The following is a 72089-nucleotide window of genomic DNA, read 5'->3' as shown; positions in this document are numbered from 1 at the left end:
TGAGCCCGCCTGTCTGTTTCAGAGCGTAAATTATTCCTCTGCTCTTCCGCCTGCTGGCTGCTGCCTCTGCGTTACTGAGCCGAACTAAATGCATTTCAATGAGAGAACGGCTCCAACTTTTCCACACCTCAGGGGGAATGGGAAAGCGAAGGGTGCAGGCATATAAAGTTTTAAAGGAATAGTCATTATTTACTCACCCTCTTCACTTCAGACCTGTATGGCTTTCGTTTTTTCTGTTGCAAACAAAAGGAGAAACTTTAAGAATGTACTTGGTAGCTCTTTTACATAAAATTAAAACGAATGGAGCTTTCAAGCTTAAAAATGACCTGAAAGCACTATAAAATATCATAAAAGTGGTGAAAATGTTAACTGGCTACAATATCAAATCTGTCACTAGAGGCTCTCTTTAGCTCTGATGTTAAAGACTACAGACAGAAACAAATATTTCATTTTCAAAGAGAAACTAAGTCCATTATTATATATATATTCAGGTGGTTGCTTATAAAGCCTTTATTTTTATCTGTTTAACTAAAATAGCTAATAGACAAAAAGTATGTATTTTAAAAGCAATTATTTGTTAAAATGTTATGTTACTTTAGTCGTTTTTGTCACATTTTTACATTGTTAGTATTTATGAACAGTAACAATGTATTATAATTATCTACTTTTATTTGGATTATCGAAAAAGTAGTGAAAAGTGGAAAATGCCATTTTTTTTTACATTTCAGACGCAGTAATCGTTAATACAATAAATTGAAATATTTTCATTTTGTTAACCAAATGGTCATCAGTATAGATACAGTAGAAATGACATAAATAGTAACAATTCATCATTTTATAGACAGAAATTTAAAATAAGTAATTTGTTAACAGTATCAAATTTATGTCACATCAGTCATTTTTGTGGTGTCACTTTTTGTCATATTCTTACTTAGTTTTAATGAAAAGTAGAAATGTATTATAATCAGCTACCTCTATTTGGATTACTGAAAAAGTAGTAAAAAAAAGTGAATCAAACTTAAAATTTTATCGACTGAAAGAAAGTAAAGGAGGATTAAGAATCTCCAATGACAACTGGCAGTGCTACATTGCTACAAGTGCCTGCACTTCAGCGTCCATATATTTATTGCTGTTTATCATACTTGCGAAATAAGTTGACACGATGTTTACAGTATGTACACAGCGTTTTAAATCATGGTGGGTGAGGGCGTTTTCAAACCCGTCTGGCCAATCGATGTCTACTGGTTAAACCCTGCTCTAGAGTAGGACCTAATTTGGTTCTCGAAAAAGGCAGTCTGGTAATAAAATCGCACCTAGTTCCTGCGGCTAATTAGTTCTGGTACTAAGAAAAGGCTCCTGTAGTGTGAAAGGCCCTTATGTTACATTTTTTACTTGTTATTTCACTCCCCGTGTAATGTACAGAATGGCTTCTTTGTGCACAAATAATTTTTCAGGCTCACGGCATTAGTAAGACTGTTAATGCCTCTCTTTGCTCTTAGAGTTGGTGCCAAATCAGGATGGAGGTTTCAGGCATGTGAGTCTGAGCCAAGAGCGCATGGCTACATTTTCAATGAACGTGTATGCAGTCACAAAATCAACTCTCTTCGATGCACTGAATCTTATCAAGAGCACTTGGAAATTCTCCTGTTTGAGCAGCCGTGCTTTTAAACCTCTAGAGCAATTAGCTTGAGTGTTTGTTGAAAATAATAGGAAGAAGATCACCACATATTGTTTCTCTTTAATTGCGAACCATCATGTTTGGTTTCAAGGTTGGTTTTTCAATGCACGCAGGAGAAAATTTAGGAAAACAAGCCCCTAGCTGTAGAATATAAAGCAGGAGGGTGTATGTGAAACACAGACAGCCTTTGTGCAGTTTATGTACAGAAAAAGAAGAAGTGTCTGCCTTCTCTTTGTGCTCAAGTGCGTCTCCAGTGTGCCGCTCTGTATTAGATTAAAACCTCCATTTGATTCTCTAAGGCTAATAAAAGTAGATCCTTAAAAAGCTCTCTATTTTCTCTCGTTTACAACCTAAGTTAAGAGTTCATTAGTGTCACCTCAGTGGTTCATTCATTAATTTAGGACCTTGTCCTTTTCATGCCAGACCGGTTGGCAAAGGAACAAATAGCTTGTTACTCTATTACTTTATTGGGACGAAGTGTTCTGTGCGTTTTTTGGTCTTCTTTGATCTCTTTCTGCTCTATCAAAAAAAATCTCTTCCACTACATGTCCTGGGAATTCAGTGAGCCATTCATATCTCACAATAAGATACATCTCACAATCAGTATCAAACAGTCTGATGCAGCCTCCGAAAATCGATGGAACACAATCAGCCCAAACTAAGAGCAGATGATTGCGCTCTACCAGCTCTTCCACTGATTGTAATGACATCAAATAAAAGAGTATCAAAATGTAGGTTTTTGTCATTTACAAGACTTTTTTTCCACCAAGAACAAAAACTTTGATAGAGTGATATCACAACATTCTGATAGTCAATGAAATGTAATAACTGACAGTAATATAAAATATAAATAAGTATAGCATAACAGAATCTGATCTCTAGATGCAGCATTGTATTATCTTTCAATTAACACCGTATAAATTGCTCCAGTTTAAAAAAAGATTATATTTTCTATATTCAATATTATGTCGAATACCTATTTGCCTGTAGACTGAAAACAGTTTGGTGTTGAAACAATTTTCACTTTCACTTTTCAACAGTTACTGACTATAAAAATGTCTGTGGAAGTTTGTTAATTGAAACATTTTACCTGATTTTTTATTTATTTATTTATTTTTCACATTTCTGAGGTTTTATCTTCCAGTTCTGACTTTTTTTCTCAGAATTGGTGAAAACACCAAGAAAATCTGAATTCTAAGTTTATATCTCACAATTCTGACTTAATTCTGAGTTTATTGTTAGTTCTGAGAAAAAAGTCAGAACAAAATCAAATTGCCATAAAGGGCAAATAACACTGAATAAAACATAACATTTTGAAGTAGAAAAAAAATGAAATATTTTCTTGTAATACTGTAATCTTACAACTTCAAAAAAATAATTCTCTAGAGTGAACTGATAATCCTGTTGTTTGTTTATGGTGGGACAGAATAGCAACTAAAATTGCTTTCAAATATTGAGATTTACAAACCCCAACCAAAGGGATTTGTGAACCGGGCCATGTTATTTTCCACTCAGATTTCTCCACCGTACATAAACCATGGTGTATGACACAATTTATAATGACCGAAAAATAAATGATAAATTATAATCCCCTTCACGCACATACACATATGAAACATTCTCCCACATGCAATCATAATCTGGTGCACTCAGCGAGTGCAACTGTGCATGACCAATTTGGTGTGGTTTAGATCATCAAATGAACCATCACAGGTACTGATGTGAGAATTGAATGGTTTCTGGCTTTGTCACTTCCCCTGGTACAGGAAGCAGCTCCCTGTGGCCTTAATTATAGAGAAAGCTCACAACTCGAGTCTTTCACTGCCACACTGGCCCCTCTCTGTCTCTCTCTTCCACCCTCTCATCAGTTCAAACACCATCTCACCTTCTGCTCCAATTACCCTGGCAACTTTCTGCAGTGACACTGAGCTCAGAAATGGTGCTGTGGTCACTGTACGGCTCTGGAGCTCAATCTTGACTAAGTCTGTATGTAAACAGGGTCCAATTCATCTCTTTTGTGATAATTTGATTGGTTAATATTAGTTACTGAACAGCAAGTTGCAGCATATATTAATGTTTGTTATTGTATTTGTGGATATAGGCTATTGTTCACTGTTAGTTCATGTTAACTAATGTAGACAAAGTGTTGCCATTATACAATAAAGTCTATTAACCTGGTGGAGAGCATAATTTATCTGACAATAACTCAGTTCGGGGTCCCCTCCATCAAAATCAAATTACATGGGGAGATCGTTTTATCCTGCAGATAAACGCACAGCAAGAGTACAAAAGTAGCCCAGTTCCCCACTAAAACATGTACTTGGCAACACAGCACCAAAATGAAATGAAAACAAAAACAGTAAGTCAAACAGGTTATCTGAACACACACCCATTGGACAAACAAACAGATAGTCCCGCCTTCAAACTCACGCTATTGGTCGAGTCACTGTTGCTGGTCGAGATAAAACAATCAATGTTTAAATAGCAAAGCCTTACTTATTGCTGTCTCTGCAAGGGATTTTAGCTTTACAATATATTAAAAAGGCATATTCTTAATGAAAATGTTTAATCATGAAATTAATAATTACAGTAAAAAATATCCTACAGTTAAAGCCTCAGGAAATAATGGGGAAATGGCCAGAGGCAACATGAGTCATCTATCTCTCACGAAGCTTTTTATGTCTCTGTGTCAGAGATACTTAAATATATATTTCAATTTTATATATGATTTTAAATATCAATTTGACAGTGGCTCTGGGCTCTAACCATGATGTGATATTCAGTCTTCTATCACTTCTATCACATACAGAAGAGTCATATAGCTCTCTGCATGATATCAACTATTCATTAACAACGCAGCTTTCATACTGCATGAACGGTTCATTTATATTCTTCTCCTCCAATTCATATTAGTCGAAAATAAACTCTGTACTTAACTGCGGTATGTCTCTGTGGTCTTTTTCTTGTCATGTAATTTCAACTCAAATCAATATTTCACGTCCATTTCTTTCTTTATTTAAGTAATCGTGCAAGTGGGCTAATGTACATTCAGCTGGTCATTATCACAGAATAAACCCTTTCAAAGTGGTACAGGACCTGATCATAATGACCGGCTGAAAATTATACCTCCTTTTTTTTTCTAGAGTCTGAATATGGCACAGTTTCTTGATTCATATAATTTTGAGGAGGCCAAGCTACTGGTTGTAATTCTCATGCAGAGTGAATTTCAATGAAAGAGATTTTTAGGGACGCAGCGGGAGATTGTTAAAGAAGTAACAAAGAACAACCGTTTTTTTTTTTTTCTTATTCAAAACACTGGGGAGGAAAGAGAAGACGAAAATGGAAACAATATCAATAAAATGCTGGATTAAAATTACCAATAGCGCTTTCATTAAAGACTGAAAGATTTGGTTGTTCTGCTAATGTTTTTGATCCTCACAGCAGGGGAGATAAAACAAATGAATCGCATTAGCAGATGTAGCAACCCAAGCAGAACCGTGATATTTCATAGCAATAATACTCAGACTGACTCTCGCTAATAGATGGAAAGAATTTTTGACATTTGTGACACCACGTGTTCTTTCAAAGACTCAATGACTTGCTGTAGAAAATGTTAAAGCATGAAAATAATGAAAATTATGTGTGAGACCGGATCAGATAAATGTTGTTTCTTAAGTTTCACTCTCAAACTGTTGAATAGAAGAATCCCTAGATAGATGAATAGATGGATGGATGGATGTACGGACAGACAAATAGACAGACAGACAGATAGACAGAGATAGATAGATAGATAGATAGATAGATAGATGGATAGATGGATAGATATATAGATAAATAAGACAGTAATTACACATACCAGTATCGTATCGTATTGTATCATATCATATCATATCATATCATATCATATCAGTATACGGAAAATGTTTCCCTAATATCTCATATTGTTGTACTTTTATGATAAATGGCTTTAAATGTATTCATTCTGTCTGTATTTCATTCATAAATAGATTTGTCAATAAAAAGGTGGAACAAAGTTTCTCCATCCTTTACTGATAAAGGAATGCCTTACTAAATGAGTACTGAACCTGAGAATTCATTTGTAGTTTCTAAAAATATAAACTTGTACACGTTCTAAAGTTTAGGCATTGTATGCTGCCAATATGTTCAAATTGTAATTTTAAGTCAAACATACAAAAAATATATATGTGTATGCTTCACATACAAATACCTACAAATCCAAACGAGACAGCACTGGATGACAGGCCCGATAATCGTCACCAGCTCTGTATGTTGTAGGAGACTTTGGGGATCTACTTGTATTGCCTTGAGCTTGTTCTGCAGCTGGTGAGGTTGAAAGGTGTTGAAGGCTCTACAGAAGTCAAAGATCAGTCCTGACAGTAGTGCCAGACATAGCCAGGTGGAAGGAAGCAGCACCTGTTGAGAAAGCAAATGAGGGCACCATCCACACCTGTGTGCCTGCAGTGGGACCGGGTCAGAGCTGTTTAAGGACCAACCTCTCAAAGGTCCTTCTGATGCGTGAAGTGAGACGAACTGATCTGAAATCCTGGCAGGTGCCGGGGAGCCCTGGAAATGCTCACAGTGCTCTCCAGAGTTGGGGTACCTACATCAAACTCGAGAAGGACAGCTGCACAAGAGAGTCACATCTGTTGAAGATAAGATTCAGCTCATTTTCTTCTCCACACAAGTCTGGATTGATGTCATGGGAGCAGACGTGGGTACATTTCTCATCAGACGAGAGTGAAAGACAGGCGCTAATTGCTTGGTCACATTTGATTCTGTCTCAGCTAAGTGAGCGCTTAGAGGTATTCTGGGATCTTCTGAAGCTTTGCAGTAATTTCACTTTGTGTCTGCTTTCAAAATAAGGCTGTGCAATTTATATTTTCTACCTTTTTATGATTTCTTTTTTATTTATAATTTTTTACGGTCAAGAGAATAATAGGGCATAAAAACTCTCAAATAAATATTTTTTTGTTTAATTCAGTTATTTGTACAATATACAAAACATTCATCCTAGCAACACAGCAATAAACAAATTACTGTAATATTAAAACTCAAGTCCTCTGAGACTATTTAAAGGAATAGTTCACCCCAAAATGAAAAGTTCTTAAAAAGTTGCTCAACAAACTCATTAACTCATCAGCATGAGGGTGAATAAATGTTCAACAAATTTCTATTTTTGGGTTACTTATTCCTGGGTGAACTATTGCTTTAACTACAACTGAATAAACACAGTGCAGTTAGAAATCCAAATAACAGAACCAAATTTCCTGCAGTTACTATTGCAATAGTGCATGCATGCTTAATACAAATATTTTACCATGTCATGCATGATGTTTATGTAAAACAAGAAAGAGAAAACCAATCACTCCACCGGAATCCGCTAAATTGCTGTTTTCTTTAGTAAAGCAACATAGACTGCTACTCTTTAATATAATATTTAATATAGAGCATTTTTTTTAACCTAAGTACAAGCTTCACTTTCCACTGTAATAATAACCACAAAAACTCATAAAAACTTTTCTAAACCCCGACATAGCAGAACATTAATCTAAACAAAAAAAGTCCCCTGCTCAAAAACACATAAAATAACATTTAATTACAATTTTTAGGCCTACGTTCCCCAGTCCTATCCAAGGCATGCTGTGAACTTTATGATTAGCACACTTTAAGTAAATTGAAAAAGGTGGGCAAAAACAGTTTTGGGTGTTTTTGAAAATCCAAAATAAGCTCTAAAGGGGAATAAAATTCACTAATTAAATGCACCTCCTCCACACTTCAGTGTTTGATAAACCAAATCTGCTACAACAAAAATGTTTGTGTGTGTGTGTGTGTATAGTCATGGGTGCCACAGATGATAATTTTGAGTAATATATGGTCAGTGGATAAATGTATCGGAGTATCAGCTTGTTGATGATGTATTTGGTTTATGCATGAAATGTTCAGGTTTACAGTACGCTGTAACAAACCACAGTTGAGCTGGACATGCTTGAATGTATTTCAGGAGTTTGTTTGCATTTGGTTTTGTCACTTCACTAGAATGGGTAGTGAACTGTGGGGAAGCAAAAGGGAGGAGGAGAGCACATCTAATAGCTGTGTGGGAGAGAATACTGCAACCGCAATGACAACTTAACAAAACATGAAATATAACAAACTGTAGCGCCGGATCGCCTCTCGTTAACACATTTTAACAAAATGAAAACTCCTGCTCAAGAGTTAGAAATGCTTCCTCTATTAGACACATGCCTTTTGTGAGTTATTTCAAATGTAGACATGTCCATAAGAGATCAAGGTTTGGTTGTTTAGCATGGTCCAGTTTGCCCCTGATAGTAGAAGTCATGACTACACCATCTGCACAGTTAACAAAAATATCATTTTTCTACTTGAGGTATGAAAATAACATCTTTGAAAAAACTTGTTTTTTTCCCCCCTTGTGAACCTTACAGAAAGCATAGGGAAAGTTCAGTTTAATTTTCATTTATCGTTTGCAAGTTTAATTAAAAAATCAATTTTGCAAATGTTATTTGAACATTGTTTTTGAATGGTGACTGAATGTTCTGAAACAAGTAGTAACATTTAAAAACAGAAGAATTTCCATCTAAAATGTTTCAGAAAAACAGGTTTTAGAAACAATGTGTAAGTAAGTTTTTTTTGTGCTAACATTTTCATAATGTTATTAAAGATTAACTTCGAATTAACATTCTATTAACATGATTGAAAGAACAATTACAATTACTTTTTACCAGTTTATAATTTGTTTTTGGAGGGCTCTTTAAACCATGTAATGGAATAATTATTAATTTTTTTTTTACCTATTGGCTGTTTTTAATTTCACATCACAGGCAGGGTTTGCTAATGAAGTGATGTCTATATGTGATTAAAGTCACAATGACATTTACAGCTCAAGTGACTGGTTTCAAAAAGTGGTCAAATGTGCATAGATATCATGCACAATTTGAGCAAGTGCCACTGAGATGAAAGCAAATGCCAACGGGTTGGTTTCTTCATATAGTACAGACCTCTTTGGTCTTTATAAATAAGTATTATTATGAGTATTATGATTAACATCAATTCTCATACATCTTAATTCCATAAAATGGCTGCAACACACTTGTCCTGTATTTCTATTTGTCACGTTGCCCTCTTTAAGAACAATACCAAGCTGCTCTCCAGTTCACAAAGTCTTTTGCATCTACGGGTGACAAACACATACAGTGAATTGCTTGCAGATTATATTATATTTCTGCTTATTAACTTTCTGAAGAGGTGTAATGAGGGCAGTAAGGGTATATTTGGTTAGTGAACACACGCTCTACTGCCTGGCTCATCTTAGGGAGCGAGATAGAGAGAGATGGGAGAAAAGGAGAGAAAGAGAGAGTGAGCGAGCCATCTGGACATCGCCTGCCTCTGGGGACAGGGGGCACCATATTGGGTCTGGCTCTCTCTTCAAGGCACATTTCACAACATTTGCCAAGAGACCCGGATAACAGCAGCACTGCGACAGAGACCGCTGCTTATAATTCATCCAAGCTGTTGGTTTGCATCTCACAACATCTCTCAATGTTAAAGCTGTCGGTTTCAGCACTCCTCCAGCCCTCTGGGTATTGATTAGGTTCTGGCACACATAATGGTTACAGGGATTAAGTAGAAGATGCCCAGATATGATCTATTGCTCGCATGCATGCATGATCACATGATCTCAGAAGTGCCGTCACTGCATGTTGTTTATCTAAGCATAGAGATTTTTCCCTCGCAGGGACTATATCAGTGTGTAGATAATATACTCTAAAAGAGCTCAGCTGTTTAGCCAAGATCTTCAAACCATTTGCTCTCAGGGGACATTGTATACCATGAAAATAGCCTTTTTAATTATCCAAGGGATTTAGCATATACTGTAAATTATAGAGCACTGTAATGTTTAATTTGGATTTCGTAATCTGAAGCCAACTTTTAGGCTAACCTGTGTCTTTTTTTGGTTGTTAAAATACTTTGTTATATCCCAGGTCAATGTGCACTGAGTATTATATACTGTAAGTAAGCCCTTCATAGATTGATTTCTTAAAGTAGTTTCCTACAAAATCACCTAGAATACCCTAGTAACCCCCTTGTAACCACAAAACGACATGACAGCCGTATCTCATTACCAGACAGTAATAAACACCAGCAACCATGTTTAACACCATAGCAACACATCATAGGTGTTTCAGGAACAATGTATAAATAACATTCTTAGAATATTATTAAAGACCACACAACTTCGAATTAATATTCTAGGTTACAGAGAACATGCCGAATGTCTTTGCAGAAACAAGATTGTGTTGTTGCAAAGTCAAGCGGAAAAAGACAATATACTGCTGGTTTACGTACCTGAGATTTTAGACCGGCAGAGCACGGAACAAAGCCATGGATTCCAGCTTTCTACATTCATGTCTGACGTGTTTATGTTTTATATGGCTTGAGAATTTAAAAAAGCCATACAAAATCCAATCTGAATGAAACAGATTTCCAGAAATGCGATTTGCATAGGATTTCAAACCACACATGAATGTAGCTTGAAATGGATTTGTAAAAATATGGACTTCATGTGATTTATTTACTGTTCACACTTTATAAATTTGATTGGATTTCAACAGACCCTTTGCAAAGACCCGCCCCCCTTCATTACTTTTGCTATGTCCGACAAGCCATGCCACTCTCGTGCCACACATGATGTTCTCACGCAATGAAAAATACATTGTGAAGCCAAGAGGGAACTAACAATGCACTGACAGAAAAGACAGAACAGGTTACTTTCGGTATAAAACAATGTATCAGCTTTTCAAATTTTGTACAGTAATTCAAACAATGACTACCATTTAGAGGCTCTTTAATGAGTCATGACAGATCCCCTCATTTCAAGCGTCACATGAACTGATCATCTCTCCCTCTTTCCTGGTTAGAAATAAATAAACATGAACGAACTTCAGAGGGTATCTTGTTTCAACCGCGGAAAGATGTCAGATTCACCATGGTTAACCTATTTTCCGGTCTCGTTTGTTTGTTTGGATTTAGACCGACAGGCTGAACAAGGCCAAAATGATCAAATTGCATGTGATTTGTACTGTTCACTGAAGAAAATTCGGGGATTTGAGCCACATTTTCTTGCAGTGTGAACATAGCCTATGAGTACCACTACATTTTACTCAGAGTGCTTAATTCTGCTAGCTTGAATATACTTGAACAGGATATAGGAAATATAGAAAATCACTGAAAATATACTGTAAGTCGGAAACAGTTTTGATTACGCATCAGCTGTTTTGTTTGCCTTTGTCCTATGAGGTCAGTTTTGCTGCATACACAATGACCTGTTTCCAAATGCTCTGTGACATTTTGTTGCTCTCGCAGTGTGCATGAGTCGTGAACAAAAGCACAGCACACAGCAGATGAAGGGTAAAGGAAAGCACAAACACAGGCCATTTCCGCAGGAAACACTCCGCCAGTAGCGAGCATCTCAGAAATTCTCTTTTTCTCCAGTGATAAAGGCACGTCTATTTGAAGCTAATTAAATGCAGGCTAGTGGCTCGATCTCCCACTTCTGAAGGGCTGCATGCAGAGGGTTTGTTTCAAAGCGCTGAGATGGAAATTGCGTCTTTATCTTGTTGTTGCAGTGAGCTGCAAAGGGCTCTGTTCATCCAACCACACATTACACTTTGTGGATACAGGACTCAAGGAATCCCGAGCCCTTGAGGGGAGGTACCTGTTAGCGTGTGAAAACAAGGAGGATGTATGTTTGCGTATAGTGCGAGTGAACGGGTGGGTGGCTCGCGGGGTTAAATACAAGAAACATTTGTTGTGAAAAGGCCTTGTGAACTCTCCTTTGATGAATCGAGATATTCCTTGCGGCGACTGCGTACTTATAATAATGACTTTCAAAAAAAAAATCCCATACAGTACTTTGATCTAAGCTACATAAATGAAAGAAATGTGCCGGAAAAAAAGATAATTCATAGATAAACAACAGTGGTGTATGATGATGAGGATGGAGCAGGCAGAGCACAGCTGCTCAGTGGTGGATCTCTGAAGTGCTGTTGCCATGGAGGAGCCGTTTCTAATGCAGCGCTAGATTCATGAGTCATGCTCGACTCCGTTATATGTTGAAGGAGTCGAAAGGGGTCAAATCATGAGAAACCGAAATGTCTTTTTGCAAGTCTGATGTACTGTGAAAACATATTGGTAATTTCAGAAGTCAAAACCTGCTGCACAAAGACTGTTCTGCAAGAACACTTCGTTCTGGGCATCGTGCAGCATAGTTTTTCAGATTTTTAGCTTTACAGAAATGGATATAAAACCTAAATCAATCTCTATGCAAGTACACAGTAACCTTTAACAAGTTTTTTTGTTGTTGTTGCATTTTTTACTTAAAGCTGCAGTAGGTAACTTTTGTAAAAATATATTTTTTACATATTTGTTAAACCTGTCATTATGTCCTGACAGTAGAATATGAGACGGATAATCTGTGAAAAAATCAAGCTCCTCTGGCTCCTCCCAGTGGTCCTATTGCCATTTGCAGAAAGTCATCCACTCCCGGTAAGAAACAACCAATCAGAGCTGCGGTCCGTAACTTTGTTTGTGTTCAAAATGTAGAAAAAATTATATAATAAGCGAGTACACCATGAATCCATTTTCCAAACCGTGTTTTTAGCTTGTCCTGAATCACTAGGGTGCACCTATAATAAGTGTTTATATTCGGACTATTTTAGATTGCTTCGGGGATACCGCGGCGGAGTAACCCAGTGCCTTTGTGATTCTTCATAGACATAAACAGAGAGAAGTAGTTCCGGCTACGATGTTCTTCCGCAAGACGCAAGCAGTTCTGTTTATTAACCGCTAGAGCGTCAAAAGTTACCTACCGCAGCTTTAAATTAGATCACAATGCAAGTAAACCGTATTAAACAGTTTTAGAATTACCTAGCAATTAAGCAAGTTAGTTAATGTCAGTATGAATACCAACTTGTCTAAATTACATTCAGGTTATTGGCACAGGCATCTGAAGGGAACTTTATCGCCCCCTTGAGTACTGAAGTTTGCTGCGTCTGCCTTCGCATACCAGCATAAAAAAAAAAAAAACTCTGTTACGCCAAGTGCGCCATCAACTGCCAAATCACACAGAACCTTTCCATCTTTATGACTGTCCTCAAACATAAGGCCCTTTTGCTCTGCTCACATAATTAAGATGAGATTTATCTCTGTAGCAACACCACTTTCTAAATGAGTTTCTGACATTTTCCTGACATTTTGCTTCCTCAAGTGGCCCAAACACAAAATCCCCACCCTGCAAAACACAGCTGTGCCAATTCCCCTCGCTGCGGCAGTGCAACGGAGAGATGTCAACTTGATAGACATTCACAGACTCAATTATACTATATTGATCTCCAAGGCTAAGAGGTTTAAACAACATAGACTAGCCTCAAACGGCTAATAGTCAATGTCACTGTCAGCAAACATGACAATCTATCCACACACACACACACACACTTGGTTTTACAGTAACAGCTTGCTGCAAAAGCGAACTTGGCTGCAGTTATAGACAATTGGCGGTGGAAAGTAATGCAAATCCATCTCGTTTTGGCCAATTGCAGGTTCCTATGGCTATTATAACTGCTAATGCGTGCCCACCTGTGCCTATCTTGAGTAAATAAGTGCAGAGCTGGAAGTGGCATTATGGTTGACGGAGGAATTTGCCGTGCACCACTGAACCACAGCTGCTGCCCTCTTCCACATGTGTTTACACTGCCTCAGTTTGATTAACAACTAGTGATCCAGAACGCCTTATGTCTGACTCTGAGAAGTTACTTTCGTTCTTAGTTTACTCAGCGGTGAAGACTAAAAAAACCAAGGAGGTTACATTTGTGCAAGAAAACAACACTTGCAGTTGTAGTCTGCATTCTGGAGCTGTCAAGTGTCAAGTGTTCTAAGAACGTTTCACTAATGCTCCAATTGAAGGCTGGTACTACATGACTTTTCAAAACATGTCTTTGACCAATATACATTGCAATTTTTTATGAAACCTGTCAGCTCAAATCTGAAGACTTGCAATGACTTTTGATAACGAGCATCAACTTCTGTAAATCAGGGCATAATTTGATTAGTGTATTATAGCCTTAAGTTATGAAAATATTTCTTACTGCTCTTGGAATGTTCAAAAAGTCTAGTGTTTTTTCAATTTTTTAAGCATTTTTCTTTTTTGTGTTGAATGAGCATATGGCGGTTAGGTATGTTTTAAAGCATGGCAGCTGATTTGACCTGGTCCCTAGTTGGTCATGAGCTGGTTATAAGCTGGTTCTGAGCTAGTACTGAGCAGGAGCTAGTTGCTTAGGATCAGCTCATAACCAGCTTATTACCAGCATAAACCAACTCAAACCAGATGTCATGCTTCAAAACACACCTAACCAACATGGTTGCATTGTCCAAATTCTGTCTTATGTATATTACGTAAAGCAATGCATTACATAAATTTTGCATGAATTTTCTCATTTGGACTGGGCATGCTTTTTTGTTTATATATATATATATATATATATATATATATATATATATATATATATATATATATATACTTTTCTTTCAGTGTCGTTCATAACTTTGAAAGAACCTACTGTAACTACAATGTTAGCCAATGTTCTGCTCGGATGTTGCGGCTGTATGTTGTATAACACAAATTTTATACATTTTCTTGGTGAAGGGTATTTTTAGGACCTCTTCTTTGTTTCCATGGCAAAATCATGTCCACTCAGGCCCTGGGGCTGAAATATATTTCAGAATACATATAGAATCTTATCAGGTGGCCGTGACCTTCTGAATAAGAAAGCACAAATACATAAACTATGACTTATTTGGTCCATAATTTAGCTGATGCCCGTCTCTTTGGCTCTCTGCCTTATTGGGAGGTGACGTGTTAGATTCGCATTTTATGATGTATGTAAACTGTATGTGTGTGTGTGTGCCCTGCAGCCAGCTGCCCAATCCGCTGTGTACAAATGCATAGATATTTTCAACAAAGAACCCTGTAATGAATCTATGCAACTCTGTGATTTTTTTTTCGTAGCAAAGCCTGCTTTTTTCGCTGTCTTGTTTATGCCAGCCTGATTTTAATCACACGTCTTGTTTCATATTCACTCTCATTGGAGGCTGTTTTGCAAAGCGTTTTTACACTTTGATCCTACCCGAGCCGATGTTCCCTCTGGAATAACAATGAAGACGTATTAACAAATTAAAGATTTCTTGTCACAGATATTTGTACCTTTTTTAAACTATATAAAAATCTCTTTACATACAGTGTCTGCTTACTGTCTTTTATTCAATTTACCCAGTCACACATGGCAAAAACGCTCTTTTCTGTTATTGTGACAAATTATTATCATAACAGAAGTCTCATTTTATCTCGACCTCTGTGGCCGCTGCAGGATTGACATCAAAACGAAAAACAGGAGAAAAAGAGAAAAATAATCGAGCCGCGAAGTGCAATCAAATTTGGCATACCAGCACAAAGATGGCCGAGTGCCCTGGAGAAGACAAATAATATTAAACACAGCGTCAGTATTTCCAGGAAAATGCATTTTGAGAGATGTCCTGAGGCAATGCAGCCCTGTTATTGCACTAAAGTGAAGTTAGGATGCCAAAAAGTATGCTAGCTGTTTTGCAAGAGTAAACTATAAGGCAGGAAAAGAACATTTACTCCTCACTGACTAATTCTAATATCACTGAGGACTTCAAATGTTGCTGCTCTTATTGTGTATAATGAATCAGTGCACATTACACCAAAGATAAATCTGTTTACACAATCAGAATGTAATAATTTACACATTAAGATATTTAATCTTTGTTTCAGATAAAAGCATCTGCCCAATATATATGTAAAGGTTTTAAATAGTTTACAGTTGATTAATCTAATAATAATGATTGCATTTACATAAACTGACATTACATTCAAGTTGTACATTTTAGCAATTTTTGCATTTTGGGAAATATGACCTATGACTTTAGTGGTGTTAATTGTATTTTGACAAAAAAAAAAAAAAAAAACTTGGAAGTTGAGAAGCCATAGTTTCAGGAATATTTGCAAATTTTCAACTAATGGTTGTTTCAAGTGAAGTTTCTTAGTTTGTATAACTTGAAAAAGTTGTATAGAGTTATATAAAGTTGTATAGAGCTATACAAGTATGTACTTACCGAACCGAAAGTGAAGAAACTTACAGAACACTAATCACTATAAGGGTGACTAAAATATAACAACTTTTGCTGGTAAATATAATCAAGAACACTATATGGAGCTAGAAAAAACCTATTCATTCTAATTAACAAATACTTGTCATTATACATCCATGCATTAATAAATAAAATAACTGTTCAAAGGCATCATTCGCAAACTTTGTATGTGTTTGCTGTTTAATAATGTGTTTAAATTTTCATGTAATATCAACTTCCAACTTTTCCACATTCAATAGTTCAATCAATCTTTTAAATAGAGTTTGTCTAACAAAATGGATGTTGGATGCTGTTTGAGCTAAAGCAATAATAAATAATAGGTCGCACCAATAATAGCAAATAATGGCAGGTCTTAAAAAGAAGTTTGACCACTTTGACAGTTGAGATGGTGTGGAAGGTAAACTTGACCTTCATCCTCCAAATCTAGACAAAGAGTGTCATACAAATCCAATGCAAACTTGCATCCAGGTCAATAAATAACCAACAAATAAGATGAAGTCTCATCCTACATTTGATTCTCATAGAATATCCTGCTTCATTTGGAAACGCATAGAAATAAAATTAGTTTTGAATGCCATTTCATATACTTTAATGCAGGTTTGTGCTGGTTTACTGCTGTGCTTCTGACTTGATATGCATCACAGGCCTACCTCCTCATTCATAAAAAGCATATTTACACAAATACAGAGAAAAAACTGAATTGATTTTCATATGCTACTAATTGCAGCTAAAAAATGTATATTTAAAATTTTATGAAGGCGTCAGAAAATGACTACACACATATGTAGGAAGTGTCCTGAAGGCCTGGCTGTAGGCGGGTGTCGGGTCTCATTCTCTGCTCCAGTGTATGAGCATCTCTGTGAGAGTGTGTTTTCCGAGTGAATGCTCAGAGTGAGGTGGGTTGAGGAGCAGATTTCTAACACTCACATGCTTATGGGCTAGCGGCTTCCTGCAGGGGCCAGCTGTAATTTTTATGGGGTTACTTCCTTTCTATATGTCTCTTTCTTCATCCAAATAAACAACCAGGAGCTGTTGTTGTCTCTGAAGAAAGAATCCACTAACATTTACTAAAATGAAATACACCTACTTGTAGCATTGTTCATCGACAGACATTGTTTGCAAGGTTTTGGCACCCTATTCAAAGAAATTATGCAAACCTGTTGCTGGATTCACAAAACATTCTTATAAACTATTGTATTCTTCTTTTTCGCTAAACCAAAAAAGGTAAGAATATGTTGTATTTCTAAGAACATTAATTTAAATTCTTGAAGAAAATAAAGAGATGCTGAAAGGGTTATTATAATTAATTAAAACTAAAACTAAAACTTAAAAATGGAAACGAAAACGGAAAACAAAAAATTAAACTGATTGAAAATCAAATCTGGATGTTTAATATATTTTTCATTTCTTTACAAACATTAGGTGTAATATATAAAGCATTTTATTCCATTATTTTATTCCATTTTATATGGATTATATATATATATATATATATATATATATATATATATATATATATATATATATATATATTTATATAAAAGCTTCTAAGAACTTTTTTTTTTTGGTTCCATTAATTGCAGTTAGGAACATTCTTGAAAACAAATTGTGCCCTTCAGCTGGAACGGCCACAAGAAAGAAAGGCCACACTCATGATTGCCTGTTTTTCCACGGGTGGTAATAATATGACATTAATGCACCAAGCAAACAGCACTGAATTTTGTAAACAAGACACATTCTATAATAAAACTAATTTACATAGGAGATGTGTTTGCACTACACGCCATGCATTTAGTAGCTAATTTACTAGGCTAAACTAGATAGAGGGTGGCTTGCAAAGACGACTCAGATTTCTGCACTGAAATATTGTGTTTAGTGATTTTTTTTAATCGTTGTTTATCTTGGAGTTAAATATATTCTTTTTTTTTTTTTTTTTTTTATATGAAGTGATTCTGGCAGTTAGTTTTATAGACCCCATCAACATATTCAGCCAGGAAGTGTTTACTGTACGTATATAAATTTCTGTTTTATAATATAATTCAGGCCATTTTTTGTGTTGCCAGATTTGAACCAACTCGAGCAGCCATTATATCAGGGCTTTTAGGAGCAATTCAAAACAGAACACCGCAGGTGCAAATGCATGCAGCACAGTCGGTGGTCTGTAATGCTGTAAAAAGTTTCTCTGAAGGCTTTTTTCCTCCATTTCTGCCCCCTTATGGAGTTTAGTTTCCTTGCCACTGTAGCCTTTGACTTGCTTATTTGGGGTCTAGTTAATAACAGCAATATTATTGACTGGTCTGGACTGACATTGTTGGATGAAAATGAAATTTGAACTAATTTAGCTGAAAAATGACACTATTGTCTTTGGTGGATCTGCTTTATAGCTGAATTAGCTGCCAAAAATAAATCTAAACAACATTGAACTGACTCGAGCTGAATAACTCCACATCTTCAGTTAAGCTACTTAAAGCTAAATTGAAATAATTTCACAATTGCTGAACTTCACACAGTTATTGAACTGAACTGAATCAACAGCAAAATGACTTGAGGTGAATATTATTGTCCCATATAGCAGAATTTGACTGTTTAAAGTTTGCATTTTTGATGTTGATAATACAGTTTAAAACTGTAAAGCTACTTTAAAACAATCTCTCTTGTATAAAAATAAAATTAATATAATTCAAACATTTTTATTAAAAGAATAATATTAAAGCAGAGGTAAGAATAGTTCACCTAAAATGAAAGTGATCTATTAATTTACTCACTCTCAGGCCATCCAAGACAGGTGACTTTCTTTTCTTTCTTTGGCAGAACATTAAAGATAGTTTTTATCTGAATTCGTGGTTTTTGGCTTCTGATATATTGAGTTCCTGTGAAGTGAAATAATCAGTCTGTGCAAGAAAAGGAACATTATTTACAGCATTATTATCTATAATCAATAGCCTCAAGCAGGCAGTCCTGGAGTGTAAGCTTTGTCGCATGATGACGGAAATTACATGTGAACTAAATCCATTGTAAAGACCTCCATTTATCATCAAGAGCTGCAGGTATTAATTTGACTCTCAAAATGATGGAAACCATTGACTTGCACTTCATGAATCAAGGACCATAGATTCGGCTCAAAACATCTTTAATGTTTTACTGAAGAAAGAAAGCTATATTACATCTTGGATGTCCTGAGGATGGGTAAATTAACAGCAAGTTTTCATTTTTTGGTGAACCATTTCTTTGATGCTACTGACATTTTTGAGTGCTCAAAAAATGTTTGCATGGATTACAAAATCCTGTGCATGTAATTTTAATATCAGGATCTTAAAGACGACAAAACATGGTAATTATGCACTTGCATGCTTCATTCATTCTCACACTATCGTCTGTTTTATATCTTCTGGCCCAGACATCTTAGAGCACCATGATTCGTCGTAATTAAGTGTAACGATCTCTTAATCTGGGCATAAACCCCAATTACGCTTGTATTATATAGACTTAATGACAGATGCCTCAGGGTGGATAACTACCAGAAATGCCATGGTAGAGTGAAGCAGTGCATCCTCAACTCTTTCAACATCAGCATCCCTCAGAACACGCTCAAGTTCCGGTAGAGAATACATGAGAATTACATGCACTGCAGCCATATGTTGCCTTAAGTCATGAGAATGTGACAAGTGATGGCTTCCTTCGTGGTTAGCACTGATGGATAGATCATGCGGGTGTACTGGAGCTTGATACAGCAGGCCAACAGCAGAGATATTGCCATAATAACGCAGTCTCTCAGGACCGTTCTGCATTCGTGATTTGATGTTATGGCCTTATTGATCCCATAACCGCAAGCACATTTCACGATGAGCAAATATGTACATAAATGTCACCTAGGAATCACAGGACTAGATGCCAATGTCCAAGTTAAATAAAGATTGCAGGCTTTTTGGCCATTAATGCGGTTGTTCCAATTGATAAATTATAAATCAAAGTTACGATGGAGGCAGAAGCCTTGAGGTCTTGCAGGATCTCACTGGGATGTCTTCTGAAATGTAAAAGAAGAATGCTGTCAGAGCTGTAAACATCAACCTGTAACAACAGCACTTCAGGGATCAAGTCATAGACAGAAATGCGGAGAAGCAGCAGAGCTGTGTGATTTTTGCCTGAAGCGAGGAACGTTTCATTGAAAACGGGAACGCCGGTGTTCTCTCTCGCTCCAGGATCACAGGTGTTAAACACAGTGTTAACAGGCTATTAAGATTTTGAAAGAAATAATGATTGTGAAATATAATTGCAAGAAAAATGAACAAAAACTAAATATTTTATGAAAATTTAGGGAGAGTTTATGTGTATCGAAGCCTGTTTTCGTTTCAGTGTAAAACATAAAAAAGGAACTAAAGTCATGAAAAATAAAAGTAGTGTTAATTTTATGAGAAATTAATTCACTATAAATGAACATATAGCTAGAATTTTGAGAATCGAAAATGTTACAATTATCAATTATGACCCGAAATATTTATGAGGTTTAAAATCTGAATTATGAGGTCAAAACTCGAAATATCTTTTCCCTTTTTGTCTTTGTGCTGTGCTGTCAAAGGCAGCAGATAGAAAAAAAAGAATAAATATTAGTATATAAATTATGATTATATTATTAATATTATCAAATACAATATACTGTAACATATCTGCCATTGGTAAAATAGCAACTATAATTAAATGAAATATTATTTAAAGGTTTAATATATCAGCTACTTGCAAAAAAGTTATTTTTTTACTGTGAAGCAGACATGAGAGCTATGACATCAAAAGCAGCACATAGAAAAATATAATAAATAATATAATAAATATAATATTTCACAAATCCATTTGACAACATATATATATGGCACTGGTAAAATATCTACTGTAATACAAGTGCAATTTAAAGAAACAATGGTTACAGTAAGGTTCCATCTGTAACATTAGTTATTTTTTTAAAATACTTTTAATGCATGCACTAGCTAATGTTGATTCCAACATTTACTAATTCATTATTAAAACCAAATTAGCATATATTAGTGTTATTTAATGAAACTGAGCGAACACTGAAAAGCTGTATTTTATTAACTAATGTTAACTAAGATTAATAAATACTGTAATAAATGTATTGCTTGTTAGGTATTGTTAGTTAATGCATTAAACAGTTAACAAATGGAACCTTACTTTAAAGTGTTAACAAAATACTTACTATTTAAATGTTACTTGCATTCTAAATGGCTATCAATGATCCTTTTTGCACCAGAAGGTGTAGCTACAATGTATACCAACAGGGGCAAACTGGACCGTGCTGACCAGCCAAACCTTGACCCTTTGGATTCTCTCACCAGTGAGTGTGGATCGAGCGAGGAGCAGGAAATGGAAAAGCTGGAGTGCATCTGAACAGGTTACAGAACACTTTGAGCAAGGAGGGGAAATTACTAACACTGTACTCCACATACACATTGTAGAGAGAGAATCCATGAGAGAAAGAACGAGAGAGAGAGAGAGAGAGAGAGAGAGAGAGAGAGAGAGAGAGAGAGAGAGAGAGAGAGAGAGAGAGATAGTCCTGTTATTCCTAAATAACTATACGCCATAACGAATGAACACTGAATCTCCTTGAGTTTCTCAGTAATTGGAAGCGAGCGATGTCGTGCTCTGCATATTTGCCAGAAGCATAACAGACTTTATTAGGAACCATAAAAACACCATTAAAATTCACAACTCAGGGAGCCGGGCCTAGCCCATGAGACTGATGAATTACTACTGTTCACTGAAAGTGACCATATTCTTTTGCTCTTTCATCTTATAGGACTTCGCTGCTATATGCAACCAGTTACATCCATCATATGGATTCATCTTCTCCACTGGCCACGAGGAGAACCAACTTGACAATAGATCGGTTTATTTGTGAAAAGCAGACTGCTTCAGTATTAGAGGAAACAAAGAGCAAAAACACACACTCAAAAAAATATCTTTCACACATTTGAGGTCAAAATGAAACAGCATTTTTGTTTTTGCACTATAAGTTCTACCATGTATTTCCGTGATGTATCATGACGTATTTCCAAATACAACTGAATATTCCAAGGTAATAATGTAGATTTTAGCTGGATGGTGCAGTCTATTTAGAAGGATTACTAAACAACTAAAACACCACCACCATCATTTTTTTTTTTTTTTTTTTTTTAGATTTAAGTGCCATTAATCAAAGAAAAGATGTTTCGGAGGTGAATTAACGTACCAATGAATTGTGCACAATAAGAATGTTTACTAAGTCGATTAATTTACACTTTCTGATGACATGAACCATGATTTACAAAGTATTAACTTAATTTTTATGCATTTCTGAGTTAAACAGAATATTTGGTAAGAAAAAAATATATGATTGGATCAGACAAAAATACGGTTTTATTGACTAATTTTGATTTTCTTCAAGAACAAAAGTGTTTTACAGATGTATGTTTTCATAAAAGAAGATTTAGATTTAAACTACCGTTTAAAATTTTGGGGGTCAGTGAGTGTTTCTTTTTTCTATCTTTTACTTTAAATTTGTAAAAATGTACTAAATTGATCAAAAGTCACAGTAAATACTTTTATATTGTTATCTGAATGTAATGCCTGATAAAGCAGCGTTTGTGAGCAAAGTGCTGCTTTGTGTACAGCGGGGGGAAACCCCTATTTTTACTGCTCCAAATGCAGCACCTAGTGGCAAAGAATGAATTTGCGCTTTCATTCAGACCAACGTTTCCTGTGTCTGCAAGTGGGCTGGCAATATGCTAATCTTTCATGTTGACATCAACATGAAACGGCTTGGGATTCATTAAAAAAATGACTAGTTTCAATGATTCAGAGTCAACTCTTTCTTTTGAGAGACAATAACTTTATACACAGTGCACTTTCAGATTTAAAACTTTGCATGATGTTTTCATTCACTTAGAGCTGTATTACAGACTGCATGAAAGGTATTCTTCAAAAATCCATAAGAGGGGTACTTTATGCAGCAAATCAGCACGACCCCCAATATAGAGAGAGTCCCCAAAACCTTGTGCACATTAACATGAACATACCCTTTATTTCCTATCTAGGTCAACACTCCATCGCAGATGTCAATTTACAGTCAAAATAAAGTATCGATAGAAATGATATATCCATTAGAGACAGACATTAAAAGCAGAGAGTGAAAGAGACGCCCCCAGAGAGGAAGGGACAGATGACATCCACACATTGTTTTCTAATCTTTAAATCAGCCATGATTAGAGTTGACGGCATCAGTGCATTGCCATTCTCAGAAAGAGCTCAACAGCACACAATCCATATGGTCAAACCGTGTAAGGTCAAATCTACAGGATACATCAGTCATCTGCTGCTTCTCAATTCCATGGGAAAATATGTCTTTTTACAGAGACCCCGAGCTCTACAGAGATAGGTGTCTGCAAATCCTTGGCCTTTCATCGATGACATGTCCTTGCTCTGAAGACGCATTTGGGGTCCTTCGAGATGGGTCTTATGCAACAGCCTTGCCGCTCTTCGCGAGGAATTTACGTAATCTTAGTCTGAAAGGTACACGAACAGTCTCCTCTGACGGTTTAACTGAATGGAAAGCAAGTGAAATGTTCTCCTAGCTAATGCATTTTGAAATCAAAACTTAAACAGTTCAATTATGTCAAGGTTTGATTGAAAATGTTGCTGGTCTCCAGCTGTGAGACTCGATGACCTGCATATAACTGTAGAGACGCTTGACTGACTGCAACCATGGTGCACAGATTCCATTTCCTGTTGGAGGGTGACGGGGAGAGGGGCAGCTGATATCTTTAGCTCCAAAATGAGAGGATGGACACAAATGTGTGGGGGCTGATGGATGATTCCTGTTTGGCGTCGCTCCTGTGAATGTCAGCAAACCTGTGCACACACAAAGAGAAAACCATCGGCGGGGACATTAGGGAAATGCATTTTGCGGCTGATCAAAGGCAAGAAAAAAATGACATGCATTACCTTTTCCTGCCTCGCCTTTTCATGTTTGATGATCTTGTGGCTCTTTTGTTTGTGTTTACTTAGCAAATGATGATTTTTATATGACAGCGTTCTGAAGAGCGGCTGCTTTGAAAGGCACATGCTTTTTGGCCGAGGGTGAATGCCTGTGTTCTTTAGCATGAAAGTCTTAGTGAAATGATTATTTGTTACACGGGGGCCTTTTGACGTGGCTAAATTTGTCTTGCGGCACCATTAAGTTTTTAAAGGGAAAATTATGCCACCCGTTGTCTGTCTGAGTGTTAATTCGCATTTAGAGAATTAAAATGGAATATGTAAATGCACATCGCCTGTGCACTAATCAGCATTGTTTCCTCCGAGCTGGTGTCCTGCTAAGATATTCAGTTATTTTAAATACAATCATGGTTTAGTACAGTTCTCTTCTCTGTTTTAATCAAAGTGCATAATTAAGCTCTCTTTTGTGCTTTGTTTCGAAAGCAGTTGTGATATTCTGCATAGAAAATCTCACACTCTCTCTGTTAAGGGTTCGCACACTTTTTGACCAGTGAGTTGATTGACAATGATTCACTGAAGAATCTGTTATGCCAGTTCATTAAAAATACTTAAAATTTTTTTTTACTTTATTTTTTACTAAATTCAATTACAAACACTGTGAAAAAAAGAATTCCACCTATTGCAATTAAAACGTTCAGTTGCTGTGCCTTCATTTTTTAAGCATGGCTGCACAATTCATTTCAACTTAAATTATATTAAACCGACTTTAAAAAGCTGAATATCATATAATTTAATAAATAGATAAATTAAATTAATTTGAGTTCAAGTAATGGCTGCCAAGTTATTTTTAAAGTGAATTTGAGTCTGAGGCTTAATCTCAAGTCCCAATTAAATTTGGAAGAAAAAAAACACAGTATCTGAGTCTTAAATCAACAAAAGTCTAATTCTTCAAGGAGAAGTTTTCTTTTAGACAAGTTTTACTAAAAACAAATTCTAGAAATTGACTTGGTCATTAGATTCTGCATTAGCATTTTGTATGATCACTATAGTTTACAAGCAATTTTTACAGTATACATCAATAATACTGAAGACACTTTTATGAATTTAGCAGATGCATTGAATGAATGCATTCTAGATATTGCATACATATAATCAATTCACTCAATGTCTGGGAAACTAAAAAATGTTCCTGGCGTTGCAAGTGCCATGTTTTAGCTAAAGAAAAGTTTATGGAAGAGCATAAACAATTAATTCACTCTAAAAATTGATCAGTTAAAGTATTATTTTTAAGACCATTATATAGGATAAATCTCTTTTCCAAAAATAATTTTCATAAAGGGAACAGGCTTTTAGTGTTTTGTGTGCCAACCGACTGCATATTTATCTCCACTAAGCTAAGTATTCAGTCAATTATCAAAACACAGTAACATCAGCCATAATTTAATAGGTAAATTGAAAACATTATGCAATTATCTAATTTTTACAGCAGTAAATTTGGGAACCATTGAGTTAAAGCTACTGGGATATGTAAATCAGATATTCCTCCAAGTTACTCGAATACATTTTTAATGCACATCAATGTAATCAGAACACAATTTCGTACATTCCAGTTCCTCTCTAAGTAAATATTTATGGCGATCCCTCTTCGCCGTTTCTCCATCTCTCCGTGATTGCATGCGATACACACGGCATTCTTTTAAGGGGAAAAGGAAGCAACATGCTGGAAATGTTGATAACACTGGCATGAACCAGAATCGCCATACAGAATTTCATTTCCTAGAACCACCGCGGAGCCATAAAGCCTACAATCCTCCCCAGAAGTCTTACACAACAGCTTCCCTCTGAGATGTTCCTTAAGTGCTCACTCTGGACCCTTTTATAATAGAGCTTTTCAATAAAAAGTCTTCCCTCATGACTAGCTTTTTAATAAAGTGCTTTTCTCAGAAATAAAGGCATGTGCAACTCAAATATAGCTCTGGCTGTTGGAATAACACTGACGTGAAAAGGCATTGTTTCCCAAAGGACACTTTTCAACAAAGGAAAAACGAGGTTGGTGGCGGTTTTAGAGCAATATTCAGCATATTATTTTGCCATGTAATGAAAAGACTGGAAAGCTATTGCTGCGAAACTGACAGGTGCTAATTGCCTCAAGGATTAACATACATTTATGCTAATTCCTGTACTCATATTACCCTTCTGCACTGCAAAACTACAGTCTTTCCCAAGCCATGCACACTCAATGGGAATCGCTAGAAGCATGACGGAAAGACAAACAACAGCTGGCATGTAAATATATCTTGTTAAATATAACCGTATCTCCTTCTTTGCTACCAATGTGCCATCTGCAATCACTACTGAGGCAGAACACGAGGGATTTTGGGTTTCAGCTCACGTCCCACAACATCATCTTCTCCCTTCATCTCTCGATCCGCTGCAAAAACCAGAGCCCCCAGCTGCCCTCTAATCCAGCTTTAGCCCTTCCGCTGATCAGGTGCGTCACTCTTAACACAACTTCATCAGCACCGGCGGGGCACAATTGGCTGGATAAATGATAAGATTTCCACTCGATTTCTGCTCTACTTTATTCCACCTCTGTACCTGTGCTCTGTATCTGTCATGTTGCTTTAAAGCCAACGCTGTGATACAACTCTTGTAGGTTGCAGTGTTTTGTCTCCATTCTGCTTCGGACCCGCTCTGGATGATTGCCGTCTTTGCATATAAGATTTCGAGATAATGATGGCTTACTAATGAAAAGCAAACAAAGCAAGATAAGAGATAATCTTACTGAAGCACCACTCACCTCCTCACGGCAATCTGAACTCCTTTAGGACGGCTCCTTGGGCAGAGGCTGTAAAAAAAGAAATAAAATGAAATGAATAAATATATAAATATATATATATTATATAGCTAAATTCTACTAAGTAACATGAAAAATACATCCATTGACTTTACAGTCATGCAAAAGATTTCAGGCGGTTGAGAAACTCCATACAAATAGCATCATTCTATAACATAACATAACCGTTTATTAAATAATGTGAAATTGATTCAACTATAAACACATTTCAATTTGTCAATAACCAATCTTTTTTTTTTTCAATTGTTTTTTTCTTAAAAATACAAAATAAGTATTGCAATGCAAAACACTAGAGATTGTGTGGAAAATCTTCCCAAGGTTAAAGTTCAGAGTAAAGAGGCCATTCAAATGTGCAAACTGTGATTTTTCCACCATTTTTATTTTCAAATTATGATTAATTGTTAACGTAAACAATTGAATTGTTGGTTCCTTTAATTGTTTATTATTTTTTTAATACATGTATTATGTTATTGATCAGTGGTATGCGTTTTGAGATTATAGGCAAGGTCATTTTATATAGGACATTTCACACACAGTGGTAATTCAAAGAATGATACAAAAATAGTAATCTTAAGAAGTTTAATAAAAAATACAAATATAAAAAACAATACATTTAAATAGTAGAATAAATTTGTTAAAATGAAATAAGATCATACATTGAAAATGAATTTGAGAAATAAAATTATTTATCATTAATAATTAGCATCAGTTTCAACATGTTAATAAATAAATAAAATAAAAATAAATAAAAAACATAATTAATACATTTCTGTAAGTCAGAAAACTCTATGTTTGAGTATGACCCACAAAAGACCTTCCTAAATTACATTAAATGAATAAATAATAGTTCCTGCTAAAAGATACAGTATGGTTACAGTGTGTCTGTTTTAGTTAGTTGCTGCCCAGCCTGCTTGTCTGTAACACACTCAACTCTGCTAACGTTGCTAATTCAGGTCCTCTGCGGTCCGGTTTATATTCTCAAAGCTCCTCAAATTAGCCGGCCCTGTATTCTGCCCTTCACAGGGCTCTCAGATCAAGTTAAAGAAACTTCCAACTTTCCACTTGCTCATTCAATGTTTATAAAAACCTCTTAACCCCTCAAGACTTCAAGCCCTTCATTGGCAAGCTCATGGATGTTGGACCTGCTACACTCATTGGCATGCAGAAGTCTCTCTAAGCCGTTCGTTGGCACCCGTGCTGATTGGCTCGTCACCGTGTCATTCACAATGATGTTGGCAGTGCCCGTGATTCTATGGGTAGAGCTGCTTTTTCCAGTGCCCGCCTGCCCGTATGCCTCTCCGCCCTGGAAGTCTGGCGCTATCTGTGAAACCCTTCACGCAGTGCATCTGATCAGCTGCGCCTCTCCTCAAACATGTCATCTAAATGCTAAGCACTCATGCTGAATTGTTAAATGAAAACAACAGGAACAGCGAAAGCAAACAAGACAATCCTGCAACTAGCTGCAAGCTTTTTGATTATATTTTTTCCAATTTCTCCTTTTCAAGATCCTAGACACATTCTTCTCTCTCCTGGAGATGTGAGGGGAATTCTGAGAGCGTTATCATGTAAGCTCTGTGAGCTATTGTATATGGTTTTTTGCCACAGTCTGTATATGGTTTTTGCCAGTTTTGCAGTCTGAGACAAACTTCGGGAATTATCTTTGATTGCTTGCTGTGACGTGATCGACAGAGGGTTAATTGGCGATGAATCTCGGCCCCAGATGAAGTGTCTGAAAGTTTGAGCCACAGTCCTCCAATGTTTGTTGAAGAACTATAAGTCCAATTGGTAGAATTATCCTGTCTGCATGATATGCAAGATAAATACATTGCTCATTAAGATCCCTACAGGACTTTACGATTGTGCTTTTTTTATTAAGTTATTGTTTTTTTTATGCATTCGTCAGTTCATTTTATAAATAAAATAAACAATAAAACAAAAATAAATGACCTTGGTTACGCCAAAAAATCCCTTTTTCAGCCAGCCACTTTTTGGAAACACTTTAGTTTAGAAAACACATAGAGTTTTCCTTCAATAAACTCTTAATTTACTGTGTGTAGAATATTGTTATTATTGATAGCACTAATATGTGCTTTATAAGTTATAAACAGCCAATATGCAAGTATTGACGAACTGGTTAATAGTGAATAGTGTTCTCTAATTTACAGTGTTACCCAAATTCGGATTTGAAACAAAAATATATTTGTAAATATTGTTTAATGAGGGAAATAACAACAAAGCAATGCAACATTATGAATGACAAACTAAAAACAGTGATGAAAGACAAAACAATTGATTTATGATTATGTAAAATAGAGTGGATATATGTTGTCTATTGCAAAATATGCATATTATGCATAAAAATATTAAAGACATTTGAGAGCTTAAGGAAAGTTACTCTATTGCTGTGTACGAAATTGAAAACGTTCCTACTATATATTATGCCAAAATATTCTCTGCAGAATCATGGGTAATGTAGTTTAGAAATTCTACACAATTATGAAAAAAAAAATAAGTTGAAATAATGCAGGCTGTTGGTTTAAGCAAAAGCAAATACCATCTACTGACAACCTTATAACTCAAAGTAGGTTGGTCTTCAAAGGTTTATAACTTATAGCTCACAATCAATTAGATTATGGAGAAAACCAATGGGATTTTTACTTACGAAGCACAATTTTTGCACTTTTAAAAATGAATGTCAACGCTGTCAGTCGTGACAAAAATCTGATCTCACTGATGTCATATCATACTATCTAAACATGAATGTGACGATCATAAAGTGCAGAAAAATCACACCACATTATGCATATTGGTGCAGGGATGGCTTGCTTCTAACAGAAAAATCAGTAAGAAAAGCAACCATGACCGCATAGGCCTGCTTCTTACAACTGAGATTGTCTAGTGCTTTATGCCTGACTTGATATTGATTTGGTGACACCAACTCTGAGGAAAAACTGCTGAAGCAGCCATTGTAGGAGGCACTATTAACTGTTCATGCTAATTAATGGGCTAAAAAGGTGAATGCAGTCTCCTGTGGTAAAGTAGGAAGGAGGCAGAATGAGAGTGAGTGAGTGAGAGAGCGAGCGACAGGGACGTGGAGCCATTTCTTGTGTCTGCAAACAATCGGCTGAAACAGCTCCTCTGTTAGCGCGTTACCACAGGGGATTGTGTGCCGCCACGGTACTGTGAATGTCGTAGGGCATTAGTCTGCAAGAGGAAGATGAAGAGTATGTAAACTTGCCTGCTAGCAGAGAGGCCCAGATTACAAATGTGTACTTTGCTAATTGAGCGGATTAGCTATCATTAGCGCAAATGATGCTACAGCTCCAGGTGCTAGCGTCGCAGGAGGCAAAAAGTGCTTAACGGAAACAATATTATTAACAGCAACACTATTTACTCTCTAAAAGAGTAAATACAGCTCTGTTATCTTTTACAAACAGCCCCATCCCATCCTCGCAAAAAAATACGCTAGCGATGGAACTAGATAACTTAAGGAAGCGACAAGGCTTTCTTCACACATTCTGTTGCATGTATTTCTTTCTGCTAATTACAGACTTTTGAATGGTCCTTTACAGAAAACATATAAATTCATTACAAAATGTTAATCATACAATTACTTCTTATAGCAATAGTTCAACAGAAAGTGAAAATTCTGTAATCTTTCTATAATCATTATGACCTTCTTTCTTCTGAAGGACACAAAAGAATAAATGTATTTTTGTTTTGACTCCATAAATGAATATCAACCGGGTCCTCACTGACTTCCACTGTATGGACAAAAACCCATACTTTTTCAATATATCTTCCTACAGGTCATGCAGCTCTGAAATAACGTGCATTAGTAAATAATGACATGATTTCCATTTTTGGTTGATCTAGTACTCAAAAAAAATGAACAAATATTACATAACAATCAGATTAGTATTGTAAAAAATGCTAATCTGGTGACATATAAGGCTCAGTTAGATAATGAATTGGGTATGATGAACTAATAACGAGCAACATTTTCATTTCATTCAGTGCCTTTATTAATCTAGGTATTATTTTCATTCCCAAACATACCACTGTGCATTCAAAATACATATTTATGCAATTTACCATGTGATAGCACAATTCTAGGCATTGCATTTCAATTTCTCTCCAGTTCTACTGTACATATGCTCCTTAGACTTGATGTGTGAGACGGGCATTTGGAAGAGTACGGCCGTTCAACCTCATGCCGTTTAGGCAGGGATTAGTGATTTTGTAACCATGGGAGACGTGCATTAACACACTCATGTTAGTCTCCATTTCCACGGTAACAGCAGGCACGGCTATGAATTAGAAGCAATACGCGCCCTTTTGCGGGAGGCGGCGAGGGCTGTTTCTCCGACTGGCCTCGGCTGGATTTTGAATTTAAGGATTGATTAATCTCCTTCAGTGGCTGCGAGAGGAGCAATTAAGGCAATTATAAATCACTGGCAAACTGCAGGGACGAACCTGATGGGTAATATAGCGTATATTGATGGAGTAGCCTTTGAAAATGACTACTAAACGCGAGTCAGCGAATAGTTAGAAGACATTTATCAAGCTTTATCAAGCATCTCAATGAAATTAATATAAAAATAAGCCAGATCCCCTGGTGTGATATGCGCTTTTCAAGCTGCCTGTGGGAGCTCGGGTCATAATGTAGTGAGAGTGTTTGTCTGGCTTTCATGTGTTTTCTCTTTTGCTCTCTGCTCGATGCAGGGCTCCCATGACAAAGGGTGTTAATAGAATGAATAAAGGAATTAATAAATTAACAGATTTATATACATGCATGAACTATAAAGAGTCTTTAAAGAAGAAATAAATCTAGATTCCCATTGCATTTGCATGCGTTCACTCTTGGTATTCGAATTCTTTGAAATACCACAGTCTCAATCACTAAAAATGCATTATTGAAAGCACCTTCTTTGGAAGATGTTTTAAATCAATTTTTCATCCTGTTGGTTATCCTGTAGTAGAAGAGCGTAGTCTCTAGTCACGGTATGCTAATACATCTTCAAAAAACTAAAAAAAACAAGCCAAATGGTAGCGGGGGCCTCAAAGAAGAAGGACAATATGAGACATCCTCTGATCACGGCCTGATAGACCCGCAGCAAACATCTCCGAAATATTCCTCAGGGAAATGTGAAGCGCTGCATGTGGGATGCAAAAGCGATAGTTCAAAGATACCCTGGCAATCCTTCAGATGGAAAATAGCCTAAACGTGGTCTAAGTGATGGGGCGGCTGGCTGAGAGGGGCTTCTAACGCGAAAGAGAGGAGGCCAAAAACATAAAAGAATCATTTCAAGAGGGAGAGGCGGTGGAGGAGGAGAGCTTTATGAAATCAAGAAACGATGCGTGCTAAGAAAACTCAAAGAACAGAACGCGTGTTTAATTCACTCACACTTTAACAAGGCAATCTGTCTCTGTCGACCAGCTAAACGACCAGAAATGGCAAATTTAGATGTAATTGCCAGTGTTGTGCTGCACTCATTCTCTCTGCTCGGAAATAAACTGAAACATTTTGATATTGATTAGAGGCAGCTTTGATAAGTCAATTACTCGTAACGATCTCTAGAGCACCAAATACATAATTTAAACGCATGGATGTGTTCAGAGCTTTTCAATCAAACCTGTGTTTTGACATCGCAGATATAAGCCTACACTTTTTGTCCTGATATACCAAGTTTGTATGATTTATTTGACTTAATGAGTAACTTGACAATAATTCGAATATATGTATAAAGCAACAATAAATATATTTAGGGTTTGTATTTGACATTCAAAGCATTTTATCAATAACGATCAAATAACATTGCATCAGTTCTTCAACATTGGCAGGTTTTCCATGTGATTTACATATAAACAAGTGAAAAAAATCTGCCAGTGCAGTAAGATAAAGTTATATTAAACATACAAACAAGTCTTGCTTTTTTGGGGGGGACGGGGGGGTGAAGTTTTTTTCATGAATTTTAAATCAATGGTAACCAAAATTCTTCATTCTTCTTTTTGTGTTCAACAAAAAATAAAATAAATAAATAAATAAATAAAAATGATCTGGAACTATTGCTTTATTTTTCCTGGAAGAATCATCTTATTTTGAAGTTTCAGGTTACAAATGTCTCACTATAAACATTTATGAATTTATATTTTAGTTTACTCGAAAGAAAGATGACTCAAATAGCAACTGAACTTTTCATAATGCTTCAAAATCGATTATCTTTATAAAATAAGGTAGAAAACGTAGCTTTCTATATTATGCTAAAGCACTTCTAATATACAGTAAAACACCCTTTGTTCTTATAAAAATGTCTATGACTGCATAAAGAACACTGATAATCATCATCAATTTTAAGACTTAATGAGATTTAATTCCCAAAATTCAAAAAGTCATCTCAAGCAAGTCTGAGAAAAAAATTAAAAGAAAAAGTATAGTCTCTCTTTTTCGGTTACTTTTTGAAGTGCTGTTTGAAGTTTGTTGACAAAGAATCATGAGCTTTCAGTTAATTATTCAGTGATTATGCACAACTGAACAGGTGAAGAACTAAAACAACAATAACAAAAAAAAAAAACTAAATTAGCCTTTCATCACAAGGGCTGAATGCAAAACGAGCATGCTAACAATAAAAAATTGGATTTGTGAATTTAATTATATCATAAGGATCAAAACCGTATCAGTGCTGGGCTTTATAAAAACCACAGCCTGCAATGACAGATAACAAGTTAGATAGATTTCCAAGCATCACTCTGCTCAGAGTAAGGGTGTTTCTTTTTTGCTAACACCTTGCCACTTCAATTACAAAAAACACCCCACGCTGGCACTCGACTAATGTATTTCTCTCAATTATGAATAAAGGCACACACCACTGTGTCACACAGGCCCCTTTGAGGACCCACGGAGCTGAATTTGTATGCCCTCCTCCCCACGGACGAGGCGAAGCAGAATCAAATCAGGCGACCCGCTGCGCCACGCGCTCCGCTCCATAAATGTATTCAATAAAAAGAAGAGGGGAGAGGTTGAAAAGGGTACAGACTCTCAAAGGATTGCCAATTCTCCAGTGTGTCAGATATTTAGTGGGCTCTAACAGTGCAGGCGTGAGCAAACGGAGGCGGACGTGAGTGGAAAGCGATCAGGAGGAGGGAGGGAAGACGGCTCGTGGATGAGACGCCGTGTTTGCTTTGACCCTGTCGCAGCCGATCTCACTGAGACGGCCCCTTCCAGATACAACGGCTGGCTGAAAACAATCGCCTCGCTCCTCCGCACCGCTCCATCGCTCGTTCCCTCCCTCTATACGTCTCCTTCATCCTGTCTCTGGGTAATGATGACTGTGCAGTGACAATGCTATTACCCACAAGAAACCGAGGGGAGAGACAGATTAAGACAGAGAGAGACACGCCGTCAAAATCACAGACAGAGAAGCTTGCACATTTGGATGGGAATTCACTTTCTTTTTGGTGCTCACTAAAATATACATTTCTTTCAATATAATTTTGTTTTAAAGCAGCATTACAGAAACTACAAAAAATAAAGAAGATGAAAGAACAGGAAAATAATGCCACGGAAGTGAGAAAAAACTTTCTAGAATGAGGGTTCATGTTATAAACCAGCTGGGGAAACTGCAATGTAAAATTGTCTGTATTTTGCAGAAAATTTCATTTTAAGAAACCATGTTATTGTATCTTAATTCTACGTTTGCACATCCGGGTTGTGCAACATTGGAAACTCAATTGGGAACGTCTTTTATAATTCCAGTTAAATTACTGAATTTGAATTAAAGTTGAAGTACCAGACACAATGCAGAATAGCAATTCAAATTTAAATAGTAGATTAAAATGAACCCAAACTGAAAAAAAATCTAAATCATAACTTGGACTGAAATTTGAATTTAAAAAGGATTGACAGAACAATAAAATGATAAACAGAAATATAATTAATATAGATTAAATAGATGATAAATGAAATGCTACCTATATTTTTTGTTTACTGTAGTTTAAATATTTATTATTTAATAAATTATTTCATGATTGCATTTTATTTAATCTTATTAAACAACATTTGATACATTTAATAAATGAAATGCCTGTGTTGAATTTCAGAAATTCCTCTTTCTGTCAAATTTCACTACCTGTGGCATCTTTTTAAAATCAGTCAAAATAGCTATTTGGCTTTTTGTCAGAAAAATGATGTCAGATGAAGATATGTAGATCAAAGATTATTTTGTTCTTGTTATAAAATAAAAATTAATTATTCTTTAATAAAATGCATTATTCACAACAGTCCAGGAACATGCATTCAAAATCCAAAGTATGGAAATTCTGTCATGATTTCGGTTTCAAGTCATTCCAAACCTGTGTGACCTACATTCTTCTTCTATGAAACACAAAATAATATTTTGAGAAATGTGTTTTCCCATTCATTCAATGGAAGTCAAAGGTAACTGTTTTGTTAGCAGTATTCTTCAAACTATCATCTTTACAGGTTTGCGAGGACAAGACGGTGAGTTAACGAGGACAGATATTTTTTTCCTTAATAGAGTAAACAGCTTTGATTTTAATTGCATGTTATCTTTAACCAAATCTTCGCTCATGCAGAGAAGCTAAATAAAAGCTGACAGAGAAAACCACATTGCGAAAACATCCGTGAAGGTTCCTTGGGAACTTCCTGGTTCCTGCAAGAGCATTATGTTTTCACAGGCACTATAAACGACATGACAGCATGACTCAGAGGTTTGTAACTGGACAGAGTTCACAATCTGCCCACCCACTCTCAAGCCCTTCTCCCCAGCTTCGCCAAGTATTCGCACTCTCGTTCTCTTTGATTCCTACTCATATCCATCTCTGTGAATATCTCCACAGCGCATGTCATGCCAAAGCAGTGGGCTCTCGAGACTATGGCAATTTGAACCTTTCAGCAGTTCACTAGTGAAGACAAATGGCCAGCGTGTTTAGGGGCCCTCGTGAGTGATCTGTATTAATGCCTGGCAGGGATTCAGCGTGCTGCATATGCTAACTCCATTAGCGGGTCAGAACCTGGCTCTGTCTGAATCCCCTGCACACTGGGAGGGCTGAATATAGGAAAGTTGCAGGTGCGAAGCATGTGAACGCACATATAAAAGACATAAACACCCTCTGTTTGCACACATTTTTTGGACTCAAGCCTACGAAACACTGCACTCTGTGCTTTTTGCACCGTCTGTTGCTGTGATTTTGCCACTCCATGATGCATTTGCTATTGGGTTTTCATCTTTGCATGAATACGGCAATTCTGTTACACAAACGCAACGCAATGTTGTTATAAATTGCAACATGCACAGATTCAGTCCCACTGCAATCTGTGACATACACGCATATGTTGACTAGATTTATGAGTAGTTGCTATGAAAGCTTAGAAAGTCTGCCAACAGAAGAGTCATAAAATGTAGTGAATATTTAATTCTGATTGGCCAATCATGACAGATTACTGTAGGTTCGGCTGGTTAGAATGACAGCAATTCAAAATAAGCTGTGTATTCTGACGGAAAAGAAAAAAAAGGATAATATTTCAATATAATATAGTTGTTTTACAAGTTGAACTTTTTTGGAAAGCTATGAAATAGACTTGTAGTTTTGCCGCACAGCTGCCATTGAGATGAATGGCAATGCTAATGGATAGCTTTCTCCAGATATTACAAGCAACCAATTTCCTACATAGCTGTGCTAGATTCATTTTTCTCAAACCACTTCGTGGTCTTTTTCTTCTCACATAATAAAAAAATAAAACTCAAATCAATATTTCACGTCCCCCTTTTTTATTTATTTGGTAAGCAGGCATGTAATAAGTGAAATAATCTACAGTCGGCTGGTCTTCAGCACAAAATAAACCCCTTTACTGTGATACAACACCTCTTGACAATGTCCTGACCACTATTGAAGACTGGTTTGTGTATTCTGAGTCAATCTTCTGTACATCTCTTTGATTCATTATTAACTGTTATATCAAACAACAGTCAGAAAAAACAGTTTTCATAGGCCTATGTGTTTTATGGTTTGTATCATATTTGGTACAACAGGCTTTACAACTCATTTAGTTAAGGAGATCATACCTGAGGAGAGAAAAAACAGGTAAAATTTGGCCCAAAATGAACAGAAATATGAAATTTGGTACTGTTAAATTAAGATTAAACTCGAACACGTTGTAGTGTAAATTAATGAGATTTTATAACAGATAAATTTCTGTTGTATCTTGATTTAGTTTTATGACCAAAACTCTGTATTATGTTTTATTGTCCTATGAAACATACAATAAAATGATTATTGAAGTGGAAAAAAGCCTGATATATAATATTTGATCAATTTTAACATTATTTTTTCTAAAATATAAAATGTATGGATAATCAATTCAACCTAAGTTGTTTCAGTTCAGCAACTGTTTATCTTTAAATATTAATAAAAATATAATGGCTATTCTGGCATTTATTTTTAAATATTATAGATTTTATAGCTAACATGTGCTACGTGTCTAGAATGATACGAAAAAGGCGTTTTCTTACTAAAAGAGTACAAAAAAATCAATCAGTTGACAGAAGACATGATAGTGTACAACAGGTTTTCTTTTGATAATTTGGAGGCCTTATAAATTCACATATCAAATATGATACTATACGTGTTAAAACATTTAACGAATATATCAGCAAATACACTGCTTTCTAGATCACCATCAGCCATTGAAAAACCCAAATAGGTCAGCAACTGCGACTACATTTCCTCTTCCACTGTTTTTTTTAGGAAGCACACCCCTTTTATTCCACATCCTCTGATTTATGAACCATCTCCTTCACTTGGTAATCATACAATCTACCTAATTTCCTGCTGGACAATAACGGCCATAACACTTTTCCAGAAGCATATCTATATCCTTCTCCACCTAAGAATAGCTGTCACAAATCTGCCGAAAACTGGCTCGGCTGACACTGTAACACAGTAGCATTCAGTCCACCATAAAGAGAGTCATTTTGAAAGGATACACACGCGCTCTCTCTCTCTCTCTCACACACGTACACCCTAAATGCAATCACGCGCAAATGGACACTTATCCATAATCATAGACAGACGTAAACATCTGCACATACACACAGACACATTTCAACTCAACACACACTCATATAAGTAAACAACTCCCATGCAAACTCCTCTCTGCTGTCAGACTAGATTATATGGTGCAGGAAACAGGGGCATGAAATCTGCGGCAGCTGCCCCAGGCTGAGAGACACAAGGCTGCGGGCACAGACACACACACAGATTAGACACACACACATGCCTACACAACCACATACACACACACTAACCAATGCACAAGTGTTAGTGAGCTGAGACACACACACACACACACACACACACACAAGAAAGATGGTAAGAAAGAGGGAGGGTAAATTCCACTGGAAAGTGAGCATCATTACAGCCGCCTCATTTCCAAGGGCAGAACACTTCAAGTAGTGTACGTCTTATAAGAGGATATTGAGAAAACGATACATGACATAAATCACTGCCACTCATTATGAACACGAATGTTACCTTGATAACATAGCAGCAAAAATTTGACTTGTAGATGTTGCTACAGCAAATCAAACCTTTGTGTAAAATATTTCCTTTTCATGTGGTGCTCGATCAAAACATAAAATTTGTACAGAAAGAACACACAAAAGAAAGAGTATCTCCCAGATAGGCCTTGAGTAAAATAATAAGTCCCCTGTCCATAAAATTGCTTCTCTGGTGAAAAAGACCTCTTATCTGAATCTGTAGAGAAATATGCACATATCAAGCACTGTTTAAAAGCCAAAATGGCCCAAAACAGTTCTAAACAAATGTGTTGGGGGATTTTCATTTGAGAGGACAACAATAATACTGAAAGAAGTATTATTACAGATTAGTATTTTGGCTATTATAATGTCTTGATGGATTTATTATAAACACACAGCTCTTCGATTCACTAGATATTAACTGATGGGATGAAGTGATAAGGATTACTTGTGGGTTATATGTTTTTCGCAGCTGTATGAACTTTCATTCTGACGGCACCCATTCACTGCAGAGGGTCCATTGGTGAGCAAGTGATGTAATGCTACATTTCTCTAAATCTGTTCAAATGAAGAAACACTCATCTAGATCTTGGATGGCCTGAGTGTGAGTATATTTCAGCTATTTCTTTTTTTTAATTTTTTAATTTTTTATATTAAAAAAAAGAATGTTGTCTTGTCAACTAGTTGAATAAAATAAATGAATGTTTATTTTATTTCACGAAAATGAAGTGCACTGTTGAATCATGCACAATAAAAGTAAACAGGGTACATTTTCAGTCTATGTTGACTTTAAATTAGCATGCAAACACAAAAAAGTAAAGGCATGCATGCGGATGCTGCAAATCAAGTCATAAATATGCACAAAGCCGTGAACACTCAAGCCCTTTGTAACACATGAATGATTTCAGCTACTCTGGCTGAATGGCATAACCCCTCTAACCCCAGCAGAGCCACACTCGTTTAATATGCAGCCTCGTTTTCTCTATATCACTTTTTTTTTTTTTCAAAAACACCCTCTAATTCAGCATAATTGCTCCTTGTCATTTTGTGCAAAGCAACTCAAAAAACAGAGTGACTCAAGACATTATGGGGCAGGAGCCTGCAGGGTCAGCATGACCCGAAGCTCACGGCCCTGAGCTCAGCACTTATGGCTGTGATGTAGCAACGCATTACAAACAAAGAATCCCATCAGAGCTCAGTGCATCTCCTGTACAGCCACTAACACAAGGGGTCTGTCAGGGTATCATTTTTCATCCTCTACACTTTTCTGACACTGCAATCCAATTTGACTCTAAATTCTAATTCTAATTCATGCCAGATGCACAAAATAAAACTGCAAAGAATGGCTGATACTGATATAGGGAAGTCTTCTTATGAAATATATGGTAATACTATTTAGGCACATGCTATTTTCACTAAATGAACATGACAGTTCAAACTAAATAACTAAAATGCAATTTATTAAAATGTAAATTATTCGTGATGCAAAGCTGAATTTCCATCATCATTACGCCAGTCTTCAGTGTCACATGATCCTTCAGATATAATTCTAATAGGCTGATTTGGTGCTCAAGAAACATTTCTAGTTATTATCTACAGTTGTGCTATTTAGTTTTTTTTTTTTTTTTAACCATGAGTTAAAAAAAAATAGCATTCAAAAGAATAGCATTTATTTGAATAATATATGAAATAAATGCACTGTAACAAGGTTAAGATTTTTAAGTGTCACTTTATTTAATGCATTATTGTGGAAACTTACTAAATAATGTGCTTTTTGTAGATAATTTGTGACAAACATATCACAAAGTCTTCAATCCTAAAATTTTTCTTTGATAAAAATGAGTTGAAGACAACAAGGGTTTAGAAAAAGGAGCTGTTTGCACCAAGAAATAATCTTATTTGCACAAAAATGCAAATAGTTATAGATGCTATTCTAACAAAGTCTAAAAAGAAGTCTCATTCTATTATACCAAAGGTAAAATAATTGAGCAATGATGGGTGGAGTTAGTCAAATCAACCTGTGGCAAAAAGGATGCATTACTTTTTAGTACACTATACTGTGGACTACATTCTGATTGGTCAGTTGCTGCATTCTGTCATTTATTATTGTACCATAAGAACCATTAAACTATAATTGACTGTGGTCTCAGGCTACCAATTCACTACACTAGTTTTATGTCTCTCACATCACTCTGAGGTGTCTTTCTTCTCACATAATCAAATAATTACAACTCAAATGTCCATTTACATAAAATACTGTACAGTCAGATGGTAATTATCCCAAAGTAAACACGTTCAGGGTGATATAAGACCCCCTACATGTCGCTTTGCGGTCCTGATCACCCCGTCAGGGTTTATTTCGCAATAATGATAGACTGACTCTACATTAACCCTTGCATAATAACTTTCATTAATACATAATGAGAAAACATTACATACTGCTATACAGATCAGCTGCTGATGTACAATACGTTAAAATAGAAATATACATGAATATTTAAAATCTCTAATGAGGTTTCTACAGTATATATATATATATATATATATATATATATATATATATATATATATATATATATATATATATATATATATATATGTATGCTCATTAACTAATGATCTACTAAGCATTATATAAAGTATAATGTTGGTTAATGTAAGTCATTAGAACGTGAGATGAAACACAGGTGGTGTGAATGATGTAACATTGCGTCAACTAAGTGATTAAATCAAATGTTACAGATATTTAGAACGTGTCTCACCGTGACGGTTTTAATGCGTCCGCCGTCTTTGGTGCAGGTCCATCCGGAGCGATTGAAGAGTAGTCCACAGATCTCACCCTCTGAACATGGGGACATCTCACACCACTGCTTGCTTTTCACTATCCGGGCTACAAAAAACATTAAATAAATTTCATTTCAGTTCAGTATTGATTAAATCCATATAAACTCACTTTGCACATCAAATGTGCAACTTATGGTCAAATTGCACAAGGTGTACATATACATATATATATATATATATATATATATATATATATATATATATATATATATATATATATATATATATATATATTATAGTGTTATGTAAATGTATATATAATGTGGGCTTCATTTTAGAAAATATATTTTTTGGACACATTTGATCATTTACATAACCATTTCAAGACTATAAGGCCATAATTGGTTATTCAAAAATACTCGAATTTGAGGAAAAAAGGAAAATATGCCTTCTTTAGATATTCTTGATAATGCAAGAGACAATTACATTTTTATTACATATTTAAAAATATTTTAGGGTAAATTTAAATAACCTTTTAAACCTGCATAACATGCTTTAATGCAAAAACAAAAACTGGTTCTTCAATTTTAAATTTTGCATTTAATTTTTTTTTTTTTTTTAAATGAAATAGTCATTTTTTATGTTTGTTTAGGTATATGCAATGTCACAAAGTCTTAGATGCTAAAAATAGTTGTGACAATTTCTGATCATTTACATAACCATTTGGGCCAAAGGCAATAAATGTTTAATTATAATAAATATTTTTCATAAAAAAAAGGAAGTCATTTAAAAATTTAAATGTGCTTTATGTTTGTTTAGATATTCTCTAATGCGTTATTTATATATTCTTTAACAAAAATGGGTAAAAATAAGAGGATTAGATGCAAAATGATAATTTGTATATAACGGCTGTCATTTTATATTTATTTTAATGGATTTTTATATACGATTTTTGTTAAAACAAACCTTTGAGATCCAACAGGCATCACAAAAAACAACACCCAACCTTTATATTCCACATAAAATATGGATTTGTGTATGAAAGTGGATTTGAGATTATGGCAAAGTCATGCATGTTTCAGTAAGCAGCCTGCAGGCCTTGATTCACTGCACACTTCATTATCTTCACGTCGTAGAACCGAAACCATCAAACAACTCAAAGAGAGCTACATCAGACATGTGTATGCACTGAGGCTCTCGCTTTCAGTTCTCTTGTTTGCTCTGTAGATCCATGTAAAATTCCATAAACCCCTGCTGTTCCTGTGCTTCAAATGCAGATCAACCAGCATTCAGAGGGTGATGAGAACAAAACAGGTCAAAGATGATGTGGCGCATCAGACAATCAGTGGTTGCTTTTCGTCTGCACACCAGGAAAGAAAAAATAACAAATGAAAGCCCTTGAATAACTCAGTTGTTTCTCCGAGCCAGCAATGAGATCAAATGGAGACCAGATTTGTGCTTCTCAAATGTTTCTACTGAAAAAAATATTCACTTGTTATCTCACAAACACCTAGAGATCAATATGAACTCAAATATTTCTCATTTTGTTTCTATTTTCATATCTCCAAAGGAATGTTATCAGAACCTCAACTAAAGGAAGAGTTAATACATTCAAAAAAAAGAAAAAAAAGAAAAGACGAAAAGAAAAGAGGGTCAAAATGTACTCAACCTCAGGCCATCCCAGATGTAGGAGAGTTTGTTTCTTTATCAGAAAAGATTTGGAAAAATTTAGCATCACATCACTTGCTCACCAATGGATCCTCTGCAGTGAATGGGTGCCATCAGAATGAGAGTACAAACAGCTGATAAAAACATCACAGTAAGTAATCCACACCACTCCAATCCATCAATTAACATCTCGTGAAGAGAAAAGTTTGTGAGAAACAAATCCATCATTAAGATATTTTTAACTTTACTCTTGCTTCTGGTCAAAATATGCTTCCATATTCCATAATAACTCTTCCTCTAGTGAAAAAGTCCATCTTTTGTTGCTCTGTATCAAAATCGGTTTTTGCTTGTAAATCTTTGCATATTTCTCTCCTGATTCAGACAAGCTTACCTATTCACAGCAAAAAGCAATATTTTAAGTAGAAAAATGGTTTGTTGTGAAAACATTTGTTTTTCTTACAAACATACAGCTTTTGACTTCACAAGACATTACTTGATTGGATGAAGTAATGTGGATTACTGGGATGTTTTTATCAGTTGCTTGGACTCACATTCTGAAGGCACCCATTCACTGCAAAGGATCCATCAGTGAGCAGTGATGTAATGCTACATTTCTCCAAATCGGTTCTTATAAAAAACTCATCTACATCTTGGGTGGCCTGAGGCTGAATACATTTCCAGTAAATCTTCATTTTTGCATGGACTACTCCTTTGAACCAAACATAACTGAACATGGATGTGCACAGAATACATTTCCAGGATTTAGATTATCCTTAAATTCTACAAAATCCTCAATTTCATTAATACAGCATCCCTGTGAGGCCTCAGTTCCTTGATTACTCAGTCCATGCAATTTTCTGCGCACAAAGGCTCGGCTTCCTTTTCGAAATTTCCTGCCACCAGACGCTTAAGATATGTTTACAACCATTTTCTTGATCTGAAACACAGCAGGTCTTTCATGGCAGTCCTTATGAATATTGCGTATGATAACGTTATCAAAGCTCCATCCCTAAATTTATCAAAGTAAAGTTGCACGGCTGAAATAAAGAATTATGCCTTTAAAACGACGCGGAGCAAAAGCTGTGGACGGCCGAGCCAGCTTTACAGATCTCATCCAAGTCCTCTCGTCCCCAGGGGGCCTAAAACAATCAAATCCATCCCACATCACATAAACAAGCCTCCCTCAGAGGGACAGTATTCAAAAGCACAAATACAACTGGGCCATGAAGAAAGAAAACAAAGAGTGCTAAAGAAAATCAATGAGCTTAAATGAAGCTGGAATGCTTCAGCGAGGTATTTAGCGCGCAGTCGTTCAGGGTGTCTGAGCTGCGATGTTTCATGCTGAGGAATGGCTATATTGAGGTAACGGTTGTGATTACACATTCCAGTTGGAATCTAGTTAAGAGAAGTACTGCGGTGTGTGAACTAGTTTTAACATCTGTGAGAAATATCTACTGAGAGCACACAGACCACCTGAACACTAGGCATTAAATCTTGACACAACATTTGAAAAATGTCAAATAAAAAACACCTTGCTGCTATTGTACCAGATCCATGTAACAAGGTAAAACTTTGAACTATAGCCGTTGTTAACGGACAAGCTGCACAAATCCAAGCTGATAATGGACGTGGTTTTGCGCAGTTAGTCAGTAAACAATGGTTCCATGTAGTAACAGCTGCTCTATGTGAAATCACGCACCTGATGAAATTTATCGCTGATTAGATAACCGGCTTCGGCCGATATATTGTGCACCCCTACTACTCATACTATTATTAGTACTGACTTCAAATGAACTTTAAACCAGTTTCATAGAACTGTATACGGATAAGGAGCTTACTAGCTCATATAGTTCTGATCTGAGCTAGAAAGCATACTATAGAATGACTTTAACATTTCAATAATCTCAATTTAGCTATAATATTAAGACTTTAAACTAGTACTCATACTACAACTATTGTATTTAAACGATACTGTTTTTTCATCTTTGATTCGAACACTAAGACTTTGAACTAGTACTGGACTTACACATTGCAAGATCTACCATTAGTCTGGCTATGCACTAATCCTACTTTTACTACTAGTCTAGACTTTTAACTTGTACTTGCTTTTGCAAACATCACATTTTCTAGCACCAGCCCTGAATTTTACCTCTCATACGAGCATGAACTAGTAAACACATTATTACTGGATTTACGCATTGCAAGTTCTGAATTGAAACTAGAAATCATACTAAGGCTAGATCTAGCTGTGCAGTAGTCCTATGCTTATTCTAGTACTAGCCCTGATTTGTACTAGTCCTCACATTACTGGTTCTGACTTTGAACTAAAACTCATACTAACACTAGAAGTAGAACCTTGTAGTAGTACACCTACGAGCCAGAGTAATAACTTTTAACTAGTATTCATAATACTGATACTCGGAACTAGTACCCAAAGTAGCCTGGAACTGACTTTCAATAAGTATACATACAGTATACTAATACTAATACTATGTTACTCACACTAGTAACGGATTACTACTACTCATACTATGGCTATCTGCACTAGTGCGTATTCTAGTTCTAGTCCTGACTTTATTAGTAGTACTGATTTTTTATTATTACTTAGTGATGAGAAATTTCAGCAGCCGAAAATATTCCAAAAATGTTGAATGAAACCTCAAATTATATCTTGTAAACAATGCCACATAATGTTAAATTTACCTCTGAAAAGTCATCCAATGTTCATATAGTTTATTAGTCAACTAGAAAAAAAAAATTAATAAAAGAGAAGCTTTTAAAATATATGCATTATATTATATATAGTCATTATATTTTTACATACTTAACTTAATATACGTTCATTTGTCATGAATTTTTTTTTTATTACAGCCACTGTTTAAATGTTTATATTTTAACAATGAGTTGGAGCAGAAACATAATCATGTCATTGTGTAATTTAGGTCCATTTTAAATGTTAATACACAACTGTTAATTATTAAATACATTAGAGTAATTAATTGACTACTAAATAAAATCAATTTCCAGTTTTAGTTTCTTGGTAAATAAAAACTTTAATTTCAGTTTTGGTGTTTTTGGAAGAAAAAACTAAATCCATTCAAGATTAGCACTAAAACTGACACACTCAGGCTAATACCAACTTGAACTGCTACCCATACCATCTGTACTCATATTACCACTACTGTTTGCTTTGAACTAGAACAGATTCTACACATTCAGTATATTCAAAGCCGGCTCCTCTCAGTAATTTCCAACCGCTTCCCTTTTCGTCTCTTCCTAAAATACCTTATTTCAACAAAACCAAGAAGGTGCTGATCCACCGCCGCCTTTAAAGGCCTGATCTAAAAACAAGCCTTTAATGTAAAACAAGAATATAGCCTTAATTATCATTAATGCATGTGAGATGCAAATAAACACGTCTCATTGGGTACGGCTGAAGTGCTGTAACTAGGCCACACAGAGAGCAGAGACCGGCAGATTACAGCGCACACAGAGTTAAGCAGATATTTTCGTACCCTATTTGTTTCATGTGAAGCCTGATGAGGCTCCTGAGCCGCACTCTCCGCTGTAGAGGCAGACAGTGAACACATGGCCTCCTGGGGAGCCGTGTGCCTCCGCTCCAAACTCACTGATCATTAACTGCTTGCAAATAGATAGAACAAGAATACTTTCTCTTTCAGGGTCACTGTATATGGGGCAGACATATGCAAAATAACCCCAGAAACATGCACAAAAGCAGCGGAACAAGAATCAATATAAACACGCATGCAGCAGCCCACAAAACATGATCATTTCCTGTTCCTCCCTGCATGTAAAAAAAGATACCACCCACTGACCAGTGCATTTGTAAAGAGAGAACAAGTCCAGCTTCTAATAGAATGAATCACACCCACACACACACATCGTTTCCCATGGTACCTCTGTTCTTCATCATCTCTGTGTGCATGCAACACCTGAGCCGGCTCCGTCCAGCACACCTACACTGATTCAGACGTCTGCAGGGACCTGACCCGCACATAGCCTCCCTCTCTCCCCCTGGACCCTTGACCATCTGCCCCCCGGACTCATCTGCCAGACACAGCCTCACCTGCAGACTGCCATCTGACCGAACAGAGCTCAACAGAGAGCACACAGTTTCTCATTGCTGTGAGTTCAGGAAATACATTTCCATTCTTGCATTTATTTTCAATAAAAATGAAGGAAATAATCAAAAAGCTGAAAATAAAATTGGGTAGGGTTAGGCTAGGTGTAGGGAGGGCTTTGTACTAATAAGGTGGCATCAATTTAATAATTTGAATTAAAATTATAATTAACACTCTGTTTTATAAAGTACTATAATACTGAGGTGCATATATTTTCCACTATTTTTAATAAGAAGTATAAATAGCAGAAAATCCTGCTATTTTAACACCATGTAAATAGAATCTATCGCTATCTACAGTGCACTTGTAAATAGCCTCAATCACTATTTACAATAGCCACTGTCTTTAAAAAACAAAAATGCATTCAGTAACAATTTAGCGATGTGCAAAACTATAAATATTGGTGGGCTGCCTAAAGACACATTGACTGCTCTGGCAACTAGTCTTAACTGGGAGCCCTGAAGCATTTTTTAAATTTGGATAATTTTAGCTTGAAGCGTAGAATGTTCAAAACGAAAAGTGGTAAAGTCCCAAATTAAAGCACCACCAACATCTAAATAAATAAATAACAAATCTTGCTCTTTTAAAAGTTTTGTAATATTCCATATTACTGTTTTACTGTATTTGTGATAGATAAATAAATGCAGCCTTGTTGAGCATAAGAGACTTTCAAAAACATTAAAAATCTTACCAAAATCATACCAATACATACAATAAATAAAATAAGTTAAATAAAATCACAGCATTGTATTTATGTGACCCTAGAACAGAAAACCAGTCTTAAGTCCCTGAGGTATATTTGTAGCAATAGTCAACAATACATTGTACGGAGCAAAATTATATATTTTTCTTGTATGCCAAAAGTCATTAGGATTTTAAGTAAAGTTCATGTTCCATGAAGATATTTTGTAACTTTCCTACCGTAAATATATCAAAACTTAATTTTTGATTAGTAATATGCAGTGCTAAGGACTTCATTTGGACAAATTTAAAGGTGATTTTCTCAGTATTTCGATTTATTTGTACCCTCAGATTACAGATTTTCAAATACTTGTATCTCGGCCACACTGATATGATATGATAACAAACCATACAACAATGGGAAGCATTAATTATTAATCCAAATAAAAATAAAAAAACGTAATGTATGTATGTGTGTGTGCACATAAATGTATACAGTATATATTTTTTATTTCATTATTTAAATATAAATGTAAATGAAGTAGAAATTACTTATGGATTGTGCAGAAGCATATCCTGATGCTTAACCTCAGAGCTTATGGCAGTTGTTCCATGAAATATTCATACATTTACCCTAAAAATCAATTTGATCATGGAAATTTTGGCATTTTACATTTCTAAATCCTTCTGTTGAGCTCTATAATGCAGTGGATATGAGGACCGGATGAGAAGCAGCAATAAGTATATACTGTATACTAAATGCTGACGGGTTGATGGATGGATCTTTAATCTAATTTCTACATTCTTTGAAACTTTAATCGTCTCTGTACAGCAGTCATGAGGTAGCCTGTAATTTTACATCATGTGTGCGTGTTCACGCAACAGGTCCTTCTTTAATGGATCCACTACTAATGGAGCATGAAGGCAGCAGAGAAAGCCAATAAAAATCAATTTCCCACAGCTGCAATTATGGCACTCTCTTGGTTAATTACTCTGGTCTTGCCGTTACAAAGTGCTACTAATGTGTCGTTGAAGAGCTCACGCTGTATAGCATTTACCAAAAAACACCATCGCGCTGAAAAAACTGTATTACACGACCCCAGCTGTCAGGAGATTTGGGTTTATTTGCTACAGAAACAATGACTACCATCATATTCAGGTTTACAACCTAAGAAAGGCTGAAAGCCCTTGAGATACTGTGCCACATCCGGCGCTCGGCAGAACAGACAGGCTCAAATATTCCCCCTAAACCGCAGTGACAGACACAATCCAAAGATTACATTTTTTTTTTCATTCCCTTTTCACCGATCATCATCTGTCCTCGACTTTGACACAGCACACACTGCACAGAGGAACATTTCTTTACATGCAGCAAGTCTGACTATTGTGTTATATTGTGTGATACAGGATTTTGACATGAGACAAAAAAATATATATATTTTTTAAAATGCAAATTCAACAGAGAAGTCGAATGACATGACGTGGCTTGTTGCATGCTGTGAACGGATATATGTGTGTGCACATCCACACAATGTGAGAATATGCGAGTGTGTGGGATGCATCTCACCGTCCACGCATGCTGGTCGGGCCCGTGTGGTGCCAGCGATCTGTCCTCTCCGGCAGGCACAGCGGGCTGTCTGCCTGGCGATAGTGCGCTTGGGTTGACTGCTGTCTCTATTCAACATCACTATCTCACATGTGCCTACAGCCAACTGACCTGTGGAGGACACACACACACATACATACATTTCAGAAAGCATGACATAAAGATACCAGTAGTAAAATCTTGTTATATAAACTTCAACATGAAGGTTTAATATCTCTTAAAACGAGCCTATCTTTGAGTGCATTGTTATGTAGCAGTCTGAGAGTCATTGCCAAAGCAATCATGGAGGGAAATAAACATAGATGGCTTTCGGTGAAATAGAACATTTAAAAGAACGGTTCACCCAAAATTGAACACTGCTGTTGTTTATTCAATCTCATGCCATTTCAAACCTGTTTAACTTCCTTTTTTTGTGCGAAACACAAAGGTAATTTGTAAATCAATACAATGAAAGTGAATGAGAACTATGGCTGTCAAGCTCCAAAATGGCATCATAAAAGTGGTTCTTTTGATGCATGCACTATAAAATTGGTTCATTTGATTCAACAACTGTACTCAGTCTTCTGAAGCCATACAATAGCTTTTCATGAGGAATATATTATGAATGTTTCTTTGAGTTTACAAAACATGAACGAATGATTCCTTACTGATTCAGTCTCAGAGGCTACTCGAAGTTTAACACTGAAAAAACTCAGTTTACATTACTCAAAATTATCATACAAGCCCACTTTTATAGTTTTATTTTATTATTATTTACAAGCCCCACTCATCATTCTTTGTAATAGCCCTTTTAAATAAAAAAAAAACTAAAAAAAAAAAAAAAAAAAAAAAAATTGGAAACACAATTTTCATTTTTGGGGTGAAATATTCTTTTAAAATAGATATCTAGCTTAACAGCTCTGAATACTAGCATAAAATCCAACATACCAGCATAAGTTTTCTCATTGCCTATGTTATGAAAATCATGTAACATTCATAACAAAAGTAAATGAAAACTGGAGCCAGTCACAATTGTGCATTATTTGACTTGTGCATTATAAAAGTGGTTCATTTGAGTCAACAACTATATTCCAAGTCTTCTAAAGCCATACATTAGTTCTGCAGTAGGAACTTGGTGAACAAATTATTCTTTGGATTCTTTTAAAAGAATAGGCTAATCAAGCTCACAAAACTGGTCTAAATGATTAATTCATGAATCAGACTGAATTGGATCTCTAGTTCAACTCACTGACTCAATGATTCAGTCTCAGAGGTAACCCTAAATTTAACAGTGAAAAACAACTTCTGTTTTAACTGTGCATTATACAAAGCTATCAGAAAGCCACTTTTAGATCACTTTTACTGTGCCTTTTGGTCAGTTTAGAAGTTTGAAAGCCCCAGTCATCATTTATTGTAATTGCATTGAAAAGAACAACCTGTACAATCAGTTATAAGATAGAAAATCATCTGGATTGGAGACAGCATTTTCATTCATTGGTTGAAATGTTCTTTAAAAAATAGATATCTAGTTCAACTGCTCTGAATACCAGCATAAAATCTAATTTTCCCATTGCCTGTAGTATGAAAATCATGTAACAGTACAATGAAAGTGAATGAGAACTGGGGCCGTCACACTTCACATTACACCATGAAAGTGTTTTGAAAGTGGTTATTTGAATCAACAGCTGATTTGGATCTCTAGTTCAGCACACTGACTCAGTGATTCATTACCACAAGTTTAACAGTGAAATACAACTTCAATTTTGGACTGTGCATTACACAAAGCTGTCATATATCAGAAGGCCACATTTGGACAACTTTTATAGTGCTTTTTGGTCCTTTTTGAAGTTTGAAAGCCCCAGTCATCATTCATTGTAATTGCATGGAAAAGAACAACCTGTACAATCAGGTTGACAGAAAGTCATATGGATTGGGAACAACATTTTCATTTTTGGGTTCTTTTAAAATAGATATCTAGTCCAGCAGCTCTGCATCCTAACATAAAATCACATTTTCTCCAAGTTGATACTATGAAAATAGTTTAACTTGTGTACTGGATCTTTCCAAACATATCCAGACATCCGAAATGAACTAAAATAGGCAAGCTAGCATCGAGCATCATGGAGAGTTCCAACTAATTTGTCTTTAGAAGAAGACAGATACCCGAGATAATTTAAGGCGTCACTTAAATGGAAGCTTTTTGCTTCTCTAAAGGTGTTCATTGATGTTCAAGCCTTTTACAAAGCAAAATCTCTTTCTTTTATGTCCTTCGAGACCACTTCCCCTCAATGGTTGCTCTGACAGCCATAAATGCCTGGGTGAGAATTTTTGACACTTTTAGTTTGCAGGCAAAGCTCACAACTTTTATTCAAGTGACCACAGTGACAAACAAGCTTCGTATAAAAAGAACGAAAAGTGCAAAAAGTCTGGCTAGACATTAGCTGACTCATGCATAACCATAATCATAATTCATGTCACTGAGAAAAGTCTTCTTCGTTCTTTCACTTCCTGTCTTCGCTCTTTCTTTGTGTTTGATCAAAAAAGAAAAGGGGTCGGGTACAACTCTATGAATCCGCCTGTTTAAAATGGCAATAAAAGCAGATTTACAATATTAATTAATCTTGTGTGATACCGTTGAAGGGCCAACAGAGATGTGATGAAAGGGGATTTTTATATGTGTAATAGAACTCAGGAACAGTGATGAATCACCGCCGACTCGTGCTTTAAGATTCCCTTTCACAGGAAGCTCATCTCAAGGGCACAATAATTCACTCTGATCAGCCCGGACGGAGAGCCAATCGGATCGCACCTTCCAAAAAATACCCTAAAAAAGCAAAAAGCCTAACTATCGTCTCCAAAATGCAGCAACACTGCAACTTTAATCAATGCTTGATGGAAGACAGTCCAAAAAGAGTCTATTCAGGCACCATATTCTCAGTTTGTTCAGCCTTGATTCCAGCTTTAAGCTGCTGCTGATTGCAAGGCTGAACGGCTTATTGCTATTCATCATATTTTACACTTGCAAAAAACAGCACATCCACTCTCCCGTTGCATTAGCACTGGACCCATTGAAATGCAAAGACAGCAGTGTGGAGCTGATGACCGCTACTGCTTGGTCAACAGTCAGCACAGGCTGAGCTGATTAAGACGGACGTGTCGAACGCAAAGCTCGGACTCCCAACAGGACGACCAAAGGCTTTCACAGTCCACCGGCCTGGACAATTACTATTTCAAAACCACAGGTTAAAGTCAGTGAACCCAAGAAGACACGTGCCTTTCAGGAAGAAACCAGAGGAATTGAATACGATGTGCAGTGGACAGACAGTCAACCCAGTTCCAACAGTAAAAAAAGCTTGATTTTAAAAAACAACAACAACTGGTACATATATCTATATTTGTAGAATTCCTAATTAGTGTCTGCATTAATGAACTAACGTTCATGCCATTCTCACTTCAAAATCTCACTTGGCACATACATCTAAGTTTCTTCTTGCAAAAACACAATACGAAAAATCACGAACCAAGAGCAAAACTTACACGCAATTTCAGGCCGCACGTGTCAGATGCAAAGTCTACTGAAATTGTTTTAACCTTGACGGCGATGGGGGCATCTTGTTGAGTGGAGATGAGGAATCCCAGCAGACATCATTATTGTAAAGACTATGGAGAATGCTGAAGGTCACCTCTCTCCGTCTCGCTCCCTCTCTCGCTCTGATCAGCCTCCTCCAAAATAGAGCCACAACCTCTTTCCATAACGGCCCACATTAATCCTCCACAGCTCAGAATTTAGATAAGAGAATTAACCCCTCCTTCAGTCCTCTGATGCTTCTCTGTTTGCCCCTCTTTTATTGTTTCATTTCATTCCAAGATGTTTCTTCAACTACCGCACTTCTGTTTCTGTCAAAAAATACATTTACACTTTACACACTTGCATGAGTTAATTTGATTTTGTCTGCTAACATATATAAGATATATATATATATATACACACACACACATACACATACTGTACATATACACACACACAAACAAATACATACAGTACATTTACATCGTATTTGTGTCAAAATGGAAGCACGAGGGAAGTAATGAGAAATGAGTACAAAATATGTTCACTTATAATGTCAAAATGCAGAAAATAAAAACAAAACAAAATACACTTAATTACTTGACTTTGTTTAGATTACATAATTTTAAAATTGTACTTTTTATTTATTTATATATGCCAATTAAGATTGAAAATCTTGGTTCGGGACAAATGTTTAAAATAAAAATATATATATTTGTCAAAACAAAACAAAAAATACACAAAAACCTTTTAAGAAATGAATGAATGAATGCAAATGGCAAAGGGATGTTATACACTTTCCAAGAGAGTATGAAATAAATTAAAACTGTGTTTAGTGTGTACATATTTTGTTTATTTGACTCTTTAGGTTTTATATTAGGTTTAGATTATCATCATTTTAAAAAGGTAATCATTTATATTTAAGTTTTAAGATTGAAAGTCTTGGTCTGATACAAACATTAAACAGTTATACAAAAATAAAATAGTGAAGACATATTAAAAACTTTCCAAAAGAGGAATTTTTTTTTGAATGTAATATATTTTAATTAGTTAAAAAAAAAAAAAAAAATCAACCCCTGGGACATAAGAGTTCCCATAATTAAAGAAACAGCCGCAAATGGTGCACACACACACACACACACACACAGAGAGAGAGAAGAGAGAAACAGCTGTGTGCTGCTGGCCAGGCACATCAATGGCAAGAAATACCAGCATTCTGTCCATGTTTAACAGCCAGAGGATGAATGGGGACGGATGGAGATAAGCCTTGGAAAACAGGATGGAAAGAGGGAGAGAGAAAGAGATAGAGTCAGAGGGTTTGATGTGCCAAAAGCTTGACAGCCATTCCATCACCGGTTGTTAAGTTAATTGATATGACAGGAGGTTTTTCTGCCTGTTTAGTCCAGACACGACAGACCGAATCAAATGATAAGGATCTACATGCACCTGGACACAGAGCAGCACATAGACACCCTGCTGGAGCAGAGACCGGGTCACCAAACTCAGCTCTGCTCTTCTGCAGACTCTACTTCCTCTCTCACAGGAACTAGATTCAGGTCTGCAGTGTCATTTTCAGTCGAAAGATGTAGGTACAACTGCAAGGGAACATGAGGTTTAAAGCTAGTGCAGTTCAAAACACCACCTTCTCTCCAAACACCGCACCACAGGACAGCTGACAGGAAGATGACACCGGTTTCTTTCTGGAGTTTGCAACAACAGATAAGGGTTAGACAAAACACATTTCACTCTCCCTGGGTTTCATCACTTGAACCGGCGGGAGAGCTAAAAGTTTAACACTGATGGGAGTGAATGGACGAATCGAATTGAAACCAGTTAAAAACATGTCCAAACATGAAGTAAAAAAAAAAGAAGTATAAAGAAATTTGTATCAAGATAACATTTAATAAGATTTTTAGCATTACAATTGTTTTATAATTAAGCACATTTTATTAATAATTCTCATTACTGTAATGCTAAACAGTATTTTTTTATTTTGTAATTTTTTCATGTTGTCACTGTTACAGTAAAAAATACTGTAATACAGTATTGTATATTAAAACCAGAATAGAGGCAGTACAACAACTACTACAATAAAGTATAAAACCATTGCCATTTAAATAATACCTATTTTACGGAGCCCCAATCGACATTAAAGACAAAATAAATAAATTGTGTGCACGATTTACTAATTCAGAGCTGAGTTTGGTGCACACGATCTAGCAAATCGAGGGAACGATAGCAAATCGTGCACACAATTTATAAATCGAGTGAACGAAATAGTAAATCAAGGGAACACAATAGTAATTGTATGCACGTTTTAGTACAGTGAGCGAATGAATTAATAAATCGTGCACACGATTTAGCCTACTATTTTTTTTTTTGTTGCATGTCATGTGGGGGGCTCCGTACTATTTTAATTTTACTATTCAATTTTATTTTCTAATTTTATTTTACTGTTACAGTAATTTGAATACATTTATCAGTAATAGCAAGTAAAAAGAAGCAATGAGAATTTAGGGCAAAATCTGTTCTATATATATATATATATATATATATATATATAAAAAAATGTGTTATATTATATCAAGATTAAAATAATACATAATACAATAAATTAAAAAATACAATAAAACAATATTTTTTAAAACAAATTATCTTAAGATTAAAATAATAAAAATATAATAAAATTATAAATTAAAATGTGTTCTATTATCATAAGACTAAAATAAATCAACTACATGTATTAAGCTATTGTACTTTACAGTACATTATCAGAAGACACAGAATGTAGTGCACAATTATCCTGGACTACTTTCATGATGTTTTATGGTTCTTTTCCCCATCCTATTTAGACACTGATCCCAGTCCACTTTTATTACAAGGAAGACAGTGGTTCACACAGTGTTAGACATCTCCTTTGATGCTCCACACATGACATGAAAGAGAGTAAATGTGAGTATTTTCACAATTTCTTTGCGGTGGAAAACGGCGTACTTGACAGGTATCGTGAGATTTACTCAAATACATCTCTTCAGTCCACAGACAGTAAAGCTAATCCTTTGTTACTGTACGAGTGGAAAGAGGCGCAGCTTGAGCCGCAGATGAAAAACTGCCCCTCTTTAGAGTTCGTCTTTGCTGTTAACAGTTATGTTCAGCAATAGAAGTGGCCATAACCTCTGCATTGTGTTCTGAACAGCTAATTAACCCACCCTAACCCTCTAAGAACCTGTTTAAACATCTTTGTCATTTAGTATCATTCTCAAGTGGAATGAGGACGACTATAACAAAAAATGTACACAAGTTAGCAACAAGCCAGGGAACAAAGGTCGCACACTTCATACAACATCCGACAACAGTAAAGTCAGACAGAAATTCTCAAGGGAGAAAGAGAGAGAAAGCAGTGAAGCTAAAATACTCCAGAACATCATATCATTCATCTTCAAATATTAGACACTCAAGAATTCAGCTGAGAGAGAAAGAGGGAGAGAGAGGAACAGGGACACAACTAGAAATGTGTGGCATTTGACATTAATTAAATTTATAATCACCCATCAGCAAAAAATGTTTAAAAAATGGGTGGCACAATGCAGTACAATTGATTTTGCCATAAAAAGCATTTGAGTTTTGCATAAACATCCGTTCACTTCCACAGATTCATTACCTACAGAGACACAAGTGGTTTCTCTGCACTACATTTATGACACGGCCATCATTAACATCTGGCATAACGGGAACTAGTGGCCTTTGTTGAGGAAGAAATTGCATTTTGCAAATTGTGCTTCTGGATATGACAAATCCTTCGTGCCCACCTACACAATATTATGACAATGGCATTTAGGGAGAGTGCAAAAATAACCAGCGATTCATACACTGTGGTTCATCCAAGTAATCCCAGAGGACAAATTTATTGCTCAGAGGTTGATCGCTCACAGCTCCAGAGAACTAATGGAGTTCTCCGTTATCTATTATCGGATATCAAGCATCAACTTTGTATCAGATGTTTCTTCTAAAGGGTGGTGCACCTTTCAGATATGACAACGAGAATGTCTGTTCAAATGTTAACCGAGTTCCTGAACTTGAATTAAAGAAGCAAACAGGAGGACTGCAATTTAATCTTGAATGTAAGGAAGTAGAATTAAAGTGAATTGAAGTTATATTATAAGAATATAATATCACTGCAATTGTGAAATAAAAATTAAAGATAATTTTGAAAACACAGACATACAGACAGACCAACAGACCGACAGATAGACGGATAGATAGATGGATAGATGGACAGATGGATACAATTACAGACGGACGGATGGACAGACAGACAGACAAAGAGACAGACAGACAGACAGAGACAGACCGACAGACAGACAGATAGACGGATAGATAGATGGATAGATGGACAGATGGATACAATTACAGACGGACGGATGGACAGACAGACAGACAGAGAGACAGACAGACAGACAGAGACAGACCGACAGACAGACAGATAGATAGTTAGATGGACAGATGGATACAATTACAGACGGACGGATGGACAGACAGACAGACAGAGAGACAGACAGACAGACAGAGACAGACCGACAGACAGACAGATAGATAGTTAGATGGACAGATGGATACAATTACAGACGGATGGACAGATGGATACAATTACAGACGGATGGACAGATGGATAGATGGATACAATTACGGACGGACGGATGGACGGACGGACAGACAGACAGACAGACAGATACAATTACAGACAGACGGACCACCGGACCGACAGACAGACGGATAGATAGATGGATAGATGGACAGATAGACAGACAGATGGATACAATTACAGATGGACGGATGGACAGACAGACAGACAGACAGACAGACAGACAGACAGACAGACAGACAGACAGATAGATAGATAGATAGATAGATAGATAGATAGATAGATAGATAGATAGATAGATAGATAGATAGATAGATAGATAGATAGATAGATAGATAGATAGATAGATGGATACAATTACAGACAGATGGATGAACGGACGGACAGATGGATAGATAGATAGGCAGACAGACAGACAGACAGACAGACAGACAGACAGATAGATAGATAGATAGATACAATTACAGACGGACAGACGGACGGACGGACAGATAGATAGATAGAATTATAGATAGTTCTGCAGCACTGTTGAGATCTTTGTTGAAACACAAAAACAAGTCTTTCTTTCCTAAGGAAGTGCTGAGAACTTCAGCTGCATTATAATTAGAATCATCTCTTCCCACCCACTGAAACCTGAGCTCAACGGTGGAAGCCGAAAGGTGTCTGCGGTGGCAGGGCGAAAAGTCCACAGAGGGAACTCTGACATTTCCAAATGTATTGTTAAATAAACTGGCAGCGCTGATGTTGGTGACAGCTCATCCATCTGTCTGTTCTGTGGCCCAGAGTGCACACCCACAGCCAAGCGCACTTTGATTTCCTGTCTGTGCCATGACAAATGGCGGCGCTTTGTGGGGGGAGCTGTCAGGGCAGGATTCACAGCCACTCGGAGCGAACCACACATTTCTCTGTTACCGAACCCCCCCAAAAGGGCCTGACAGACCAAGAACGTGTTGCAGGTAATGGGCCTCTCTTAAAAAGCACACAGAAGCCCTTTTATTTCATCACTCTCCCGCATTGTAAATCCATTTCCGAAGCCAAACACACTCCATCTGTCTCTCAGCCGTAGACGTGTTCACTAATATGAATTATTCTCGTCTGTAGTGGGGGTTTTAGATACCAGTCAGAGAACAACATCTACTACAAATCATGCCATCTTAAATCACAGCTGGTGGTTGTCAAAGGTGGTCAGAAATGTTCCCGCCAAGAATCAACAGACAAATTACCTTTCCTTGAGAGCACTTCCAGAAAAGGCCTCATGAAAATGCCAGACGAGTTCGCTTTTCTGTTCTGTGTTGATGCATTTCCTATTGAAACTACATGTTTAGGTGGGACATATGGCAGAATAGCAGATAATGTTTAGTTATGTAAAATCCATGAACAATTAATTATTCAATACTTGCTGATCGATTGCAAAGGGAGAGACATTCTTATTCTAGAGAGCATCTGATTGGATGAAAATCTGTGTAGTGCAGGACAGGGTTATTTACTGTATTACCTAAATCTTAAACCATAAACAAATTGTTACCTGAAATAAAATATATATAAAAATCTTAAACTTATTTTATCTCCAGTAGTTGCAAATACATGTTCTCATTTTATTTTAGTTTAACTTAATAACTTAAGCGAAAACTGAAATAAAAAATAAGTAAATACACATTTACATTTTTTTTTTACTAAATTTTAAATGAAAACAGAAAATATAAAAATATAAATTCAAACTTTAACAAAAGCTATAATAGTATATCAGTGATACTAAAAATAAGTTAAAGGTTGTGGATGACTCATCAAGACTTTTGACATGTTTTCATGGAAGAGAAAGACTGTAAAGTTTAAATGTACACATCTGCAATGTTAATAAAATAAATTCATAAAATGTAAAATGAATAAATGATAAAATAAATCTTCAGTGTCAAATATATCAAATACACAAATGTTAAAATGTAACACGAAAAACACCTATAAAAGGTAAAAAAAAAATGCTTTACAATTATTTATTTATTTTTTTTAAATGCTAGTTAGTGAAAACTACTTAGTGTCACCAGTGACCTATTTTTCCTCACAGGCCTCTCAACAGCATGAAACAGACTTATGTTCTTCTTGTCTGTCTAATAAGCAATGATCAGAGGCATTTACGGCTCAGGTGATTGGCTCAGAAAATCTTTCTGGAACTCAAGCGAAGGCAGCAGCATTCAGGCCTCATGCAGGAGCCGAGCAACTGCCATTAAGATGGATGAGACTTCTGGATAGCTCTCCAGGTTTATTAGAACTCCTTGAAAATCAACCAATGAGCGGCTTACAGTTGTCTCTCCATATTATGCCAGACACAAGAAAGTGCTTAAACATCAGAAAAATGTCACACATCACCTTTAACCAGCGCGAGCAGTATCTCTGATGTGCGGTGCAGCATTTGGAGTGCTTGACGATAAAGAGAGAGACGTCGGTCAGTGACATGAGCTTGTGTCCTAACAGCCTGCAGATTTGCACATGCAGAGAAGCTTGTTTGCATCTCACACCACCAAGCAGCTGGATCAAATTTGCACAGGCATTAGTTTGAATGCGCGCAGCGGTGTGGGAGGTGCTCAATGAAACTAAAATCTCTTTATGATATTTAACAAATGACTAATCTTCTGCACCGAGCTTTCTGGGGAATTCCACTGCGGAAGAAGAGAGAATTTTTAATTGGACTCCTGACAATTGATTTTAATCTTGTAAATCTCTCATCTCGTCACTGTCCCTCTCGTTACTCCGAGCATCGGTGATGAAAACGCTCTGTGCATTATCGTGATGTCATCACAGCAGCTCTGTTGTGATCCTGGATGACAGCCCTGGCCTGAGAGGACGGCATAATTAAATCACGACTATAACACTGGCGCACAAAGACGCACACACATCTCTATATCGCTTGCATCTAACCACAATTAAAGCGGTATCATAATATGCATGTGTATGCTGGATCTTTTAAAAAGGCTTTTAAAAGGACAAGAGCAATGAGGGGTTTTCCTCACACGCCAAAGGTGCTTGAAGGGTCAAGGCTTCATCAAAACCACATGTTTTCATCTGTAAATGACTCGGAGCCAAACAGCGGCAAAGGCCGATGGTGACACACACTGATCAATCAATATCTCACCCACAACTTCAGTAGGGTCACGGATATCGTTATTGAAATGAAAGGCCACCACTCTGTAGAATCACAGCAAGTTGCTGCTTCATCCGGCTATAGACCGAAATCATGTTCCTTTAATGGATTTTGTTTTGTCGACCAGAACTGAATATTCAGTCATTATTTACTCATTTCAAACTTGTATGTCTTTCTTCAGTGGAAAAATTAATATATAAGCAATAAAAAGAATATATGCAATAAAAAATATGAACTGGTTTTAAAAAGTCTGTAATGCAATGGAAGTGAAAAATATAAATTAATGAATAAATTCAAATTACATATATAAAGTGATAAAATAATTCAATGCAAGTCCCTTTGGATAAAAGCATGTCAAATGCATTAATGTAAATAAACTAAATGAAACATGAAAATGGGACTGGAGAGCAACACTGTGCTTAAAAAATAAACAAACAAATAAATAAAATAACAATATTTTTTTTCTTAAACTTTGGCAGAACACAGAAGAGTATAGTCTATAAAAATGCTTCAACTGTTTTTGTCTACAATAAAACTTAATGGGGCCCCAAACAGTATATTTTTTATGTTGTTGTTTTTTCATCGATAAATAAACTATTTTTTCCCCAACAGAAAATATAAAGTCATTTACTCTTAGAATGACATAAGGGTAAAATGTTTTATTAAACAAAAACAAAGTGCAAATTTTATCTTATCTATATACAAAAAAAAATTGCCTGTTTGTGAGGTTGATGCTGTATAAATTGTCCTGTGAAGGGACAAATAAAGATATTACTACCTATCTACCTATCTATCTGTCTATCTATCTATCTATTGTTCATTCATGCTGTTGGCCTATCATTTTAGCATTCTATACATCCATCTATAGATACATGAACAACATGACTTCATGGCAGAAATATGCCCTCACCTTCCCTGTAAAATACAACACATTCAGTGACATTCGATTAGTGATTTATCAGCTTCTGCAGCTGGACAGGTTGAAAACATTTCAGGCCCTAAGGAGGATCTTCCCTCCTTAGTTTGAGCTGGAGGCCATGAAGCCCAAATAAAACTAAACCATTAACTAAGAGGATCTAGAAGGAATGTTTGATCCCTCAAAAACAAGACACCAGTTCACGCCTACTAACACTGTGCTTAACGTCTCTGTTAAACATGAGGATTTGTGCAGCAGGGAGCCCATAAATCTGCAGTATTACCGCGCTAAGACGCCAACGTGAGATAAAGTGTTAATGTCTGTAATATCTCTTATTATATCCCATCTTAACTCAAAAGCCCATCGCACCCCCCGATGACAGCCATCTGCAAAACTTCCACATCAGCACACAAACGCTGTGCCACGTATGACATGCCTCCCAGTGCCTTTTTAGGGCACTTAGCTTATCAAATGTGAGTCATATTCTTACCCCTGACTCAAATCATGACTATCCTCTTCATTACCTCTAGAACACACACAGAAATGCTGGACAGACTCACACACACACGCAACAACACACTGTGTAATGCATGTTCAGTAGGCATTGATGCAAATGCATGCATACAAAAGTACTGGTCCCTGAACACATCATTCACAGCATTAGAAGGAGCAAAAGAACTTAAAAGACCCATGAGCTTCACAATACAACTAGACCGACACTCACAATGTGCCTTTAAAAGCCATTCAAACAGAAAAGAGAACCACAAATTAGATCTCAGCTGAGAGAAATCTCAACAATTGTGATCAGATTTCTCCAGTCCGCAATCAGAGGTTCTTCTCATTTGCGTTCCACATCTCAAATTCATATTTTTTCTCCAAAGACATTTCAGGAGACAAAGTTACATCTCCAATAATTCTCCTGAGCTGTGAAAGAGCAACCCCTGAGCAATACAATTTTCCTCTGGGTTGTGAAGCATGCCCTTCATATTATGCTATAGATTTCCATAATAATATCACAAGCTCTCCAGGGTCTCTCAGAGGAGTTGTCTTCAGAGGAGTCCTACACTGTATGGTTTCTCTCCTGGGTGTTAAGGTGCAGAAGCTCGGCTCAGAGAAATCTGACAGCTGCATTTTAAACAACTTTAAAATAGGGACAAAATCAGGTGAGTCCATGCATAGAGATATGAGGTTATTTAGACCTCGTTACCATAGTGAAAGTGATGTATTCTGATGCTCAACACTTGCCTTCTTTCAGGATGTGGGTGTAGATCATCCACAGCATGAGCAGGCAGCAGAGAGACGCGCCTCCGCCGGCACAGAGCGCCCGCATCCCCGACTGCATCCTCACTACGTCCCGCAGAAAACACTTGCGGCACCCAGCCTAGAGCACGTTCAAAGCAAACTCGGCTACTTCCATAGATTTACACGGGAATGCGGGCGGGATGCGAAGAGGGAGTTAATCCGACGTGAATTTACGCGCAGTCTTTTCCATTTTACGCATCTCATAAAACGCATTCAAATATTTAATTTGCAATGAGGGGCATTAAAAAGTCATTATTTAACGGGTGCTTGTCCAAGTTAATATTTAACTATACAGGATAGTATGTGTTTGAATTTAAAAAGCAAAGCAACGCAAATTGATGGAAAACTCATGCAAGCAAAGTAAAATGAGTCATAATTTGGTCCGTTGGAAATTGCGCAAATCCTCTGCGGTCTGGAGAAGTATCCACACGGAGTACCAGTCCAGTGGTAACAGGTCCAGAATGTACGGATGCTGACTGTAGATGAGCTAGAGACGGAGGCTCGGTTCTTGGTCTTCAGAAATGCGTCTTCTCCAATGTCACTCCGAGGTTCCCAAACCAGTCCGTGTCAAATCACACAGAACCTGCCCTGTGGAGTTACAGAGAACAGCAGTGAAGCGTTTCGCGCATATTCTATGTGATTCGTGGCTGGATTCAGAGCCGAGTTCTCCCTCCTCTGGCACGCGCGCACACACGCAAACTCACGCACACATTCAACGTGTGGGGAGAAGAGATGCAGATAAGGAATTTAACTATTCCGTCTCTTAAGGATTCTTTTAATAAAGAAAAAAAAAAAAAGATTTTGACAGTGAAATAAACCTGACCATTTTGTGGTCCTAAAACTTAAAAAAAAAAAATGCTTTTTCAAACTTGGTTTCCTTATGGGCTTTTACATGTTCCGAATTATGAGTAGCCTACATTAAGTTTTGCGGTTAATATGAATTAGGGGAAAAGAAAAAGAAAACCCGTAAGTTTTGTTCTACTTCAGGTAAACTGATAATAACTTGAGGTCTAAGTCGAAAATCTGCTCATATAAGTTGCTCATATAAGGCTTTTCTTTCGAGAACACGTCGCGCTGTATGTGTTTGATTCAGTGAAAAATAATTGACTCTGAATCAATCCTGCGGGAATCGAATACCCCGCTGGTCGCGTTTGATACAATAAAAAGATTCCCTCTGGAATCGAACTGTACTAGTGCCATTATATGGGTTTAATAAAGTTAAAACAACCAGCTTATCGCAGTCATTCCCTCTGGATTCGCACTATATTGGTCGTGATGTATTCGAAGGAATCAATAAAAAGAACCGGCTCTTCGGATTCATTCCCTCTCAATTCGGAATATAGCCTACTGGTCGCGGTTAAGTTAATATATTTAATATAGCCTATACTGACAGGTTGACAGTTTTACAGTTAAGTCATAATTAGCTGTCCTTAAAGTGACAACATTGCAAGTCGGTTATAGATAATGTTATAGCCTACCTATATTTCTAGCCTATATCTACTAGCGCATCCTTGCAGACGAGACTTCACATGCTGAAACTGAAATAAATTACAGTAGCACATATCCGTTTTTTCGTAAAGTCATTGTTTGCACTTATATTCTACAGAGAACACCTTTTTTTGTGAAAAGAGCCAGCAATATTTGCAAATGAGCAAAGTATAGGGCTGTGACTGGAATTGCAACTAAAGAAGACTTTAATAATGAATCTGGATATGAATAGTATACAGGATTAGATACACAAATAAATTGAAATGGCTTCTTTTGTATTAGTGAATATATACATAAAATATCAGCCCATAAAAAGCCTCTTCTTATGCAATATGCATTGAGCAGTGTGCATTATCCCAACAGGATGATTTAAACAACAGCATTTCCCTGAGCTTTACATAAAGTATTAAACACGGTCACAATTTATCAAACTTATCAGAGTTTGACTCCACGATAATGTAATACAGGTTAAAAATGTGTCATATACATGTCACAAATAAGCACTACAAAGACATGATTATCGTGTTTAGTAGAAATATTCAGCAAGCTGGAGTTACTGACATTAGAATGCTTTCCAAAACACACCATTTAAAAAATAAAAAAAATAAAATGGAAGCTTTTTTCTGCAAATACTACTGTGCTCTTTCAATATGTTGTTTTTTTCTCTTGCTCTCTCACTCTCTCCCAAAATCTGCACGTCACCCCCTGGGAGATAAGACCAGGTACAGTGCTTCATCTCCATATTTTGGTATTCTGCACTGCACCGCACTGGTGAACAATCCATTCGCATCTTTCAAGATTCATGGCAAACCACCATTAGACATTCTTTCTCATTTTGCTATTGGCATTACAAAAACATTCCCTATCCTTAGTCAGCAATGTGAAATGAACATATTGTTCCACATTGATTATTCACTCACTCTCATGTCTTTCCAAACCAGTAAGACTGACCTTCTTTCTTTCACGGATCACAGAAGATAATATTTTGATTTCATGATGTCTTTCTTTTCAAAGAACACATACAATGACCAGGGGCTTTCAGGCTGCAAAAGGACAAAAAGACACAGTAAAAGTATACAATCTGTGTCATATACATGTTCCCTTGGACCTCTTTTATGGTGCTTTTGTGTCCTTTTTGAAGCAAGGCACCTGGTACCTGTAAGACTTAATTTGTGTAGAAAAAAAGCAGCGTCAACATATTTCAAAACACAATAAAATAAAAATAAATGTAAAAATATTAGGACTGTCAAAAGAAGCAAGTGCAATTCATTTCTTTGCAATTCATGGCTTAACATTCAGGTACATTTTTAGGTGGAAAAGCTAAGTAAAATGTATTTACAATAAATATTATTGATTAAATATTATTAATAATAATAATTTGTTAATTTCTTTTTACATAATTTGATAAAATTACTGATTATGATTAATGATTATTATAAAAAATGTGATACACTTTTTTTATGACAATAATGATAATAATACTAAGATTTTAAAAGGTTTTCTTTATAAATACACATACAGTCATCTGTGGCTTTAAGCTTCAGAAAGCACAAAAAAGAGAGCATAAAAGTATTCATATGACTTCTGTCATATGCATTTTCTGGTTGTTTGGACTACTTTTATGGTGCTTTTGTGTCCTTTTTGGAGCTTGGTTCTTGGTACCCGCTGTCATTTGTGTGGCAGTGTGAACATGCTTCAAAACATCTCCTTTTGCATTCAAAATACAGGTTTATGCAAGCACACATGAAGACATCATCTATATTCTAGCAAGACTGTCACATATCGCAGCAGACACCTCAGGGCACACACACCTTCTTCTAGACACCCTTAAATGTCCATTAATTCTTTTTCAAAAGTCAAACTGACAGATTTTCTACATCGATTTGGCCTCTTCTACAGTCTTCTTTAAAAACAGTAAACAACAGATGACACCCGAGCTATATTTTAGAGAGCATCTAAGCTGAGAAACGTGACCAGCAGCCCTTAAAAAAAGCAATAATCTCAGACCAGCACAGCTCGCTTCCTCTCAGCAAAGAAAACCCATAATGTGCTCTTCTGACCGAAAACCTTGAAACAACCTCGCATATAGATCTGAATTCATTATCACACATCAAAGCAAATCCAATTTCATATATTGTTTCAAAACCTGATAGTCCAGACCTGTGTGCGCATGTGTGTGTGTGTGTGTGTGTGTGTGTGATGCACTGGTGCTCTGAAGTCAGTACACACAGGCCATCTGTGCGGACAATAAAGTCGGTGTTTGTGGAGCACGCTGTCAGATTTAGCGCCCTGCTGATGCCTCTCCATCTTCTAAATGACCGTCGTTAAAAACTCCCCACTCATACAAAACCATATCAATAATTCAGACCCAGACCCTACAACCATCCAGCCTCATTTGCGGTCGAGGGGACACTCTCACGCCAGCAGGGTCTCATGGAAAATTTTCAGCAGTAATTATCTGATGCTGATGACAACTTTCCCAATGATCTGATAAAGGTGGCGCAGGTTATTCTTCAGGACGAGAGAGCGTGACAGCACTGGAAGACCTTTGGCACTAAAGTCTATTAAAAAAGACCCTCGGCCATCACCCTCAGGGCCGTTCATCCTTCATTTTAATGGTCTGAGAGTTGAAGTGCATTCTTTAGCTGTGTCACCGTTCTGTCGCTCGGAGAGAATTGAGCGGCTCCGGTGTCTCTTTGGCAGATGTCTGGAGACCCATCCAAATGGAATCAGCTGCTTTGAATCACAGGATTTCATCCATGCAGAGGCAACATATGGTTCGTGTTTGTGCGGCTAACTTTGCTTTTGCTTATTAGCATCCTCTACCTCGCACTTTGAGAGAAATATCACAATTAGGCTCGCCGTGGAACATCATTATTCTTGCAAGAGTGCAATAAGAACAGAACTCACTCTACGGCAATCAATATTTACAACTGTGGCTCTGCCTTTGCATTTATTGTTTGGGTTTTACCACTTTCTGCTGTGCTGGTCCTCAGTTTTGCTTCGGCGGAAACTGCGCTGCCACGGCGCACAATCTGTAAGCTGACATTTTCTGCCAATTTGTAAGGAGAGGAAATAAACGCAATCCAATTACTGTATAAAAAACAATTATGTAGAAGCGCATAATGGATGCTATTAGTCTTTTCTGCAATGAATACATGAATATAGTATATGTTGATGTCAGACACGCTAGTGATTCTGAACAAGCGGCTTGTGTTCCCTGGGGGCACTTAGAGAGATTTCAGTTTTGCTTTTCCTTTTTAAACATATAAAACATAAATTATGAGTTTAAAATGAAAATATTAGGGCTGTCAAAAGTAGTGAGCATAATTAATCTCTTTGTAATAAGTGACTTAACACATTCAGTTAATTTTAGTTAAACCTTTTCAAAAAGAAAAATCAAATAGTAGTAGTAATAGTAATAAAAATAATTATTTAATACTTTTTTTTCCCTTTTTTTTTAGATTAACAGCACATTTTTATAATTGTTATTATTAATAAAAAATTATTATATATAAAGTATGGAAAAATTATGTATGCATGCATTTATTATTAAATAATAATAAAAGCAATAATAATAATAATAATAATAATAACAACCGACAAATATATTTTAAACTAAATTATATTATATAATTTTTTAATCATTTATATATTTTTAAAATCAATAATACATCATGAAATTATTATTATTACAAAAAGAATGAAACCATAATGAAAATTGTTTATTTTTATGTATGCATGCACTTTAAATAAATATGTATAAATAGACAATAATATCTGTAAGCTATTGTTCATGTCTTAATATCTAATAATAATATACACGGTATAATATATAATAATAAAATGTATATATTAAAAGTATAAGTATTATTATAATTAAATATCTGTAATAAGTAATTGTATGCTAAATGTAAGTTTGTGTCCAAATATGCTGACATTATACATATATTTGAAAATATTACTAATATTATTAATATACTTAAATACTAACATTTCAATATAGCCAAATATAATAACTGATGGAGCAGTATACATAAGACAAACTAAATTGGGAAACAATAAGCAGAAAAATTAAGTCTACACATTGTGTGCTTATGTTGAATGTTTATTCTATTTAGATTTGAGAAACAAACTAGGGTCAAATCTATGAAACTCATCAACATCACAGCACACAAAGTAGGATGAGATGCAAATTGGTTTTGATTAACAGGGTTCTGTACTGGCCATCTGCGTCGGCAATTAGAAGAATGACAATTTAGGATTTATAATGCATTCATATCACTTTATATGAAAGGCCTGTGACTTACTCAGAATTATTACTTTCATTAAAGGATGATAATATGACAGTAGCATCCCATTTGTAATTAAGATTCTCCTGACTGTCAGCACTGACAAACCACAGAATAAAGCTTCCAAGGTCAAATCAATATTATGAAATAAACTCAAATCATTGGACGTTATTATAAAGTCATCAATAATATTTTTAATTAAAAAAAGAACTTTGACCTATTTGTCCACACATTTCATTGGACAAAATCCCATTTAATGAAAAAACATTTTCCCACAGTGACTTCCTCATTTGCTTCAATGTGTTACTAAGAGCGGAATTACTTTTGTTTCTATTCAACTGGCTTCCTCCTCACTACAAATAATGCTGAAAAAAAAAACAAACAGAAATGTAAGTGCACAATAAATAGAGAAATAAAGTGATGCAAGGTCAGAATAAACAAGCAAGAAAACCAAAAAGATTGCAACCGCCTGTTTCAACACCCACAGGCCGACATATAACAAACATCAGATGTTAAAAAACCTTATGCCTTACATTTTTATTATATCACGCAGATGAGATTTTTGTTAATGACAGCGCATTATACCATGCATGTTGAGGATGGCATTATGGGTAATCACTTGCGTTTCTTATCTCAGGCCGGTTAACGACAGTGTTCGTTAAAACAGCAAAATTGCCTCTGTCAAGTGCTTCTTTCATTGGAAATGAGCTCTTTATCGGAACCTGCAGCCAGAGGAAACATCATACATCAGCCTCTCTGCTTTATCCTATTTTCAATTCTTCCTCCTAATGGAGTTATCTGCATTTTCTCCGCTATCAGCCCGAACACTGGAACCGAGCTGGTTTGAGGAATGTGGTTTGATTTGCATTGTTTAATAGCTTTTTTTTTTCTCCTTACACTTCTGATGATTAGTGAACGTACTTTGCGGACAATGGCCGTCCAGCCATTAATCTTCTTGAGCTCGTTATTGCGGAAGCATTGGGAGTGAATAATCTGGGAGTGAATAATTACAGCTGCATTAATAGCAGTAAATAGGAAGCTGTTTACAGAAGAAAGAAACACTCGACAGTATACGCTCATCAGAACGGCTCATTGAAGTATAGCGAATCAGTCGTCTGTGATAACCGATACACGAACAAATCTCGCTCTTATTTTCACAAAATCATAGGGGACGAAGGCAAAACGTGTGGTCGGCTCTCAAGGTCAGATGGTGCTGCTGGAGTTGAGATGAAGTTTGATCTAGTCTGTATATGTGAACACTGAAAAAACCTGTTTGTATGTAGGTAATGAAATGATCAGAAGGCTGATTATGGTGATACAGTTTAGTGACCAGGACTCATATTTACTAAACCTCAACGTCAAGCTCCGGAGAACACTTATTGCTCTCAAACAACAAAAAATAGACTTTTTTTTTCTTTACCCCAGTACAACCCTGAAGAGAGCTCAGGGCCATGTGAAAAATAAAATTTAGACTGGAAAACAGCCACCGCTGTCCAGGAAAATCTACTGTACATGCACAAAGACACTGAGACTGCCTCCAGTACTTTCACTGAAATAAATCTTTAACAGAAGGCAATAGGATTAAAATAACTAATTAATGGTTTTAATGATGTTGAAAAAATATATAAAAAATAATTATAACAATATAATAATCAATTAAAAATATCATATAATGAAATAATATATTTGTATATATTATATTTTTTAAACAGGCCAAATAACTTAAATCTACGGAGCCCCACACATGACATGCAAGAAAAAATATATCAATTGTGCGCATGATTAACTAATTCATTCCCTCAATGTAAAACGTGCACACGATTACTATTGTGTTCCCTCGATTTGCTAAATCGTGCGCACGAATTAGGAAATCAAGCACACAATTTATAAATCGAGTGAACGGAATAGTAAATCGAGGGAATGCAATAGTAATCGTGTGCACATTTTAGTACACTGAGGGAATGAATTAGTAAATTGTGTGCACAATTCATTTATTTTTTCCTGCATGTTATGTGTGGGGCTCCGTATAAATCAGCCGTCGAGAAAAAAAAAAAATTCTTTGCATTTTTGATAATAATAATAATTATAATTATAATAATAATGATAACATTATATATTATTTTAGATTTTAAAATGAATAATAAAATTCATCTAAAACCAAAAAACCTAATATAAAATAATACTTTTGTGGGGGCGTAATATTCTTAAAATAGGTCAAATTAAATCAACTATTGAGCAAAAAGATTTTCTTTACATGATATTATATTATTTATTATTTTAAATATACATTCAGCATTTTATAAATAATAATAAATAGCATAAAACTTTACATTTTAGGTAAATTATTTGTAAAATAATATGTACGCATAGAAGCAACCAACATTTGAGCAAATCTGTTTTTTTGTTTGTTTGTTTGTTTGTTTAACTTGATTTGCTTTTTCGAACAGGACTCACCTATCTCTGACTCAACATGTTGTAATGTTGAAAATGAATGCAGCAAAATTTCTCGTCTTCAGGATGTAAAAGTTCTAAAAATGATGAAACATGGAGAGATGTGTTATATTTCCACAAACGCTGCTGTAAATAAAGCGTACACTTCTAATACATAAACCTGCTGAATCCACGTCACAACAGGTTTCTGTGTCTTTGTTTCAAACTGAATTGGTGTTATCAGCAGGTCTGGTTGTAGGCACCTCTTGTTTACTTAGTTTTAATGGTTTTAAGGCCTGAGGCGGCACAATGACTGCATTGCTTTCCGGAATCTGCTGGAACAACAGATTTTGGATGAAGGTTCTTCCACAAACAATAACAACAACAACAACAATAACAACCTTCCTGGAACTGGGATTTTCAGCAGCTCAAACATGAGAAAAAGAGACCTCTGAGAAAAAGCCTTTGTGACAGGAGACAAAATAATTTTTGTGTGAGGGGGAAAAAGTCAGTAGCACACACATTTATGCTAATGTGTTTCAGGTCAAATAATTCCCTCCCTCCTTGTGTCTGTTCCTTATATCTTTATGTTTTAAATGTAACAAAACAAGCTGATCCAGAACCATACTCCTACACAAACGTGGGACATGCAGCGTTGGCCCTGCACCAGTGTTCTGTGTGTTCCTGTGGGATTTCTATTCCAATACGACCACTGAAATAGCATCGGGGAATCAAGAGCTAGCTGCCTCCAGACCACATCAAACCCACATTTCATCTTCTCCTCATTTCACCTTGAATAAAAAACATATGCAGCTGAAAATATTGTCACCCACCCACCACGACCCTACAGGACACTCCCTAGTACAACGCCCAAGCCTTTTTGCTTTCCAAAATAGATGAATCAGGGGTTTAGTTTTACTTTATCATTTGAAAATGTGTTTGTAACTGTGTTCTTAATTTATATAATTATATTTAAGGGATTGGTTACACATCGTTGTTTGAAACAAGTTTTGTAAAAAAAAAATATATATATATATATACACATCAGAAGCATCCCTTTGGAGAAACAAGTGCTTCGTTTATTTTTTAAAGGCATCCTGGATCGCGTCGGAGGATTGTA

General features: G+C 36.1%; 1 protein-coding gene across 1 annotated transcript; it reads right to left on the bottom strand.

Annotated features, from left to right (window-relative positions):
• Window positions 1-22782: 22782 nt before the first annotated feature.
• Window positions 22783-63446, bottom strand: tafa5l (TAFA chemokine like family member 5, like). The gene is made up of 5 exons (XM_052562697.1): window positions 62703-63446; window positions 49178-49327; window positions 41098-41225; window positions 26721-26768; window positions 22783-23836 (listed from the first exon to the last, which is right to left on the bottom strand). Exons 1-4 carry the CDS (start codon window positions 62797-62799, stop codon window positions 26745-26747), a joined length of 399 nt encoding a protein of 132 aa, XP_052418657.1. The 5' UTR covers window positions 62800-63446; the 3' UTR covers window positions 22783-23836; window positions 26721-26744.
• Between the last annotated feature and the right edge of the window lie 8643 nt (window positions 63447-72089).

This window comes from Carassius gibelio, chromosome B8, assembly GCF_023724105.1.
Source record: "Carassius gibelio isolate Cgi1373 ecotype wild population from Czech Republic chromosome B8, carGib1.2-hapl.c, whole genome shotgun sequence".
NCBI classification, from domain to species: domain Eukaryota; kingdom Metazoa; phylum Chordata; class Actinopteri; order Cypriniformes; family Cyprinidae; genus Carassius; species Carassius gibelio.
This window is presented reverse-complemented; position numbering and strand designations above follow the sequence as displayed.

Excerpts from the sequence above, each read along its gene's own strand:
- tafa5l (XM_052562697.1), bottom strand. The coding sequence starts at position 62,799 with ATGCAGTCGGGGATGCGGGCGCTCTGTGCCGGCGGAGGCGCGTCTCTC. Across the intron at positions 49,328-62,702 it reads CACCCACATCCTGAAAGAAG|GTCAGTTGGCTGTAGGCACA; the intron begins GCAAGTGTTGAG and ends TGTCCTCCACAG. Across the intron at positions 41,226-49,177 it reads CCGACCAGCATGCGTGGACG|CCCGGATAGTGAAAAGCAAG; the intron begins GTGAGATGCATC and ends TGTTTTTTGTAG.